The sequence below is a fragment of the Coregonus lavaretus genome, assembly GCF_964263955.1.
Source record: "Coregonus lavaretus genome assembly, chromosome: 10".
NCBI lineage: Eukaryota > Metazoa > Chordata > Actinopteri > Salmoniformes > Salmonidae > Coregonus > Coregonus lavaretus.
Genome location: NC_139997.1, coordinates 14,277,830 through 14,338,777, shown reverse-complemented (window position 1 = coordinate 14,338,777; position 60,948 = coordinate 14,277,830). Strand labels below are relative to the sequence as shown.

The 60,948-nt window shown below is 40.8% G+C and overlaps 2 protein-coding genes across 2 annotated transcripts; one reads left to right on the top strand and one right to left on the bottom strand.

The window, feature by feature from the left end:
- Positions 1-1,379: 1,379 nt before the first annotated feature.
- LOC311136048 (rod cGMP-specific 3',5'-cyclic phosphodiesterase subunit beta-like) lies at positions 1,380-18,011 on the bottom strand (the record flags this gene model as incomplete). Its single annotated transcript, XM_084170114.1, has 22 exons — positions 1,380-1,550; positions 1,670-1,793; positions 2,676-2,759; positions 2,865-2,939; positions 3,070-3,133; positions 3,256-3,363; positions 8,755-8,855; positions 8,988-9,075; positions 9,270-9,379; positions 9,667-9,774; positions 9,997-10,143; positions 10,330-10,395; positions 10,501-10,644; positions 11,990-12,139; positions 13,811-13,858; positions 14,001-14,067; positions 14,185-14,249; positions 14,361-14,435; positions 15,484-15,624; positions 15,791-15,880; positions 16,431-16,583; positions 17,541-18,011. 22 exons carry the CDS (start codon positions 18,009-18,011, stop codon positions 1,525-1,527), a joined length of 2,505 nt encoding a protein of 834 aa, XP_084026240.1. The 3' UTR covers positions 1,380-1,524.
- Positions 18,012-25,170: 7,159 nt separating this feature from the next.
- LOC311135839 (purpurin-like) lies at positions 25,171-26,727 on the top strand (the record flags this gene model as incomplete). Its single annotated transcript, XM_084169871.1, has 4 exons — positions 25,171-25,287; positions 25,565-25,701; positions 26,173-26,498; positions 26,717-26,727. The coding sequence occupies 4 exons, from the start codon at positions 25,171-25,173 to the stop codon at positions 26,725-26,727; spliced, it is 591 nt and encodes a 196-aa protein (XP_084025997.1).
- Between the last annotated feature and the right edge of the window lie 34,221 nt (positions 26,728-60,948).

The following is a 60,948-nucleotide window of genomic DNA, read 5'->3' as shown; positions in this document are numbered from 1 at the left end:
CACACATATTTTGAGACATATTGTATCTTGTTTTTACCTTAAAAGTATGTCTCATTCAAATATTCTAAAATAAACAGTGAAGCATTTCTAGTTCAGTGTTGATAGCCAGGGACAGGAACAGACATTCCTGAAAATGTAAACTCCTTTCTCTCCTATCTCAGTAAAATACATTGTAAATGTACACACACAGAGAATCTCGACTGTCTGACTTCAGTCGGTCTATAACATTTACCTTGCTGTACTTAAACAGCACTGGACAATACAGTAACAATAAACAGCAGTGGACAATACAGTAACAATAAACAGCACTGGACAATAGAGTAACAATTATTGTATTGCAAAACTATCACATAACAACCCACAACAAGGTGTCACATTACCCTGTAATGGAGTAAAACATAAAATGTACTTCTTATAATAACGTGGGTGCTTATATTTGTCCTATTTCACACACACAAGTGTGTATTAATACTTGTGTGAATTGGAAATGTGTTTTTTTGCATATCCCAACCCCCTCAGAGAGTGGAGTCATTATCAATGGTGACCCTAGAGCAATTGGAGTTAAGTGCCTTGCTCAAGGGCACATCGATTTTTCACTTAGTCAGCTCTGGAGTTCGAATTAGCGACCTTTCGGTTACTGGCCCAACGATCTAACCGCTAGACTACCTACCGCTATGGCGTATGTGGACGCTAACCTTACTACTGCATAATCTACTTTTGATTACCATTAGGGTAAACACATTCTCTCATGTAAATGATGACTGACTGGAAGGAAATGAAGAACAACGTAAGTCATGGTAATTACACTGTTGTTATAACATACATAGAAGTAACATTGGATTCTTGATTAATCCACCAAGGTTTTGTATAATATTATTTAATATTATTTTCATACAGAATACTGTTAAATAATAATAATGTAATTAGTATTTAACAGTATTATGTATAAAAAAGGTAGTTACGAAACAGTTACCCGTTTAAAATGAGAAGCAATGCATAATGTTATATTCATATGACATTCCACATACGTGTAGAAACAGATATTTCAGAAGTTATTGATTTCTTGTTCCTTAAATTGGTCGATAAAGACCTTCAGGAACCTATTGTACATAAGTTTTAAAAGTTCAAAGTGGTTAAAAAAAAAATTACTCCACACGTCTACTTGCCATCAGAACATGCAGGATTCCTCCGAAGGTATTGAAACTTATTGAACTTCTAAAATTTGAATTTATAAAATGTTGATTTGCCAATGCAACTAATGATAACTACCCTTCAGCTGAAGGAAGAAAATGGACTGTTGTGGCCATAATGTGCCAACATGGGTCTGTAACCAGCAGGTCCAACGGCTTTGCTGCGTGACTGCTAAGTAGTCCCTCTGGCTCTTCTCCAAGGATCTGGTGCTGTGAGTGCAGGCTGTCCTTCCACAGCTGCTTTGAGGTGAGGCTGGTCCTGCCCCGGCCGGCGCAAGACTGTGTGGCTGTGATGTATCCTGGAGTGATCTACCTCCAAAACGGGCCCTGTGCTCTAGCACACTGAGCACGTCTTGGACCCTTTACATTACAAGAATATTAAATAAAGTACATGGTAAGGATCATCTGTGTTACTTTTAATGCAGACAAACTGCCCTCTAAACTACAGAGCAATAATACAATATAGCCTCCACTCTGACCTGACTGGGCTTCCAGGATGGCCTGCTTGGCCTCGTACTCTTCCTGCTTGGCCTTCCACTCCTTCCTGTTGTTCAGGAGGCCATCATACATTGGCTGGATGGCCGGATGGAAGCGGGAGAATTCCTGACAGAAAAATTAACGAAACAAAAACTTGCGAACTCTATTTCTGACAGTCAAGCTATCTAACCAAATAATGCTAGTCTGAATGACAATTGTGCATTTGGTCAATATATACACTACCAGTCAAAAGTTTTAGAACACCTACTCATTCCAGGGTTTTTCTTTATTTTGACTATTTTCTACATTGCAGAATAATAGTGAGGACATCAAAACTATGAAATGACACATGGAATCATATAGTAACCAAAAAAGTGTCAAACAAATCAAAATATATTTTATATTTGAGAATCTTCAAATAGCCACCCTTTGCCTTGATGACAGCGTTGCACACTCTTGGCATTCTCTCAACCAGCTTCACCTGGAATGCTTTTCCAACAGTCTTGAAGGAGTTCCCACATATGCAGCAGAGGTAACTCTGGGTCTTCCAGTCCTGTGGCGGTCCTCGAGAGCCAGTTTCATCATAGCGCTTGATGGTTTTTGCGACTGCACTTGAAGAAACTTTCAAAGTTCTTGACATTTTCCGTATTGACTGACCTTCATGTCTGGTTGAGAGAATGCCAAGAGTGTGCAAAGCTGTCATCAAGGCAAAGGGTGCCTATTTTAAGAATCTCAAAAATAATTGAATATTTTGATTTGTTTAACACTTTTCTGGTTACTACATGATTCCATGTGTTATTTCATAGTTTTGATGTCTTCACTATTATTGTACAATGTAGAAAATAGTAAAAAATAAAGAAAAACCCTTGAATGAGTAGGTGTTCTAAAACTTTTGACCGGTAGTGTACATCCAATAGAAGGTATGATTCATGGTTTACTTTGTGCTTAGCAATAGCTGTGATGCTGAGAGATGTAGCTAGTCTGAAAGAGTGGTAGTACATACTGTACCTTGTAGACGAATGTGCAGACAAAGTCAATGAAACCACACTGCAGCTTGGGCAGTTGGCCAGCGCAGTTTCTGTCCATCATGGTCTGGAGGAAAGGAGGGAGAAAAACATGGTTACACACGCACACACAACACACAACACACAACACACACACACACACACACACACACACACACACTGATATACCCACAATTGGTTGTTTTTCAAGAACTTCCCTTTCCAAGTCACCCTGCTCCCAGAACTCAGCTGCTTCAGACAGCGCCACCTGGAAGAAGCCAGACAGTCCCATGTATTTCACTATGTTGGACAGCTTTATTGATTTACAGAAACACAAAAGCTTCTGCTAAAATGTCTTCAAAGTATATAATTAGACTATAATCAGAAGATCTCCTGACCTTGCTTTGCACCTCCCATGGTTTAGTGATGGCTGACAAGTCGCATGCTGTCATCATCATGGCCCTTTGAGGGGAATTATTAAAGGTTCAGAGCAAAGTAGAAATGCTAAGATAAGATCCAATGTGCATGTTATAATCCTACATATCCCCCCTATCACTACAATCCTCCCCCTACCATGAACTCACAAGACAATCTCTTTCCTGGTCGTCTCCAGGGACATCCAGTCCACCCACTTCTTCTCATCTTCGTAGGTCTTTGATAGGTCAACAATCTTCTGGAACATTGTTCGCTTCCTGGTGACATTGGAAAAAGTCCAAACAGAGATGTATACATTATGTTAAAGTTAGAAGCTGTGCATTGTCAAATCTTGTTTTTCCCAACTTTACAGGGCTAAGTAGGCATGGTCGTTGCAGTTAATCTGTGAAAAACAAACATTTGGATTAACAGTGATTCAATATGCAGAGAAAGAGTCCACATTAACAACAATACATTCTTCCTAAGATTTGTATAGGGCATACAAAATGTATTGCAGTTAATTACATACACTTGTTTGCGTTAACACTCCTGCATGGACTCTCAACCAAACACACTGGACACTACCCACACCTCAACACACACATACAGTATACACATTTATGTCCACACACACACTGCTTCTACCAAACCTGTTGCCTAGTCACTTTACCCCTACCTATATACATTTTAGTCATTTAGCAGACGCTCTTATCTAGAGCGACTTACAGTTAGTGAGTGCATACATTTTTTATTTTTTCATACTGGCCCCCCGTGGGAATCGAACCCACAACCCTGGCGTTGCAAACGCCATGCTCCAACTGAGCTACATCCCTGCCGGCCATTCCCTCCCCTACCCTGGGCCAATTGTGTGCCGCCCCATGGGTCTCCCGGTCGGCTACGAAAGAGCCTAGTGGCACAGCTAGCACTGCGATGCAGTGCCTTAGACCACCGCGCCACTCGGGAGAACTATATGTACATACAGTGAGGGAAAAAAGTATTTGATACCCTGCTGATGTTGGACATTTGCCCACTGACAAAGACATGATCAGTCTATAATTTTAATGGTAGGTTTATTTGAACAGTGAGAGACAGAATAACAACAAAAAAATCCAGAAAAATGCATGTCAAAAATGTTATAAATTGATTTGCATTTTAATGAGGGAAATAAGTATTTGACCCCTCTGCAAAACATGACTTAGTACTTGGTGGCAAAACCCTTGTTGGCAATCACAGAGGCCAGATGTTTCTTGTAGTTGGCCACCAGGTTTGCACACATCTCAGGAGGGATTTTGTCCCACTCTTCTTTGCAGATCTTTGCATTAAGGTTTCGAGGCTGACGTTTGGCAACTCAAACCTTCAGCTCCCTCCACAGATTTTCTATGGGATTAAGGTCTGGAGACTGGCTAGGCCACTCCAGGACCTTAATGTGCTTCTTCTTGAGCCACTCCTTTGTTGCTTTGGCCGTGTATTTTGGGTCATTGTCATGCTGGAATACCCATCCACGACCCATTTTCAATGCCCTGCCTGAGGGAAGGAGGTTCTCACCCAAAATTTAACGGTACATGGCCCCATCCATCGTCCCTTTGATGTGGTGAAGTTGTCCTGTCCCCTTAGCAGAAAAACATCCCCAAAGCATAATGTTTCCACCTCCATGTTTGACGGTGGGGATGGTGTTTTTGGGGTCATAGGCAGCATTCCTCCTCCTACAAACACGGCGAGTTGAGTTGATGCCAAAGAGCTCCATTTTAGTCTCATCTGACCACAACACTTTGACCCAGTTCTCCTCTGAATCATTCAGATGTTCATTGGCAAACCTCAGACGGGCATGTACAGTGGGGAAAAAAAGTATTTAGTCAGCCACCAATTGTGCAAGTTCTCCCACTTAAAAAGATGAGAGAGGCCTGTAATTTTCATCATAGGTACACGTCAACTATGACAGACAAAATGAGGAAAAAAAATCCAAAAAATCACATTGTAGGATTTTCAATGAATTTATTTGCAAATTATGGTGGAAAATAAGTATTTGGTCATCTACAAACAAGCAAGATTTCTGGCTCTCACAGACCTGTAACTTCTTCTTTAAGAGGCTCCTCTGTCCTCCACTCGTTACCTGTATTAATGGCACCTGTTTGAACTTGTTATCAGTATAAAAGACACCTGTCCACAACCTCAAACAGTCACACTCCAAACTCCACTATGGCCAAGACCAAAGAGCTGTCAAAGGACACCAGAAACAAAATTGTAGACCTGCACCAGGCTGGGAAGACTGAATCTGCAATAGGTAAGCAGCTTGGTTTGAAGAAATCAACTGTGGGAGCAATTATTAGGAAATGGAAGACATACAAGACCACTGATAATCTCCCTCGATCTGGGGCTCCACGCAAGATCTCACCCCGTGGGGTCAAAATGATCACAAGAACGGTGAGCAAAAATCCCAGAACCACACGGGGGGACCTAGTGAATGACCTGCAGAGAGCTGGGACCAAAGTAACAAAGCCTACCATCAGTAACACACTACGCCGCCAGGGACTCAAATCCTGCAGTGCCAGACGTGTCCCCCTGCTTAAGCCAGTACATGTCCAGGCCCGTCTGAAGTTTGCTAGAGTGCATTTGGATGATCCAGAAGAGGATTGGGAGAATGTCATATGGTCAGATGAAACCAAAATATAACTTTTTGGTAAAAACTCAACTCGTCGTGTTTGGAGGACAAAGAATGCTGAGTTGCATCCAAAGAACACCATACCTACTGTGAAGCATGGGGGTGGAAACATCATGCTTTGGGGCTGTTTTTCTGCAAAGGGACCAGGACGACTGATCCGCGTAAAGGAAATAATGAATGGGGCCATGTATCGTGAGATTTTGAGTGAAAACCTCCTTTCATCAGCAAGGGCATTGAAGATGAAACGTGGCTGGGTCTTTCAGCATGACAATGATCCCAAACACACCGCCCAGGCAACGAAGGAGTGGCTTCGTAAGAAGCATTTCAAGGTCCTGGAGTGGCCTAGCCAGTCTCCAGATCTCAACCCCATAGAAAATATTTGGAGGGAGTTGAAAGTCCGTGTTGCCCAGCGACAGCCCCAAAACATCACTGCTCTAGAGGAGAGCTGCATGGCGGAATGGGCCAAAATACCAGCAACAGTGTATGAAAACCTTGTGAAGACTTACAGAAAACATTTGACCTGTGTCATTGCCAACAAAGGGTATATAACAAAGTATTGAGAAACTTTTGTTATTGACCAAATACTTATTTTCCACCATAATTTGCAAATAAATTCATTAAAAATCCTACAATGTGATTTTCAGGATTTTTTTTTCTCATTTTGTCTGTCATAGTTGACGTGTACCTATGATGAAAATTACAGGCCTCTCTCCTCTTTTTAAGTGGGAGAACTTGCACAATTGGTGGCTGACTAAATACTTTTTTCCCCCACTGTATATGTGCTTTCTTGAGCAGGGGGACCATGCGGGCGCTGCAGGATTTCAGTCCTTCACGGCGTAGTGTGTTACCAATTGTTTTCTTGGTGACTATGGCCTTGAGATCATTGACAAGATCCTCCCGTGTAGTTCTGGGCTGATTCCTCACCGTTCTCATGATCATTGCAACTCCACGAGGTGAGATCTTGCATGGAGCCCCTTGCCGAGGGAGATTGACAGTTATTTTGTGTTTCTTCCATTTGCGAATAATCGCATCAACTGTTGTCACCTTCTCACCAAGCTGCTTGGCGATGGTCTTGTAGCCCATTCCAGCCTTGTGTAGGTCTACAATCTTGTCCCTGACATCCTTGGAGAGCTCTTTGGTCTTGGCCATGGTGGAGAGTTTGGAATCTGATTGATTGATTGCTTCTGTGGACAGGTGTATTTTATACAGGTAACAAACTGAGATTAGGAGCACTCCCTTTAAGAGTGTGCTCCTAATCTCAGCTCGTTACCTGTATAAAAGACAGCTGGGAGCCAGAAATCTTTCTGATTGAGAGGGGGTCAAATACTTATTTCCCTCATTAAAATGCAAATCAATTTATAACATTTTTGACATGCATTTTTCTGGATTTTTGTTGTTGTTATTCTGTCTCTCACCGTTCAAATAAACCTACCATTAAAATTATCTGATCATGTCATTGTCAGTGGGCAAACGTACAAAATCAGCAGGGGATCAAATACTTTTTTCCCTCACTGTAGGTACCTCAATTATCTGGTAGCCCTGCACATTGTCTCGGTACTCCCTGTATACTGTATAGCGATGCTATTTTTACTCATTATTGTTATCCGTTATTCACTGTGCATTTATTCCTCCTGTCACTATTTCTATTATTATTACACTGAACAGCTGAAGGAAGAAAGTGTTGGTCCCATGTTCCATGAGCTGCAATAAAAGATCTCAGAAATGTTCCATGTGCACAGAAAGCTTATTTCTCCCAATTGTTTTGCACACATTTGTTTACATTCCTGTTAGTGAGCATTTCTCCTTTGTCAAAATAATCCATCCACCTGACAGGTGTGGCATATCAAGAAGCTGATTAAAGAATTTAGCAGTATGTCCAGCTGGCCTCACAACCGCAGACCATGTGTAACCACGCCTGCCCAGGACTTCCACATCCGGCTTCTTCACCTGCGGGATTGTCTGAGACCAGCCACCCGGACAGCTGATGAAACTGTGGGTTTGCACAATTGAAGAATTTCTGCACAAACTGTCAGAAACCGTCTCAGGGAAGCTCATCTGCATGCTCATTGTCCTCAGCAGCGTCTTGACCTGACTGCAGTTCGGCGTTGTAACCGACTTCAGTGGACAAATGCTCACCTTCGATGGCCACTGGCACGCTGGAGAAATATACTCTTCACAGATTAAGCCCGGTTTCAACTGTACCGGGCCGATGGCAGCGTGTATGGTGTCGTGTGGGCGAGCGGTTTGCTGATGTCAACGTTGTGAACAGAGTGCCCCATGGTGGTGGTGGGGTTATGGTATGGGCAGGCATAAGCTACGGACAACAAACAAATGTGCTTTTTATCGATGGCAATTTAAATGTACCGAGATACCGTGACGAGATCCTGAGGCCCATTGTCGTGCATGATAATGCACAGCCCCATGTCGCAAGGATCTGTACACAATTCCTGGAAGCTGAAAATGTCCCAGTTCTTCCATGGCTTGCATACTCACCAGACATGTCACCCATTGAGCATGTTTGGGATGCTCTGGATTGATGTGGACAGTGTGTTCCAGTTCCAACCAATATCCAGCAACTTCGCACAGCCATTGAAGAGGAGTGGGACAACATTCCACAGCCCACAATCAACAGCCTGATAATTTCTATGTGAAGGAGATGTGTCACGCTGAATGAGGCAAATGGTGGTCACACCAGATACTGACAGGTTTTCTGATCCACGCCCCTACTTTTTTTTAAGGTATCTGTGACCAACAGATGTATATCTGTATTCCCAGTCATGTGAAATCCATAGATTAGGGCCTAATGGATTTATTTCAATTGACTGATTTCCTAATATGAATTGTAACTCAGTAAAATCTTAGAAATTGTTTCATGTTTCGTTCATATTTTTGTTCAGTGAATTTTTATTTTTAACTCTGCATTGTTGGAAAAAATATCCGTAAGTAAGCATTTCACTAGTCTACATCTGTTGTTTACGAAGCATGTGACAAATAAAATATTATTACTCACTTGAAATAGAGTTGCAAGTCTGTTGAAATGATGGCAATGTCCAGGAGGTGGATGGCATGCTCGTTCTGTCTTCTGTTGAGGTTCTGGTAGATATTCAAGGCCTGGGGGGAGGGAGGAGGAGTTAGATGAAAGCGTCACATGATCAAAATGGAAGTATAGAGTACCAATAAAAAAATAAAAAATTGACATCAAAGGTGCTACTGCAGCAGTTGAGATACAAAAGCCTTACATACCTCGTCTGCCAGAAGGAACTTGCTAAATTCTAGATGATGCCTCTCCAGGACAGACGAGCCGTGAAGCTTGGCTAGCGGGTTACCAGATCTGTTGATGAGGAGGGACCAGACCACACACTGTACAGGGAGCTCATCATAAGCCATTCATCACACAAAGCTAATCCAAGTGCTTCTCTACATTTACAGTTGCGATGAGAGAGATAGTAAAATAAGAGACCTAAGGATTTAAGAAGGGCTGGTTGTACCAACTCTCAGAGAGCAGAGATTCCCAGGAGTACTCACTTCACCTGGTAGAGGTTGTTTGTCCCCCTGTGGTCGATATCATGGAGGAAAGCAGATGTGAGCATGGCCATCACCTCCAGATCTGTGTAGTACCTTTTCAGGTTCCCTGTCTGACACAACAAAACACAGCAGTTTGACTTTCAGAATTAGAGATGTCTTTCAATTATGTCTTTCAGTTTAAGTTAATGGGCAAATACAGATAAAAACGTATCAACCCCAACAAAAATTCCATTAATTATAATCCACATAACAATTCACATTTCCTGTTGCTGTAGGATTCTTTTCCTGCTGTGAGAAATTGGTCAAATTAGGATATCTGTAAGAAAATATGCCTTTTATTTTCTGTGAGACAAAATTAAGTTAGGGTGCATTACTACTGAGGCATAAGCACTCCTACCGTCAACAGTGTGAACATAGTCTGTCCGACATTGAAACCGTGGCGCCAGTTGTGATAGGTGATTTTCCTGTAGCCTTTGCTGATAGAGAACATGAAGCGCACCAGAACCTGTTAAAATAAATAAAGATGCCTGATGGTTTTCATGGGATTTGGAAGTGGAGCGTTAGAACATATACAGATATTATGGGAGAGCAATAAAGTAACTAACGACAAACAGCATACATACAGTATATTCATATATACAGTATATTCAGAGTATTTGCTCAAACTGACACTTCCCCGGCATTGAAAGATGTTGCAGGGCAGATCATGATTGTACATTAACGTTACCTCCTGTGGAACCTGGAACTTCTTGACCACTCCGACCTCATAGTACATTTGGATCCCACACATCACCAGCTCCAGCTCTGTGAGGTCAAAGTCCGAGAACCCGAACTCGTAGATCTCAAACTTCTTGGGGCCGGGTAGTTCTTTTTTCTGTGTGATAATGCATGATTATTTTGGCATTATTAACAGCAAACTAAACATACGACCATATTAATGTAGAGGTTTCAAATGCAACTGTTCCAGTTAATCTTATACTATCGTGACCAAATCAGGGATAATTCTATAACAACCAGATGATGACCAAATTGTTATTCTACAAATATGACGTGGTAATACCAGAATCTGCAGGAACTCATCCTCTTCACAGTCACAGGGCTCTCTGTTGAAATACTGCCTGGTTTTCTAACATACATGAAACAACAATTAGTGTCAAACATTAAAACAACACTTCTCGTATAAAGGGGGTTAGATCTTTGGTGTGTACAGTATCTTTGAGAAAGTCTTCACCAGGATTTTCTGTATTTCGTCATCACGGCACTTGACGTGGTAGAGAACCATGTCCTGGGCTATGTCTTTCCGGTTCTCCATCATTTTCATCCTGTCATTGGTGTCTGTGTTGAGGTGGGACCAGCCCAGGAAGTTAGTCATAGCCTGGGGAGACAGACAGAAACCATGTAATTCAGAGTAGGTTTATTCAGTAACCAAAATGGTGAAAACCTGGTGAAGACAAGTGGTGAAGGTAGGCAACAACACCTCCGCCACCCTGATCCTCAACATGGGGGCCACACAGGGGCCCCACAGGGGTGCGTGCTCAGCACCCTTCTGTACTCCCTGTTCACCCATGACTCCCTCAACGTCAACAAAACGAAGGAGCTACAGGAGACAGCAGAGAGAGCACACCCCCATCCACATCGACAGGGCCGTAGTGCAGAGGTTCAAAAGCTTCAAGTTCCTCGGCGTGCACATCACTGACAACCTGAAAGGGTCCCTTCACACAGACAATGTGGTGAAGAAGGAGCAACAGCGCCTCTTTAACCTCAGGAGGCTGAAGAAATGTGGCTTGGCCCCTAAGACCCTTATGAACTTCTACAGATGCATCACTGAGAGCATCCTGTCGGCCTGTATCACTGCCTTGTACGGCAATGGCACCGCCCGCAACCGCAGGGCTCTTCAGAGGGTGCTGCGGTCAGCCCAACACATCACCAGGGTCACACTGCCTACCCTCCAGGACATCTACAGCACCCGGTGTCACAGGAAGGCCAAGACGATCATCAAGGACCTCAGCCACCCGAGCCATGGCCTGTTCACCCCGCTAACATCTAGAAGGCGGAGACAGTGCAGGTGCATCAAAGCTGAGACTGAGAAACAGCTTCTATCTCCAGGCCATCAGACAGTTAAACAGTCAACACTAGCCGGCCTCTGCCTAGTACACTGCCCTGAACCTTAGTCACTGTTCTAGCTGGCTACCACCCGGTACTCTACCCTTCACCTTTGAGACTGCTGCCCTATGTACACTGAACACTGGTCACTTTAACTATGTTTACATACTGTTTCACCCACTTTATATGTATATACTGTATTCTAGTCATGGTTCATCCCATATAACTACTGCTGTACACACCTTTTCTATTCATATACTGTATATATATATATTTATATTACGGTCTCTGACATTGCTGGTTCTAATATCTCTTAAATTCTTAATAAAAAAATATTTCTGGATTATGTGTGTATTGTCTTTTTTCCCCTGCTAAGTATTACTGCACTGTTGGAGCTAGAAACACAAGCATTTCGCGACCAATAAACTTTGATTTGAAACATTGGGAGACAGACAGTCATAATATAATTTAGAGTACCGGTAGGTTCACTCAGGTCAATGTGGTCTACACAAAGCAGGACGAGAAGGCGGCTTTCTAGAGTCACTTGACTTGACCACTTCTCTGTGAAGACAGAAGGAGTTGAGAAGACAGCTGAGTGCTGTAGTATAGTAAAGTACCTCCATTAGCTCCTCATCCTGCTGATCGAATGGCTTCCCATCTTTCCTGTTGTAGAATGTAGCCACGCCCACAATCTCTTCCATCATGTTGACAATTGGCATGGACAGCACATTCTTTATGGTCCAACCACTGTCATCCAAGGGCTCTGACTGCATCATGGGAAGACACAAGATAAACGCTCAACAGGAATTATGCAAGTAGCTCAACTTTTTGCCAAAACTACAAATCAAATCAAATTGTATTTGTCACATGCACCGAATACAACAGGTGTAGACCTTACAGTGAAATGCTTACTTACAAGCCCTTAACCAACAATGCAGTTTTAAGAAAAATAAGTAAACAATAGATAAGTAAAAAATTAAAGCAGTAAAATAACAGTAAAAATAACAGTGGCGAGACAATATACAGGGGGTACCGGTACCGAGTCAATGTGCAGGGGCACCGGTTAGTCGAGGTAATTGAGGTAATATGTACATGTAGGTATAGTTAAATTGACTATGCATGGATAATAAACAGAGAGTAGCAGTAGCGTAAAAGAAGGGGTGTGGGGGGAGGGACAATGCAAATAGTCCGGGTAGCCATTTGATTAGCTTATGTCTTATGGCTTGGGGGTAGAAGCTGTTAAGAATAATTTTGGATGTAGACTTGGCACTCTGGTACCGCTTGCCGTGCGGTAGAGAGAGAACAGTCTATGACTAGGGTGGCTGGAGTATTTGACCATTTTTAGGGCCTTCTTCTGGCACCGCCTGGTATGGAGGTCCTGGATGTCAGGAAGCTTGGCCCCAGTGATGTGCTGGGCCGTACGCACTACCCTCTGTAGTGCCTTGCGGTCGGAGGCCGAGCAGTTGCCATGCCAGGCAGTGATGCAACCAGTCAGGATGCTCTCGATGGTGCAGCTGTAGAACTTTTTGAGGATCTGAGGACCCATGCCAAATCTTGAGGGGGAATAGGCTTTGTCGTGCCCTCTTCACGACTGCTCTATGTGTTTGGACCATGATAGTTTGTTGGTGATGTGGACACCAAGGAACTTGAAGCTCTCAACCTGCTCCACTACAGCCCCGTCGATGAGAATGGGGGCGTGCTCTGTCCTCTTTTCCTGTGGTCCACAATCATCTCCTTTGTCTTAATCATGTTGAGGGAGAGGTTGTTATCCTGGCAACACACGGCCAGGTCTCTGACCTCCTCCCTGTCTCATCGTTGTCGGCGATCAGGCTTTTGTGTCGTTGGCAAACTTAATGATGGTGTTGGAGTCATGCCAGACCATGCAGTCATGGGTGAACAGGGAGTACAGGAGGGGACTGAGCACGCACCCCTGAGGGGCCCCCGTGTTGAGGATCAGTGTGGCAGATGTGTTGTTACCTACCCTTACCACCTGGGGGCAGCCCGTCAGGAAGTCCAGGATCCAGTTGCAAAGGGAGGTGTTTAGTCCCAGGTTTCTTAGCTTAGTGATGAGCTTTGAGGGCACTATGGTGTTGAAAGCTGAGCTGTAGTCAATGAATAGCATTCTCACGGAGGTGTTCCTTTTGTCCAGGTGGGAAAGAGCAGTGTGGAGTGCAATAGAGATTGCATCATCTGTGGATCTGTTGGGGCGGTATGCAAATTGGAATGGGTCTAGGGTTTCTGGGATAATGGTGTTGATGTGAGCAATGACCAGCCTTTCAAAGCACTTCATGGCTACAGACGTGAGTGCTACGGGTCGGTAGTCATTTAGGCAGGTTATCTTAGTGTTCTTGGGCACAGGGACTATGGTGGTCTGCTTGAAACATGTTGGTATTACAGACATATAAGGATACTTGATTTTATAATGAAGCAAAATGTACCTGAAACTTGAACATCTCCTCTGTTGTGGGATTCATGATGTTACATATCTAGATATTAAAAATAATCAGTACAGCATCAACAACACATGCAAATTGTGGCAATTTTAACGTTCTCTTATTTTGAAGTCAATTCCAAATTCTGAAAGTATTTCAAACACTGCTGGAATGCTAGTTAAAAGGGGGAACTTACAAGACCAGTTTCGGCCACATATGTGGGCAATCCAGTACACAACACCCAGTGTTCTGGAGTGGGAGTCCTGTTGACAGGAGACAGTCAGACAACACACATTGATTATTCCTCTATACAGTGTTATACAGGGTTGTAACTACTTCAACTATACACAAATGTTCAGAGAAAGGTGAGAGAAACATACGCGATAACTTTGATATCCTCTTTTCCATGCAAAATATAATCAATGACTTTGTAGAATATTACTTCCTAGAATCACAAATAACCCCAAAAAAACCACAAATTAGAATTTGCAGAAACAAAGGCAAAAAGGTAAAGACCAGTTCATGTGGTAATAAGTAGATAGATATGAACACTTACTCTGCCGTCAGGAGTAACAGGTCCAGCGTAGGGGGGCTGATCTCCCATCAACACTGGCCAGATGTCAAAGAACTCCTATAGCAACAAAGCAATGACACAGATGGATTGCCACACACAGCATATTAATAATATAGTGTGTAGTGCCATATGAGCTATGTCATGTAGGCTACAGTATTACCAGAGGAGACCCATAATAACTCTTCTTTCTGATAACTAAATGGGTGGGTCATTCTTGAATTGTGGTGGCATTTACGTCCCTCACCTTTGCAACCATGAAAAAACACTTTAACTTGACAAATAGTTACATATCATACATGTTTTTGTTTATATTTTACTGTTTATCAATGATAAAACATAATGCAATTCCTTTATACTGCAAAACGTTATGTTTGTGCATTAAAGTACTTAAGCAAATGGACTTGTCCCAGTAGTGATGAGTAGAGTTGTAGTGACATGTTTTGGGATTTGGGGATATTTATCTATTATTTTCAATGCAAGAAAGTAATCAAAAGTATTTAATATATTGTATAGATCAATAAAAACGAAGAAGGCTATTAAAATACCTATTTTTATAATATGTGTCCCTAAGTTTTATTTAATTGGTGTTGCTGCCTTGAAAATCACTCATTACATTGAGCACCAGTGGCAAACTGTTATCGGGGTAGGGGTATATATTAAAGAAAATGATTAGCTAATCACACACTTTTAGTATGTCATAAACTTCAGGATTCAATTGAAAATTTGGTGTGTCTAAATAAAAAGTGTATTTGGTGTTACTCAATTTAAATGCAGGGAAATTACATTGTGCGCAAAATGATTAATTATATAACTTTAATACATTATTTTTAAAGGGTTATTGACCTTCGATTTGAGCATCTGTGACCTCCATTTAAGAACATTTTCAATTACTTAAAATGTGTCATTGGTGTTACCGTCAATGGTGTTACCGTCAATGGTGTTACTACTCCTACTGGTGGCACAATGTTATCATAATGATAAAAATGATTTAAAGTAATTAAACTGCCATGTTAGTTGATTTGGAATAGGAAGATTTAAACAAAACAAATTCCAAAATGCCATGCCCAAATGTCACTGCAATTGAAGAATGACCTGGCTACATCACCTTCTCCTTTGTCATGTCCAGTAGGCCCACAGAGTACCTGTCACAGTTCAGGTACGCCCGCACTGTATACAGGGCTTTGTGGAACTGTCTCTCAATGTCTGTTAGCTCCTCAAACACCTTGTTGGCGGACCACAACAGGACCTATACCCGACAGAAATCAACAACCATAAAGGATCAGTTAAAAACCAGTTGGTTGCTATATCCATAAATGTGTGAAAGCTAAATAAGAGCCTTTTTTTGTGTGTGCACCATATTGTAATTTACAACTAGTCCTTCCTCTGAATATCAGCGCAGACAGCAGACTCACCTGTCCTTTTCGAGTCTCACAGTTGTACAGGTAGTTCAACTGGTAAATTTTCAGGTTCAAAGTGGCTATTCTGAGATACTTCAGAAAGAGCTGGGAGACAGAAAAATATGAATTAGTCTTAGAGAGAAATACGTACATTGATGTGTAATTATGGTGGTAGAGGGAAGGCGAGAAGTACAAATGCATGTATGTGAAAACATCAGTCATGAATGTGACCTTCCTCTTCATAAAGGCAGCACAGTTTGTATGTGTTCTCTGTTGGACATGTTTGTGTTCTACAACAGCATTCAGTGTTCGTATGCTGCATGTGCTTTCAGTGAACAAACTTTGGGATTGGGGAAAGCCTCTTGATTACCATTTTGTTTTCAATTTATTTGGTCATTTAGCAGATGCTCTTATCCAGAGCAATTTACATGAGCAATTAGGGTTAAGTGCCTTGCTCGGGAATTCGAACCAGCGGTTACTGGCCCAACACTCTTAACCGCTAGGCTACCTGCCTCCCATCCCCAACTAATTCAGACTCTAACGTCATGTAATGAACTCATCATAGTATTTCCATTGTGACTGTGTGGGATTTCCCTGCTGACATATGGAGATGTGTGGATCCTATTCTCAGACTCACTTAATCCTCAGTACTCACATCCTCATCCTCAGTGGTGAAGTGGGGTCCAGTGGTCTTGTTCAGGGCCATGATCACAGCCACCACATCCTCTCCATTCATGATGGGCGAGGCTAATATGTTCCTGGTTTTGTACTCTGTCAGGTCATCAACGAACGAGCTGAAGTGACTGCTCTGTATGGCAGAAAACAAAGCAAATTACTGACATCAGAGATCACACATGGATGTGTTAAGACGGGTCTATAAATCAATACATAGGCTTGGTGTGGAGCCTTTTTCAGTTTACATATCATTATAGACCACAGATTAATACATGTTAACCTCTTGCATATTCAAGATAAAAGACAATGTATAAAAGGGATATATGTAGCTACTCAGTTAAGAAATACACTTCAATATCAAGAGTGAATGTAAATCTGGGCAATGTGAAATATAAATTTATTTGATTCGTGTTAGCTTCCTGCTGACCCCAGTGTAAACGCCCCAGGACAGGTGCCATAATCCCAGATACAGCAGGGGGTAATGGGATATATAATAACTGGATTATGTCTGTCGAGAGGATTTATATTGTCTCCAGATATTCATTTAGAAGCTCCCCACAGAACAGTATAGTTGCCATACTACTTTATGTGACACTGTGTTTTAATAAAAATAACATTTGAACACTATGTGTATTTTAAAATAGTCATGGATTAAATAACTATTCACTTTTTTGTCTGGCTGAACATGAAATTGATGCATCTATATATTTTGTATTTGTTTGTTGGATTAAATAACTATTCACTTTTTTGTCTGGCTGAACATGAAATTGATGCATCTATATATTTTGTATTTGTTTGTTATTTGTGGCAGTTGGTACAGCTAGAAGATATTATCATGTGGGATTGTGTGACAAGGCCCTTGTAAAAGATTATTGACACAATTTCACTGAAGCCACTGGGTCCCAGCCTCTGGGACACTGTCTGTCTGTCCTCATCACTACCACAATGTTTATGTCCTAAATTCTGGGACACTGTCTGTATGTCTGTCCCCATCACTACCACTGGCTCCTAGCCTCTGGGACACTGTCTGTCTGTCCCAATCACTACCACAACATACGTTTATGTTTCATATTCCCCATCTGACTCTTACCTCATTGGCATCTTTCAAATTTATGTGTTTCTTGGTCTGGGCCACATTTCCCACCACCCCAAGGTCCAGGGGGAAGACTATCTCGTGGTCAGGGTGAACCACACAGTCGTCCAGCTCAGACTCGGTGGTGATGTTGAAAAGACGCGTGGCTAGCTCTGCGATGCCGTTCCTCTCCCGGTACATGAACAGGCTGCAGCGGTCGGCTTGGATCAGGGCCACGATCCTCTTCAGGATCTTGAACACCACTTTCTCCATGTTCACATTCTCCTGCATTTCTTTAATCAGGTCGAACAGGATCTGGCCTTCCTCTATCTGGCTCAGCTCCTGTAACATCCCAAAATCTACCTTGGACTCCGGGATCCCCGCCATCACAGAGAGGGCCCCTGGTGTGAGCTTCTTGTTGAAGTAGCCCTGGGCGAAAGCTGGGTTTCCATCCAGGAACTTCTCAACATCTTCCTTTGTCGCACTCATCTTGGGTTAGGGATGTACTGGTTCTACCCCAGTCCCTGTATTCAAACCAACAGTCTCTAAAAAGACGACAAAACCAATTATCTATTAATTACTTGCAAATAAAAAGTGGATACATTCACACCATGTAATGAAAAAAGAGGGCAGGCAGGTTAGGCAGGTTAGTTAGGTCCTGGTGTGAACAGAGGAGACCGCTGCAGTGGCAGGGGAGGGAGGGCTGAGTCCAATCCCACTGTCATCAGCAAGCTTTTCTCTTAATAGTGTTGAAGGTGAACCAGGATCTGCTCATGCAAAACTGATCAGGTGATCACTATGAAGGAGGCCAACCCAGTCCAGTCCTATCATTGACCCATTCCCTCCTCTTCCTTCGCCCCTCGACAGGTTTAGCAAACAAGCTTGAAGGAGAAGAGATCCGGACCCCCTCAAACAGTCACCTATCTGAAACCAGATAGCCTAGTTAAAGATGTCCCCCATTTGGTTTGTCTCCAACTGTAGCCTGCTCTTGCCCCAGGTAAAAGCTCTTAATGTTCTTATTTTTAAAAAAGCACTCCTCATTGCTAAGCCCTATTTAGCCAGGCCACCAACTGATTATCTCAGCACCCCAATTCTAGTCTCCTCAGTCAGTTCTACTGCTATGGGAGCCTATAGCCTTCACAGGACTCTGCTGGTAGTAGCCTTCAGAAGCAGAAAAACCTTAGTTAACTTAGTTAACAAACCTTAATTACATTTAAGGTTTGTGGAGAAGAAAGCTTTACTTAAGATGTAAGTTCAATGATTATGCTGCAGTATCTGTTATCATACAATCACAATATTGAATTTATAAATAATAATGATTAGGTGAGAGACAGACGGATAGAGAGACAGACAGAGATGTTTGGGGGTCTATGAGACAATAAGACAAGCCTGATAATAAAATGCCAATAATCTTTCCACCCCGGCTATATTAAGGTTCCTTAACCATCTTATACAAAAGGTCAGCTGGATAATCTCCACATGAATAGATTCATACTATCAGATCTGCTACCTGTGAGTGAGATGAGGCTGGCGAGGGAGGTGTATCATAGTAAAACGTTTGTTCATATGAACCTGCGCGTGTCTTTCTTTGTTTGAGGGTATATGCTTACGAGCATTTGCTTATGAGTGTGTATAAAACAGTACAGTCTGTAATGTTTGTTATTCAATATATATATATATATATATAACTACTATTATTTTATAATAAATATCAAATTGATTCAATAGTTATTTCATCACAATTACATTACAAACCTCTGAAACTAGTGTGGATCAGTCAATGCATATGATCCCAAGGCAATATACTAATCTAAGCTACTCTCTACACATGGATATGAGGGATTTAACAAATGTACGCATCTAATGATACTAGCTGTAATATTAATCCAACCATCGCACGCCTTTACATTACCATTGCACGCCCTTACACATGATAACATGTGCACTATACACACGTCCACATGGATTTTGTGTTGTAGATACAGTGCATTCGGAAAGTATTCAGACCCCTTGACTTTTTCCACATTTTGTTACGCTATAGCCTTATTCTAAAATGGATTCAATTGTTTTTTTCCCTCATCAATCTACACACAATACCCCATAATGACAAAGCAAAAACAGGCTTCTAGAAATATTTGCTAATGTATTAGAAATAAAAAACGCTTTACTCAGTACTTTGTTGAAGCACCTTTGGCAGCGATTACAGCCTTGAGTCTTATTGGGTATGATGCTACAAGCTTGGCATACCTGTATTTGGGGAGTTTCTCCCATGCTTCTCTGCAGATCTTCTCAAGCTCTGTCAGGTTGGATGGGGAGCGCCACTGCACAGCTATTTTCAGGTCTCTCCAGAGATGTTCCATCGTGTTCAAGTCCGGGCTCTGGCTGGGCCACTCAAGGACATTCAGAGACTTGTCCCGAAGCCACTCCTGCGTTGTCTTGGCTGTGTGCTTGGGGTCGTTGTCCTGTTGGAAGGTGAACCTTAGCCACAGTCTGAGGTCCTGATCAGGTTTTCATCAAGGATCTCGCTGCAATTTGCTCTGTTCATCTTTTCCTCGATCCTGACTAGTCTCCCAGTCCCTGCCGCTGAAAAACATCCCTACAGCATGATGCTGCCACCACCATGCTTCACCGTAGGGATGGTGCCAGGTTTCCTCCAGACGTGACGCTTGGCATTCAGGCCAAAGAGTTCAATCTTGGTTTCATCAGACCAGAGAATCTTGTTTCTCATGGTCTGAGTCCTTTAGGTGCCTTTTGGCAAACTCCAAGTGGGCTGTCATGTGCCTTTCACTGAGGAGTGGCTTCCGTTTGGCCACTCTACCCTAAAGGCCTGATTGGTGGAGTGCTGCAGAGATGGTTGTCCTTCTGGAAGGTCCTCCCATCTCCACAGAGGACCTCTGGAGCTCTCTCAGAGTGACCATCGGGTTCTTGGTCACCTCCCTGACCAAGGCCCTTCTCCCCCAATTGCTCAGTTTGGCCGGGCGGCCAGCTCTAGGAAGAGTCTTGGTGGTTCCAAACTTCTTCCATTTAAGAATGATGGAGGCCACTGTGTTCTTGGGGACCTTCAAAGCTGCAGAAATGTCTTGGTACCCTTCCCCAGATCTGTGCCTCGACACAATCCTGTCTCGGAGCTCTACAGACAATTCCTTCGACCTCGTGGCTTGGTTTTTGCTCTGACATGCACTGTCAACCGTGGGACCTTATATAGACTCCAATCAAGTTGTAGAAACATCTCAAGGATGATCAATGGAAACAGGATGCACCTGAACTCAATTTCAAGTCTCATAGCAAAGGGTCTGAATACTTAAATAAATAAGGTATTTCTGTTTGAACATTTTTATAAAGTTGCAAAAAACATATAAAATAATTGTAGCTTTTGTCATTATGGGGCATTGTGTGTAGATTGATGTCATTTGTTTTATTGAATCCATTTTAGAATAAGGCTGTAACGTAACAAAATGTGGAAAAAATGAAGGGGTCTGAATACTTTCCGAATGCACTATATGTGTTAGGGGAGTCGGGGCCTGAGGGCACACACTTAGTGTGTTGTGAAATCTGTTATGAATGTATTGTCATGTTTTTACATTTGTATAACTGCCTTCATTTCGCTGGCTTGGCAGCAGCTAATGGGGATCCATAATAAATACAAATACAAATACAAATACAAATTACCTGTTCGTCACCAATGAACTGTTGACCCCTTGTGGTGCATTATGTCCATGGTGCATGGGTCACATTTTAACCTAGAGATACAGTGCTACAACACAACACAAGATGGCAGCCGGCTCATACTAAGGACCAAGCTAATTGAGCTTGTACTGTTAATCATTGCTGCTGAGGCTGACCATGCCTTTGAGATTCATGTCATCGAAATTCTATTCAAGAGATTTTGTTTAACCAGTACCTATTAGAACCATTGATTGTTTGTCATACGCCTTCCGTTATTTTCTATTGGCACTAGAATTCTTCAATGTCATTTCAATTTATTTGATATGCTAGATATAGTCAGCAAATGTATGCTCCCTCTCAGCCTCTTTACCAAAGGTTCAAATGAATAAAAAGCAACAACACACCTAGACTCACTTTCCACTGGTCTAAATGATTACTGTAACCTGGTAACTAAAATACCAACATTGAACGCCTGTACAGAAAAACCTGTGGGTTGTCTAACGCAGTACAATATTGTATGCTATTGTCAACAGACATCCATGTGCCAACAATCTTCCCTGAGGCCTAAGATCAAGTGTGTGATTACAAGCATAAATATAGTACAGGCATCAGCTTGGAGTTTGCAAGCACAGTATGTGGTTTTTCAAAGAACTACAGAACAACTAAAGAATTACAGAACAACTAAAGAACTACAGAACTACAGAACAACTACAGAACTACAGAACAACTAAAGAACTACAGAACTACAGAACAACTAAAGAACTACAGAACAACTACAGAACTACAGAACAACTAAAGAACTACAGAACTGCAGAACAACTAAAGAACTACAGAACAACTAAATAACTACTAATGCCCAAAGAGCTATCCCAGAAATAGACAATAACACTGGGTGTAATGCCTCAAAGTAGTGTTGAGGAAGACTACAGTACACAATGCGCTAACTACCGGAAGTGCCTTTAGTTAAATTAATGAAGAGGGAATGAAGAGGGGTGGTGCCACTCCTCTGCTGAGCCCGTTAGCCAATCATTCAGGCCCTTTGCCATCATCCTCTGTGTCCACTCCTCAGAGTCAGGTGTCCCCAGAGAACTCCAGACAGCTCCAGAGAACTCCAGACAGCTCCAGACAGCTCCAGACAGTTCCAGACAGCTCCAGACAGCTCCAGACAGTTCCAGACAGCTCCAGACAGCTCCAGACAGCTCCAGACAGCTCCAGACAGTTCCAGACAGTTCCAGACAGCTCCAGACAGTTCCAGACAGTTCCAGACAGTTCCAGACAGCTCCAGACAGCTCCAGACAGCTCCAGACAGTTCCAGACAGCTCCAGACAGTTCCAGACAGTTCCAGACAGTTCCAGACAGCTCCAGACAGTTCCAGACAGCTCCAGACAGCTCCTGGCAGGAGGCTTCAGGTACTGGGATTACACCTTGGAGTGCACATGTCTTATACTGGTAACAGGTGGACAGTGGTGGAAAAAGTACCTAATTGTAATACTTGAGTAAAAATAAAGATACCTTAATAAAAAATGACTCAAGTAAAAGTGAAAGTCACCCAGTAAAATATTACTTGAGTAAAAGTCTAAAAGTATTTGGTTTTAAATATACTTAAGTATTAAAAGTAAATGTAATTGCTAAAATATACTTAAGTATCAAAAGTAAAAGTATGAATAATTTCACATTCCTTATATTAAGCAAACCAGACGGCACAATTTTTTATTTTTTTCACGGATAGCTAGGGGCACACTCCAACACTCAGACATAATTTACAAACAAAGCGTGTGTGTTTAGTAAGTCCGCCAGATCAGATGCAGTAGGGATGACCAGGGGTGTTCTCTTGATAAGTGTGTGAATTGGACCATTGTCCTGTCCTGCTAAGCATTCAAAATGTCACAAGTACTTTAGGGTGTCAGGGAAAATATATGGAGTAAAACGTACATTATTTTCTTTAGGAATGTAGTGAAGTAAAAGTAAAAGTTGTCAAAAATATAAGTAAGTAAGTACAGATAAAGTAACAGGGTTGACGATTTCATTTTCAATCAGCCATAAATCCCCTTGTGACAGCGGGAATGGAAGCTTGTGTGCAACAGGGAGGGCCAATTGAATGCAAGCTTCACAAAACAAATGTCATTTTTAGAACATTTCTAGCCTGTCTATCTATAGGTAACAGGGTTGACGTGTTATGCCTGACCTACTCAGTTTGCCAACACAAAACACCAGAAAATGGCCAAAAAGAGTAGAACCAGCTCACCTGCTTTTACACTATGATTTGACTATTAGATGTTCAAAGTTTCAAAACAAAAAGTTTAAGGAATAGTTTCAACATATTAAAATGAGAGTAGTCCCGTGTGGCTCAGTTGATAGAGCATGGCACTTGCAATGCCAGGGTTGTGGGTTTGATTTCCGCCGGGGACCAGAATGACAATGTATGCACTCATTACTGTAAGTCACTCTGGATAAGAGCGTCTGCTAAATGGCTAAAATGTAAAAATGAGATTTAAGTTCAAGTAACACACTCTTAGAAAAAAGGGTTATTTGGCTGTCCCCATAGGAGAACCATTTTTGGTTCCTGATAAAAAAAAACTTTTGGTTCTATTTAGAACCATTTTGGGTTCCATGTAGAACCCTCTGTGGATAGGATTCTACATGGGACCCAAAACGGTTCTACTTGGAACCAAAAGGGTTCTACCTGGAACCAACAAGGGTTCTTCAAATGGTTCTCTTATGGGGACAGCCGAAGAACCCTTTTAGGTTCTAGATAGCACCTTTTTTTCTAAGAGTGCAGGGTTGACCTTAAAATGAAATAAATAATAATAATCTTCAAAAATGACTTTGTCAAAGCAACAAAATAACTAGGGCTTTACAATTATGGTGAAATCTTAAACTTGGGTTAAGTAGGTACAAATATTCCTGGAAGTCACAGAGGGTGCATGGAGGAACATGTCAAAATGCTGAATTTTGGCACTTGCAAGTCTTTATTTTGGCATAACATATCTGATTTATTGTATTCTCTGTGTGGTCTATATTAAAGGGAACTTCATTGAATATAACAGGCTTTTAAAATTCAATATTGGTGCAAAATGTCTACTTAAAATATCAAAGGGACACAAAATACACTTATTTTGTGGAACGACCCTAGTATTCCATCACCAGCATAGTAATGATTTATGTGCTGGAACAGAACAACTAATGCTTATTAGTGCTGGGTATGATTTCTCTAATCCTACTGGTCCTCTGTGTTTGGACAATACATTTTCCCATTGTAAGTGTGTGTGTGTGTGTGTGTGTGTGTGTGTATGTGTTTGTGTGTCTGTTTCTTTGCAGTTACATAAAGCCCTAATTGTTTTTACGGGAGGCGTGGGCGGGTTCAGAGGTGAAGCCAGATTACAGTCGGAATTTCACCAACCGGATTAACCCGCGATTTAATCACCTTATTTACTTACAAGAAGTGAAAATAATCAGTAAGCTTGTCTGTGTTCGTGTATATAAAGGACCCCAAACACAAGAGACTCCATAACCTAACGGACAACCACAAAACAGAGATCACTGAATTCTACTTGCTGCTCATCTTTACAAAGACAGGTAAGGTCCAGCGACTTGGTAGAGAGGATCCGTGGATATATTTTATGCTATAATAGAACTTGATTATCTTACTGAAAATGTAAATATTGTTCTTAAATACAGTAAGAATTGTTTTTGGAAGATACTACCTAGCTAAGAATGAGTTGTGCTTTTGTATAGATGTGCATGCAAAATATGGGATTAGACAGCTCATTTCTACCTCAAGACCCTATGAATATGTAACAGAATGACCATCGTACCTCAATTTATTTTATAAGAACAGCTATTTTTGATATAATTTTACTCCAACTACTACAGTGTCTCTAGGAATGCATTGAATGTTTACTAACTTGATTTGAGGCTCTCTCGCCTGATCTGGTGTGTATCAGTTAATCCCCATTGTCTCTCTCTCTCTGTGCTGTGCAGCATGGGATCATCAAAGCTGGCTCTCCTCATGGTCCTGATGGCCTGCGTGGAACACGCCTGGTCTGCCTCCTGCGTGGTCGACAGCTTCACAGTCAAGGAGGACTTTGAACCGAAGAGGGTGAGCTTTGCTACAGTACATACATTATGGGTCACATCCCTAGACAAACAAAAACAAGCGAAAAATGTCAGTTTTAAACATGATCGGATAAACATGGCTATACGAGAATGTGTAACGTAAATGCATAAGAGATTACTATAATGATCTACTGATAAAGTCTTGAATCTCCATATATACATTTAGTGCTCTGGATTTCCATCCTCATCTCCATCACTGTCTACGGTGTGTGAGAGTGTTTCTCACCTTTCTGGTTTTATTCTGGTTCTCTCTGTTGCAGTATGCAGGGAAATGGTATGCTCTTCAGAAGAAGGACCCTGAGGGACTGTTCCTCCAGGACAACATCTCTGCTGAGTACACCATCGATGATGACGGCACCATGACCGCCTCCTCCAAGGGACGTGTTACTCTCTTCGGGTGAGCAGATCTATATCAACTTGGAAGAACTAGCATATCAAGCATAGAGGCTAAACTAATTGTCTAATTGTACGGAAGAATGTGGATTGATATCTGAACATTAATATAAACTATTTGTCTGTTAGACCACAAGATTTTGTGGACAGGAAATATAGACAACAGTTTACAGTGTAGGTTATAGATCGCAATAATGTTGTGTTTGTATTTGACCACCGGTTCTGATTTGTGAGAGCTGATATGAGTTTGAGTTTGTTCTGGGTTGTGTGCTGATGAGTGTGTGTTGTTGTGTTGACAGGTTCTGGGTTGTGTGCTGATGAGTGTGTGTTGTTGTGATGACAGGTTCTGGGTTGTGTTCTAATGAGTGTGTGTTGTTGTGATGACAGGTTCTGGGTTGTGTTCTAATGAGTGTGTGTTGTTGTGATGACAGGTTCTGGGTTGTGTTCTAATGAGTGTGTGTTGTTGTGATGACAGGTTCTGGGTTGTGTGTGCTGACATGGCTGCCCAGTACAGTGTGCCTAACCCCACCACCCCCGGCAAGATGTTTATGAACTACCAGGGGTTAGCCAGCTACCTGTCCAGTGGAGGTGACAACTACTGGGTGATTGACACCGACTATGACAACTATGCCATCACCTACGCCTGCCGTACCCTGAAGGAGGATGGAAGCTGTGAGGATGGTTACTCCCTGATCTTCTCCCGTAACCCCCGTGGCCTGCCCCCAGCCATCCAGCGCATCGTCCGTGGGAAACAGGAGGAGATCTGCATGGCTGGCCAGTTCGAGCCTGTCCTGCAGTCCGGTGAGTTGGACACCTGTCTATAGGGACACAGCATGAAAACAAATGAGATCACATCTAGATAATTGCAATGAACATGAAGCAAAGCATCCTGATGAATGAATGAAAGATAAGAGGGAGCTTAGAGTTGTAGTTAAAATACAATCAGAAATATTCACAATCTTAGGAAGATAACTTATTCATGCTCCCTAACCTAACTTATGTTTCTCTTTCCTCTACAGGAGCTTGCTAAGTTGTCAGCACAGCCTGTGCTGAATTCCTTAAGCATGCTGGCATGAGAAGAGGCATCCAGGGCCGATGGATGGATCCATAGCAGCGCTGTAGAAATGAATAGACCGTGTTGCGAGGCAAGAGGGAAGAAGCTCACCTCTGCCACCCATTGTCTGAAGGGAAGGGTTGCTCAATTAGGTTGGTGTGTTCTGTCAAGTCAAGTGTGTGTGTGAAAATAAATCTTTTTTTTTTCAACAAATCTCTGAGTTGCATCCAAGTTTGATCAAGACTGTATTTAAGCAGTAAGGCCCAAGTGGGTGTGGTATATGGCCAATATACCGTGGCTAAGGGATATTCTTACACACAAGGTAACGCGGAGTGCCTGGATACAGACCTTAGCCGTGGTATATTGGCCATATATCACAAACCCCTGAGGTGCCTTATTGCTATTATAAACTGGTTACCAACGTAATTAGAAGAGTAAAAATAAATGCTTTGTCATAACCTTGGTATACGGTCTGATATACCACAGCTTTCAGGGCTCAAAACACCCAGTTTATAAAGAGCGATATACATCACTAAACTGAGAACCATACCTGAGGTACCTTTGAGATCAACACTGAGACCGAGCGCCACAACGAACCTCAAAGTTACACTGAACAAAAATATAAATGCAACATTCAACAATTTCAAAGATTTTACTGAGTTACAGTTCATATTAGGATATCCGTCAATTGAAATAAATTAATTAGGCCCTAATCTATGGATTTCACATGACTGGGAATACAGATATGCATATGTTGGTCACATATACTATAAAAAAAAGATAAGAGCATGGATCAGAAAATCTGACATTTTCAGCTTCCAGGAATTGTGTACAAATCCTTGTGACATGGAGCCGCGCATTATCATGCTGAAACATGAGCTGATGGCAGCAGATGAATGGCACAACAATGGGCCTCATCCGTGAAGAGCACAGTTCTCCAGTGGCCATCTAAGGTGAGCATTTGCCCACTGAAGTCGGTTATGATGCCGAACTGCAGTCAGGTCAAGACCCTAGAGAGGAAAACGAGCATGCAGATGAGCTTCACTGAGACGGTTTCTGACAGTTTGTGCAGAAATTCTTCGGTTGTGCAAACCCACAGTTTCATCAGCTGACCTTTTTCTGGCCAGCAAATTGATTTGGACAAACAAATCAGTCAAAAACAAATCTTTGCGGCATTCCGTTGAATTACGAAATCTTGATGTGGCCCTTGAGCCAAAAGGTTTGCCCACCCCCGACCTACATACTGCACTGTCCATAATCTCACCCATATGCCTGAGGTTAAAACAGGGACAGCTTGGAAGGTGTCTCAGAAGTGGCCTACGGAGATGAAGTGGGTTTTCACGTTGATCTGATCCATTTCCACCCCATGGTGAGAGTTGGGAGATAAGAGGTTAGACTGGATTACTCCTGATGAGATCACGGCTGGACAGTAGAAGCTCGTTAATCGCTGACAATAAACAATGTGGCGATAACCCACCTGTACAACACACTGGAACAACACACCTGAACAACACATAACACACCTGGACAACCCAGAACACACCTGGACAACCCAAAAAACACAGAACAACATACTTGAACAACCCAGAACACACCTGAATAACCCAAAACACACAGAACAACATACTGGAACAACACAACACACCTGGACAACCCAGAACACACCTGAACAACATACTTGAACAACCCAGAACACAACTGAACAACCCAGAACACACCTGAACAACACAGACACACCTGAACAACACAGACACACCTGAACAACACAGACACACCTGAATGACACAAAACACACCTGAACAACACAGAACAACACGGAACACACCTGAACGTGCAGAGATCAATATAAACAGGCTTTGGTAATGCTGCATACCAAATACAAGAGTGAAGATAGCGTTACAGTTTTTCCCAATTGTTTACACACTGAAACTGGCCCATGAGGCAACATGACCCAAACCTGTAACTCATTTACAGTTTTTTACAATCACTTTGGCACTAATTTCAGAACCTTGACGTCATTTTTCAAAACTCTAGACACAAAACTCAAAACGGTCATCACTTGTAACACAGGCTGTCCAATGTTCAAAACATTGTATTGTGCTTCATATCTTTAAAGAAATATTGCACTTGCACAATCATTGGTTCAAAAAACAAATGTATTGTGAAATACCAATGAAACGTTAATTTAGATCACCCACACACAAGCAACCGATAGTTTCACTGTGTCATTGTTCGTACAATCATTTAATATTGTAGTACAAAAGGTGATACATGTTTCATTATGGTACTACATGTAAATACATCCCTGTAAAAGTACTGCAGTGGTAGAGAGAATACTACAGACACAGTGGAATCATTGAACAAAATCTGAAATATATATATATATACAGTGGGGAGAACAAGTATTTGATACACTGCCGATTTTGCAGGTTTTCCTACTTACAAAGCATGTAGAGGTCTGTAATTTTTATCATAGGTACACTTCAACTGTGAGAGACAGAATCTAAAACAAAAATCCAGAAGATCACATTGTATGATTTTTAAGTAATTAATTAGCATTTTATTGCATGACATAAGTATTTGATACGTCAGAAAAGCAGAACTTAATATTTGGTACAGAAACCTTTGTTTATAATTACAGAGATCATACGTTTCCTGTAGGTCTTGACCAGGTTTGCACACACTGCAGCAGGGATTTTGGCCCACTCCTCCATACAGACCTTCTCCAGATCCTTCAGGTTTCGGGGCTGTCGCTGGGCAATACGGACTTTCAGCTCCCTCCAAATATGTTCTATTGGGTTCAGGTCTGGAGACTGGCTAGGCCACTCCAGGACCTTGAGATGCTTCTTACGGAGCCACTCCTTTGTTGCGCTGGCTGTGCGTTTCGGGTCGTTGTCATGCTGGAAAACCCAGCCACGACCCATCTTCAACGCTCTTACTGAGGGAAGGAGGTTGTTGGCCAAGATCTCGCAATACATGGCCCCATCCATCCTCCCCTCAATACGGTGCAGTCGTCCTGTCCCCTCTGCAGAAAAGCATCCCCAAAGAATGATGTTTCCACCTCCATGCTTCACGGTTGGGATGGTGTTCTTGGGGTTGTACTCATCCTTCTTCTTCCTCCAAACACGGTGAGTGGAGTTTAGACCAAAAAGCTATATTTTTGTCTCATCAGACCACATGACCTTCTCCCATTCCTCCACTGGATCATCCAGATGGTCATTGGCAAACTTCAGACGGGCCTGGACATGCGCTGGCTTGAGCAGGGGGACCTTGCGTGCGCTGCAGGATTTTAATCCATGACGGCGTAGTGTGTAACTAATGGTTTTCTTTGAGACTGTGGTCCCAGCTCTCTTCAGGTCATTGACCAGGTCCTGCCGTGTAGTTCTGGGCTGATCCCTCACCTTCCTCATGATCATTGATGCCCCACGAGGTGAGATCTTGCATGGAGCCCCAGACCGAGGGTGATTGACCGTCATCTTGAACTTCTTCCATTTTCTAATAATTGCGCCAACAGTTGTTGCCTTCTCACCAAGCTGCTTGCCTATTGTCCTGTAGCCCATCCCAGCTCTGTGCAGGTCTACAATTTTATCCCTGATGTCCTTACACAGCTCTCTGGTCTTGGCCATTGTGGAGAGGTTTGAGTCTGTTTGATTGAGTGTGTGGACAGGTGTCTTTTATACAGGTAACGAGTTCAAACATGTGCAGTTAATAAAGGTAATCAGTGGAGAACGGGAGGGCTTCTTAAAGAAAAACGAACAGGTCTGTGAGAGCCGGAATTCTTACTGGTTGGTAGGTGATCAAATACTTATGTCATGCAATAAAATGCAAATTAATTACTTAAAAATCATACAATGTGATTTTCTGGATTTTTGTTTTAGATTCCGTCTCTCACAGTTGAAGTGTAACTATGATAAAAATTACAGACCTCTACATGCTTTGTAAGTAGGAAAACCTGCAAAATCGGCAGTGTATCAAATACTTGTTCTCCCCACTGTATATATATATATATATATTTATTTATTTTTTTATTTTTTTTTGGGGGGGGATGGATCAGCTTAATATTGCAGATAGATTGTATCTTCTATCAATGTAATTGTCTGCATCACTTCCAATCCCCCATGTTTTTTTTATTTTGTATATATATATTCCCCTTTATTACTTTTCAACCCCACCATCCTTTCCCTACTTGGAGTAAATTAGTGAACAACAACGCCCAGGCCTCTACTTCCGGTCTATACTTACTATCTACACCTTATGGACAGAGTTAATTTTACAATAATTCTATATATATATATATATATATATATATATATATATATATATTTATTAATTTTTTTGCTCCTGAACCTCTTCTACTCTCAACCTCTCCGATCATTTTCATGATGTCCATCCGGTTTGCTTCTAAATGCCATATCTTTCTAACTGTGCTCTTTCCCAAAAGCTCCCAACATACAACCTATATACTTATTATGGACACAGTATGCTTACATTATTAGCTATCTTTGTTATTATTTGTTGTTATTTGTTATTAGTCCCATCCTTCAACTCTATTCAATACCTCCCATCTATCTCTTAACACCATCCATATAGGATTTCTATTTGCCATATATATTTCAACCGTACTGTGATGTTTTACAAAAGTTCTGAACCTTTCTATTCTCATTGCTTCTACAGATTGTGAATTAAAAATAAACATTTTTGCTAAAAGTATTATTATATTATTGATTGATTGACTATGACTTTTCAGATCACCCAGTAATGCTATCTGCAAGGTTAGTTCCAGGTAAATATTGCAATCCTTTAGCCATTCCTGGACCTGTGTCCAAAAACAAGCTACAAATGGACAGAACCAAAACAAATGATCTAATGATTCTATCTCTTCACAGCAAAATCTGCAGAGCTGGGAAGAATGTATCCCCCATATAAATAACATTCTATTGGTAGCAAGAATTTTATATAATAATTTAAATTGAAAGATTCTAATTTTTGAATCCGGTGTCGTTTTGCGTGTCAGTTCATAAACACTATGCCATGGAATCGGTACGTCAAAGATCTCTTCCCAACTATTTTGCAATCTATATGGGACGGCTGTCAATCCTTTGGTCCTTAAGTGAAACTGATATACTTTTTTATTTATCACAGTTTTCCTTAACCAATTATGTTCTTTAATGCAAGGCCGACAGACAAGTTCCTTACTTTCTCCCCCTTCAACTTTCCTCTTCCACTTTTGCGGTAAGGCTGCAATTATTTGGTTGTAATTTTGGATAGAGCAGACATTTCCATATGTTTTTGTTAGCTGCATGTGCGACATAACTCCACCAGTCCTACCGATGATATCATTTACGAAGATTATACCTTTTTTAAACATTCTGTCAGAAAATAAAGGTTTTTTGTCAATTAGTATATTTGAATTTAACCACAATATTTGTTGCATTATTTGTTCTGTCGTTTCTGGAGGATTAAATTGAAATTGCAACCAACTTTCTATGGCTTGTTTTAGAAATAGTGACATTTGGGAGATTATTTCCTTTTCAAATAACTGAAAGTGAGAGGTTGTAATCTGAATAAAGGGAAAAAGGCCTTTCTTGAACAGTGGGTGAGACAATCTTACTAATTTGCTTGAGAACCAGTTCGGATTTAAGTATAACTTCTGGATGACTGAAGATTTTAGTGATAGGTCTAATGCTTTAATATTTAATAATTTCTGTCCTCCGAATTCATATTCATTATATAAATATGCTCTTTTAATTTTGTCTGGCTTGCCGTTCCAAATAAAATTGAATATTTTTTTCTCATATAATTTAAAAAACTGTTTGCTAGGCGTAGGCAAGACCATAAGCAAATAGGTAAACTGGGATAATACTAAAGAGTTAATCAGGGTGATTTTCCCACAAATTGACAGGTATTTTCCTTTCCATGGTAGTAAGATCTTATCTATTTTTGCTAACTTTCTATTAAAATTTATTGAAGTGAGATCATTTATTTCCTTTGGGATATGTATTCCGAGTATATCCACATCACCATCAGACCATTTTATTGGTAAACTACATGGTAATGTAAAAATTGTATTTTTTAGTGATCCAATACGTAATATAGTACATTTATCATAATTTGGTTTTAATCCAGAGAGGTTAGAAAATGTATCTAGATCCTCTATGAGGCTGTGGAGGGATTCTAGTTGTGGATCTAAAAGAAAACATGAATCATCTGCGTACAATGACACCTTTGTTTTTAAGCCCTGTATTTCTAATCCTCTGATATTATTATTGGATCTGATTTTAATAGCTAACATCTCGATGGCCACAATAAATAGATATGCCGATAGTGGACAACCTTGTTTCACTCCTCTTGACAGTTTAAAACTTTCTGAGAAATAGCCATTATTTACTATTTTACACCTAGGGTTACTATACATGATTTTGACCCATTTTATAAGAGATTCTCCAAAATTGAAATGCTCCAGGCATTTATATATAAATTCCAGTCGAACTTTATCAAATGCCTTTTCGAAGTCTGCTATGAATAGCAGGCCTGGTTTCCCATATTTTCCACAGTGTTCTATTGTTTCCAATACTTGCCTTATATTATCTCCAATGTATCTTCCATGTAAAAAACCTGTCTGATTAGAATGAATAATATCCGACAATACCTTTTTAATTCTATGCGCTATACATTTTGCCAGGATTTTCGCATCACAACACTGAAGTGTAAGGGGCCTCCAATTTTGTAAATGGACTGGATCTTTATATTTTCCACTTGTATCCTGTTTCAGTAATAATGAGATCAGACCTTCTTCTTGAGTGTCAGATAATCTACCATTTATATAGGAGTGGTTAAAACATGCTAATAACGGTCCTCTTAGTATATCAAAAAAGGTTGGACAGTAGAACAGCTGGACAGTAGAAGCTCGTTAATCGCTGACAATAAACAATGTGGCGATAACCCACCTGTACAACACACTGGAACAACACACCTGAACAACACATAACACACCTGGACAACCCAGAACACACCTGGACAACCCAAAAAACACAGGACAACATACTTGAACAACCCAGAACACACCTGAATAACCCAAAACACACAGAACAACATACTGGAACAACACAACACACCTGGACAACCCAGAACACACCTGAACAACATACTTGAACAACCCAGAACACAACTGAACAACCCAGAACACACCTGAACAACACAGACACACCTGAACAACACAGACACACCTGAACAACACAGACACACCTGAATGACACAAAACACACCTGAACAACACAGAACAACACGGAACACACCTGAACGTGCAGAGATCAATATAAACAGGCTTTGGTAATGCTGCATACCAAATACAAGAGTGAAGATAGCGTTACAGTTTTTCCCAATTGTTTACACACTGAAACTGGCCCATGAGGCAACATGACCCAAACCTGTAACTCATTTACAGTTTTTTACAATCACTTTGGCACTAATTTCAGAACCTTGACGTCATTTTTCAAAACTCTAGACACAAAACTCAAAACGGTCATCACTTGTAACACAGGCTGTCCAATGTTCAAAACATTGTATTGTGCTTCATATCTTTAAAGAAATATTGCACTTGCACAATCATTGGTTCAAAAAACAAATGTATTGTGAAATACCAATGAAACGTTAATTTAGATCACCCACACACACAAGCAACCGATAGTTTCACTGTGTCATTGTTCGTACAATCATTTAATATTGTAGTACAAAAGGTGATACATGTTTCATTATGGTACTACATGTAAATACATCCCTGTAAAAGTACTGCAGTGGTAGAGAGAATACTACAGACACAGTGGAATCATTGAACAAAATCTGAAATATATTGATGAAAAATAATACAGTACTATAAAACATCAAATGCAGTGTTCCTCAACTTGCTTGCTTGTACTGTAAAAAGCTAAACATAGGAGTGATTACTGTACTTCTACATTTTCATCAACTCTGTCTTGTGGATTTGGCCACAGGTTCTCATCTACATCACAATGGATGTTTTCATTAGCCAAACATCTTGGATAAAACCTTTGTGCATGGCGAATCCAGGCCCGACACTGGTCTGCCGTGATGTCATTGCATGCGTCATCAATGGCCTGGAGAAGAGTGACTTGTTCATGAGGGCGCCTATCATAAACCTTCCATCTCCATGTGGAGAAAAATTCCTCAAATCGGGTTAAGGAAAGGAGAGTATGGGGGTAAATACAGGGTGGTAAATTGTGCATGGGCCTGAAACCATGCTTGCACCATATGAGCATGGTGGAACCTGACATTATCCCACACAATGACATAGGTCATGCCATCAGCTCTACAGACCTGATCGAGCTCATCAAGGAAGGTTACAAGGAGAGCTGCATTATATGATCCAATACGAGGTCTGCATCCCACCACACCATCTTCTGATATAGCCGCACACATGGTAATGTTGGCCCCACGTTGTCCAGGTACTTGGATGGTTGCCCGCTGGCCAATGAAATTCCGACCTCTCCTCCTTGTCTTGGCCAGGTTAAAGCCTGCCTCATCCAAATATATGAATTTGTGATGGTTGTCATCAGCACCCAGCTCCATCACCCTCTAAATATACATTTTGGAAAGATATTTACTGATTACTGTACAATGTAGAATTATTAGGGATTTTATTACAATAGCCATCTTGAAACTGAACATACCTGAACATACTCAGTCCTCGTTTGCTTCACTCTGTCTGCATTTCTTTCAAAAGGCACACGGTATAGTTGTTTTAAAGACACCTGGTGCCTTTTCAGCATGCGTGCAATAGTCGGCAAACTTATGGATTCCACATTGTTAAACATGTCTTCATTGTCCAAGATATGCTGGCAAATTTCTGTAAGGCGAATATCATTTCTGTCCCGAACCAAATCGACCACAGCCTGCTCTTGTTGGTCAGTCAGAATTTTGCCTCTGCCTCCCCTATTTCACCTAGTCTCAATTCTACAGGGAACATTACAGTAAGAAGACACTTGGTCACATCACCTACTCTGTGATACACATTGGTATGCAGTCATGTGACAATTGAGATCAGCATAATGTTTAGTGCATGCTGACGACTTACCGGTTCTCGTTGCGGAAAGTTCTGATTATTGAGGCCACGGTTGACCTTCTGAGGTTTGGTTGTATCATTGTAGCCACCTCAGTCATTGTCATGCCATGATTTATGACATGGTCTACAACTATTGCTCGGATTTCATTGGACACTCTTTGCTGTTGCTGCTGCTGTCTTGGTCCGTGGCCATGTCCTCTACCACGTTCCCCCACACCTCTCAAACGAGGCCCACGACCACCTCTCAGAAGGGGTGCTTGTCCCCTGCCATTCCTTTGACCAACACGTCTTCCTCGTCTTCCTCCCACCACTGCTTGACCTCTATTGTGACCTGGATCACCTGCCGGCTCCATGTTACAGTACGTATCGCTATGTTGTTGCCAGTGAATCCCAATCAATTCTTTATATACTCGTTCCACAATGTGAACTCAATCATCAGTAACGAGTTGGCAGAATTGGACAAGCAATTACAAGGGCCTGCATCCATACAGTGCAGTACTGTCAATACTGTAAATAGTGTGAAAAGGTGGTACATGGGACCATAGAAACGGTGTCTGATAAATAATGATGATGAAATATTACATCCATAGATAATGTAGTCTAATTGGTTCATGCTCCACGCTAATGGGTGACAATGAATCTCGTTATCTTGAAACTTTCATGATCTAAACATGGAATATTGTTTGTCTTCTTCCATACAGCTATGCATTAAGAGTCATTTTGAGCAGTTGTATCAATTGATAGTTGGATAATTGTAATGAAATGAATAGACACTCATCTGAAATGTAATGTGTGAATTGCCTTTTGAAATAGTAGTACTTTGATGTTAAGTTGTGTCATATTGAACAGGTGATTTTTGATAAATGAACAAATGATCTTAGTTTTATGTGTATTGTATCCAAGCAATTGAAAAAAGTGTTTGAGTTTTGAAAATTTTGCATTTTGATCATTGGTTGTGAGATTTGTGTCTAGAGTTTTGAAAAATGACGTCAAGGTTCTGAAATTGGTGCCAAAGTGATGGTAAAAAACTAGTAGAACCATACACCAAATATGCAATACTACTGGCACATATTTTGCTTTACACTCAGATTGCAATTCATTCTATAACAAACATTTGGCAAACACGTCACACTATTTTCTACCTTTGGCACAACCTTCACAAGTAAAATCTATTGTGTGTGCAAATGAAAAGCAACACTGTTCAACAAGCTAGACTGTTCAACAAGGTGGAGGTGGAGGTGGAGGTGGAGGTGGAGGTGGAGGTGGAGGTGGAGGTGGAGGTGGAGGTGGAGGTGGAGGTGGAGGTGGAGGTGGAGGTGGAGGAAGACCAAGAATAAGGATAGTAATCGCTGATTAAATTTGGGCAACTATGGTGGACCATGTGGTGAACCATGGTTTGACCTTCAGAGAGGCTGGGCAGAGAGTGCTGCCCAATCTGAGCCGCTTCACCGTAGCATCCATCATCTGGGCGTTCCAAAATGAGAATAGGTATTTACTGCATACATTGGACCTATCTACTACTTTTACTACTTGACAGCAGTACAACATGAAGCACAGTAAAGACTGTAGATTCCAATACATACTGTAAGGAGAAACAAAGTCAATGTTTCATGTATTACTGTATGTATGAAATTGGGAGCTATACTACTTTGTAACATGTTTATCTTGTATACTGTATTACTGTAGTGTTCACTGTACTGCATGCTATTTTGTTTTGTAGAATTGAAAGACGACCACCACGTACGTGGTGGTAGAACGCGTCTATTTACAGATGAACAGGAGGCTGCCATTGTGCAAATGGTAGTTGAAAAGAATGCCATAAAACTGCGGGAAATCCAACAACAGATTATTGAAAACCCTGCCATAACATCAGAGTGAGCTTATCAACCATAGCCCGCATCCTTAAGAAACACCATCTCCGGATGAAGCAAATCTACAGAGTCCCATTTGAAAGGAATTCCCAAGGAGTGAAGGATAAACGGTACAAATATGTGCAAGTAAGCAATATAGTAGTATTACAATCTTGAAAAATTAGAGATTCATTGATGTTGGCAGTGAACTTTACTATACAGCAATTACAGTATTTACTGTCATTTCAGAGAATCATGGAGTTGGATGCAAGTCCCATCCCCCAGGAACTCATATTCATAGATGAGGCTGGATTCAATTTAGCAAAGACGAGGAGGAGAGGAAGGAACATCATTGGTCAACGAGCCATCATTGAGGTACCTGGTCAGCGCGGGGGAAATATCACCATATGCGCAGCTATGAGCCACAATGGGGTCCTCCACTGCCTTGCCACCCTTGGACCATACAACACTGCCCATCCATCTCCTTAATTTCCTGAACACCTTACATGACAATCTTTTTCATCCAGAGCAGAGAGGGCCAGGCGATCCTGAGCAGCAAATGTATGTTATAATTTGGGACAACGTGAGTTTCCATTGGACTGCTCAGGTCCGAAACTGCTTCCATGACCATCCCAGGTTTACAATTCTCTATCTCCCACCATATTCCCCATTTCTCAACCCCATTGAGGAGTTGTTTTCAGCATAGGGGTGAAAGGTGTATGATCGCAAACCCCATGAACGAATGGCCGTTCTCCAGGCAATGGAGGAGGCCGGTGGTGACGTTCCAGTCCTGTCAGGGGTGGATGTGTCATGCCAGAAGATATTTTCCCTGCTGTCTGGCTAAGGAGAATATCGCCTGTGATGTTGATGAAAATCTGTGGCCGAACCAAAACAACAGATATTACTGATTTTGTTTTCGCAATGGAGTATTTGCTTCTTGACTTATGATTTTGATTTTACTGTATTTTGACAGTTTCTTTATCTATTCCGTACAATTGATCTAACACACAGTACAGTAGTACAAATAGGCTTACTTTTCTTCCTTTGCATATGCAAAAATATTTACCGTATGTTTGCATTTATACTGTATGTGTGCCTACAGTATGCTGTTTGAAATGTATTGAGTCATGTTGAAATATAAAACTTACATTTTCTTTCTTGTTTGAGTACACACAAATAATATACAGCATAACAATAAAATCTTAGTCTTTACACTGAAATAGGTTCTGATAGTAGTGTTTTGAATATGTCACATTGGTGTGATCTCGGTTGTCACTAAGTTAGATTCATTTGATGTGTGTGTGTGTGTGTGTCTCATTTGTATGCAGAGTTTCATTTTGAGCAGGGAGTACATGATTTTGATTGATGTTTCATTTTGCAAGATGTCTGTGGGGTTTGGGGAAATTGGCTAACTGTTTTGTGTGTTGTGTTTGGAGTTGTGAGTACCTGAGATGTAGTTTCAGCAAACGTGTGTTAACAATTGGTAAAAAAATTTAATAAAATACTGTATTTTCTTAAATTATTTGAATGATAATATAGGCCTAGGAATAATATAGGATGGGATACAGTAATTATAAAAGAAACAGATTAATTGCATATTCAATAGATCACTCTATTCTATGAATGAATGCAGTGTTGTTGTTAAAGTGTATGGAAAATACTAAAGGCTGATCCGGGATAACAGGCAATAGGTGCTAGTGGTTATGGGGTCTGTCCTGCAAGAACAAGTCTCAATGTCTTTAGAACAGGTTTATTAGATATTGGGTTCAACCACACCACACTGAGTCTTCTGTATTGACAGCTCACAGAAGTCAGAGTTTATAAGATGTGGTTCTAAGGGGATAGAATAGAAAGTAATAACCATGAGTACTGACTTACATACAATAAATGGAGATCTATGGGGTGGTGAGGAGGAGGAGTCTACCGTGACTGCAAGCAACTTCCCCATTCATTTTCTGTATTCAGGGCTCACTCAAACATCGTTTTAAGTTATTGACAGTCACAGCTGATTTCGGGATTGTATATCAATGTTCTCTCCTTAAATATACAGTGCATTCTGAAAGTATTCAGACCCCTTGACTTTTCCACATTTTGTTACGTTACAGCCTTATTCTAAAATTGAAATTAAAACACGAAAATATCACATTTACATAAGTATTCAGACCCTCAACACGGGGTCCCCTCAGGGGTGCGTGCTCAGTCCCCTCCAGTACTCCCTGTTCACCCATGACTGCATGGCCAAGCACGACTCCAACACCATCATTAAGTTTGTCGACGACACAACAGTGGTAGGCCTGATCACCGACAACGATGAGACAGCCTATATGGAGGAGGTCAGAGACCTGGCCGTGTGGTGCCAGGATAACAACCTCTCCCTCAACGTGATCAAGACAATGGAGATGGTTGTGGACTACAGGAAAAGAGCATGCCCCCATTCTCATTGACGGGGCTGTAGTGGAGCAGGTTGAGAGCTTCAAGTTCCTTAGTGTCCACATCACCAACAAACTATCATGACAGTCGTGAAGAGGGCACGACAAAGCCTACTCCCCTCAGGAGACTGAAAAGATTTGGCATGAGTCCTCTGATCCTCAAAAAGTTCTACAGCTGCACCATCGAGAGCATCCTGACTGGTTGCATCACCGCCTGGTATGGCAACTGCACGGCCTCCGACCGCAAGGCACTACAAAGGGTAGTGCGTACGGCCCAGTACATCACTGGGGCCAAGCTTCCTGACATCCAGGACATGCATCCAGGCTTAAAGTTGCACCTGCGAGGCAAACATCAACTTCGGGGTAGTTGGGAAGGAATGAGATTGAGAGGACATTTGTATAGGATTCGATGTTCATTATATTGTTGTATTAATCTTATAATCATTATAATTTATTTTGTTTTTTTGTGTATTTGTTTTTCTATTATTATACGAAGGTGTTTGTTATGATGAGTTTCTCGGGTGTTCAAGTAATCAAGGATGCAAGAATATATTTAGACACTTTGTAGAAAGTTAATGCAAATGTTTAATGATCGGTACCGGGTTCGTTACAATAATGACCAGAGCTTTGTCCTTGGTGTTACGAACTAACTTGAACAAAGGAAACACTCTACCTTATATACCTTCTATTACCCTCTTCTTGGCATACATCTGGTAAGTCTCCATGGGCACTCCCTGTCTTTGATGTTCATCACCCCTTACCCCAAGTCAGTATCGTGTCGCGTCTGCTGTTGGTGGCTTATTGCTGTCAATCAAAGAGTCCGCTTAGGCTGCACCGTGATTAGAGGCTTTTATTAATATCACACGTTTACAGCATAAATTACAGACCCGCGGTGTCTGGAGAAGCACCTTCCCAAATTAATCTGAATGCTTCTGCCCGCTCTTTGTCTAACCCATACTTATAAACAATGCAAACAGATGGGTTGCTCCCTCTTCTGGCCAATCACCAGTCTCCCCTGGGGCGTCACCCTCCAAACGGCTACATTTGAACTAAGATAAACAACATTCCATTTCTTCATAAAAACAGTTAGCTAAAGGCATAATCCTAATACACGACATTTCCCCCCTTCGAGACTAACTAAAAGTCTCGAAACCAAACAGAATAGGATTATGACAAGTGACAATTTATCTTATTGAGTATCTTTAACATTAAACCAAAAACATTCTTCTCTAGAGTGTAAATACCTTTCTATGAAATATGAATAACTGTTTATGAAGTATGAATACATTACTATGAAATATGAACAAATCTTTATGGAGTGTAAGAGCGAAAAACTGTCCGGCAGCCATCTTTCCAGATATCCATCCATCAATCAAGACAGTAAAATTCTCTCACGGTCCCTCTGCCCCAGGCAACCACCTAGATACTCCAGATAAACTCATAAACCATGTAAATGCATTTGAAACTATGATGCAATTAAATACACATGTAAGCCCCTGCAAACAAAATACTATCCAAAAATGTCCACTCTAAGGCTGGTCAACCCATTGGACCCTACAGTGGACCTCTCCCTGCCTAGACTCCCTGTCCCTAAGCATTCACGAAATAAACAAAAACATCTAAGTTCCCCACATGTATTCAATAACATCAAATATCATTCTACAAAAATTAATTCCTAAGAATATGACACAAATTATGTATTACACATGCAAATATGTCTATATTTCATTGCAGACACTGGAATGTAGTCCACTACACTTCATCTCCTCCGTAGTCCCGACTTCCAATGGATTGTTGATGATGGAATCGGAATCTTTCCACCCCTTTCTGGTTCCATCTCCTCCAGTCATTGTCCTTTCATATTGTCCCTTCATATTGTCCTTTCATATTGTCCTTGTTTGAGTATTTCAATCTCCACATGTTCCCCCAAATGCTTCTGGAAGAAAAGAAAAGACCAAACAGTATCTTTTGCAAAACAACACTTTCAAATTAAACATCAATATCAACTACGAATATAAAAATTATATATAAATGATGTATGAATCAATATAAATGATAGAATAATGAACTAGGATCATTATTCATTCATACACTTCCCCCCTTTGATTCATAAAATCATACTAAAATCACCCTAATATTGAAAAAAAAATTTGAAAAATGATCAAATAAACAAAAAGGATATTTATCCCTTAGTACTCCATCCAGACCCCCTTGTCCATCTTCATCCAGATCAGGAACAGTCAACAACGTCATCTGAGTGTTGTCTCCAGGTATCACTCTCCAACCTATCTCAATATCATAGCTTTCTCAAAGGTCAGTAACAAATTACAAACATCACACACAGTGCTATCAAAGCTGCAACTAAAATCTGAACCATCACTGCCCCTACTGGGCCTACCTGATCTTGCAACCAAGTCTTCGCTGACTTCCGCTCCAGATCTACCAAATGCATCCCTTATATTCTTCAATGCATATATAACCCTAGTGATAATATCTGAACTATCTGGACTGAAAGTATAACTAACATTATCAATAGGATCTTCCCAAATGTTACCATGGAAAAAGTCCCCCCTTCTCCCTTGGACTCATCCTTCAATGATAGACTTGAAGACTATAACATGTCTCTTTTCACCCTTTTAACCCTAGATGTATCTGTGTCCGGTGCTACCCCTCTTATAATGGTAGAAACCTCATATGGAAGCTTCAACGTTGACATGTAACAACATCCTGTCCATCCATAGGGTAAGAATATATATGCTTTATCACCACAAACCCACCAAATATCTCTAAAATTCCCAATAGTTACATTGACAGGCAAAAGCTAATATTTTAACCATCAAAGTCCTGCTGTTCCTACTACCTGGAACATAAAAAGTTACATTTATATTTCTCATTACTACCCTTAAGGTCATGCTTACCCAAAGTTATCATATAACATCACAATCTGATATTCCCATAAACATACCCCTTACCTCATATGTTTTATTAGAACCAAACAACTTTTAGCCCTCACTGCTTTCACCTCCAATGTTTCAGGGTTTGCTGTTACCTGAGTTTCCTTCCCATCTAACAAATGCACACAAGTTAATTCATTTAACCCAATACCACCTAACCCTAGGCTTAAACAAATGTTTTGACAACGACATTATTTTATCGGTTACTGATTGTTGCTGATACCACAGTCATGACAAAGCATAAGATTGACACATACTTGATAGAGGTCGAGCGACCGTCTCTAAAATGTTTGACTGGAATTCTCAACAGACATGGACCCTCAAGATTCCTCACTGATATTACAGAATGAGTTACTGGAACCAAAGATTCCTACCTGCCCATTTATCTCTAATTTTCACAACAGAAGAATCAAACCCATCCATTTAGTTTCTCTCTTCCCTAACGAACGGTACTGATCAGATACCTCTCCTTGTCTGTCATTAAAATTAAAGACCTCATCCTGTACCTCCATGATAGTATCCTACACTATTTCAGATGAATCTATATTCTCTCTACTACTATCTGCTCTCCTTTTTTAACCCTATCCTTACTAAGTTGTTGTTTGTGTCTGTGTCATACTTCCTACATTTGTTATTGCCGTCGTACCATTAAATCCTTCCAAAGTTACCATTAAAGTAGTTGATTTAGTTGATGTATTAACCTTAATTATTTCTAGTGGGAAACCTACCGATATCCTATGTGCATTATTTACGGTTGGAGTGACTACTGTAACATATTCTTCCTGAACTCCTTTGGTGACCGTGGAAACTTCAACAGACTTCAAATCTTCCATTATAAGCGTCACTTTATGAATTACATAGCCCTTTAACCAATAATTCTTAACCGGAACAAATTTTAATGCTTGCACTAGATAAGTACACATATATTCTCCCTGATCTTTCTCTGTAACATTACGCAAAATAAATGAACAATCACTCATAACCCTCTTCCACTTCATATCGTTGTACAAACCATATCTCCTTTGATTAGGTGCAACAGCTTGCTTCTACTTCTGGTCCTGATAACAATACTTCTTCTCCATAATTATCTCTCCATGTGGGAGGAACGTCCCCATCCTAACCCTAATAAGTATTTTTCCTCTAAAATTGGTGCTGGAGCCATTGGCTCCCTTATAATCAAATGCGATATATTTATGGCTTTAATAACTATCAATGTTGAAAGAGTTAAATTGCTTCTCACTGTTGTTTTAATAGACTGAAGTGTTAATGTCCTTAGTTACTTCATCCATTTTCCCCAAAGCTTTGAAGTCTTTGCTTGTACTTCCATCTATCACCACTAGTGTCACTTTTTCCCAACTCTCAGTCCTACCTCTAATCCCTGACTTTCAAACTTTTGATTATAAAAAATACACCTATAATTACCTTGATCTCCCTGCTGGGAACTGTAAATATAGATACTCAATCACCCTCAATCTTCTCTTATTATTCAGCAACACATACTTTCTCAATGCATCTGCTCCTAACAGATCTAAACTCCTACCATATCTTCCCACTAAACTCTAAAATGTCCTTCACCACTGTTCTCTCTCTTACTACTAACTTTGAAACTTAGCTTACTGTCTTAGAGTCCCTTCAACCTAGTTCTCCTAACTTATTTTAATCTAATCTTTTCTCCTAACCTTTAAAAACCTTTTCCACTGATTTATTCACAAAATCCCTTTACCACCAAATTTTTAGGATATGTGATCGGGGAAGTCCCCACCTGCTTCTGACTTCTTTACACACAGACTTGGCAAACGACTAAACACCTTTTAGCCTAGCCTGAAATCCCTTGGTGTAAGAATGTAACCCAGAATAACAGTCACCCCTTTTAACTTTATTTTTCAGACAGATTGTCTAATAGGCAGTCTAATAGATTATCATCCTTCCTATGATATTATCTTTTTAAGCAAATATGATTCCCAAAAACCCTACTTTTTAAAATCTTCTACCAGACAGCCGTTTAGTGTACATCTTATTGTACAATTCAATTTAAACAATGCATCTCTTCCCAACAATGCAATAGGTATATGTTCTAATATTAGTATGTCTATTTTAATTTCTCTTTGATTTTTATAGCAGAGCTCAATTGGTTCCTTAAGAGTAATTAACTGTTTTACTACCTCAAATCCCTATCCTAATTAGTTAATTTTACATAGTGAGATGTTTAACCTCTTTAGGCTGAACACAAATAAGTTTTTCCACTATTCACCATTATTTCTCATAGTCCTCTGCTTTTACTTCAATTGTTAGATATTTTCTCTTCTTCTCTAATCGGTGCTATCAGCTGACACCCCCCTTCGTATCTTCTAGGCACTCTAGAATCTTTAGGGTTCACCTGGAGAACAGGTGATCTTGACTGGCCCCTGTATCTTCCTTAAAAATGTTCTCTGTTGTTTCCTCCTGACTTGTTGCACTCACAGGTAAAGTGACCAACCTGTCCATAATTATAACAGTCTTCTGAAAGTTGCTGGAAGTGTAGCTGAAATCTTCCTCCTCCTTCTAAGCCTTCTCGTCCTCTTGAATAAAATCCTCTTGAACATAAAGCACCTTTAATCTCGAAGTCTTCATCTTCCCGAACCTCATTCTTCTCTTAGTTTCCAGACATCTCGGTTTTTCTTACTTCTGGAGTTTTGGATTCATCTTCATTGCCGTTTCTGCTTGTCCTCTATCTATTATTTGTTCATCTTCATCTCTGATGCAATAATCACCCTGCTGGATGATCACTGGAAGCTGAGGATAAACATCCCTAAGCTCTACTTCCTTCTCATAAGGTGGGTGTCTTTTTGCTGAATCCGTATGTGAGAAAGGTGTACTAACTTCTGCCATTAGTTTTCCTGTCACCTTCTCTATACCTTTGTTTATCTTATCGCTGGAATCTTTTATCAGTTTTTGTTTGAGAATGAAGGGCAACTTTTGTTTCATTTGCCGGATAACCTAGCAATACTTTAGTTAAAGGGTTACTCTTTTGTACTATACCAACCGGTGTAATGACTTTCATAGCCTTGATGTCGTTTTTCCCCATTGTAACAACCCTTTTATATTCCTTTATCGTGAATTATTTTATTTTAGACTATATAGCCTATGGCTTCCCCCCTTTAATTATTAATATAAACCAAACAACCCAAAAAATAATAAAAATAAAATTCAATTAAAATCTTTATTCAAAAACCATTTCTAATTAAAATAAAAAAATCAATTAAAAAATCAATTAAAAATTATGAATAATTAAAACCAATTTTTTATTTCTATATCCTAACTTACCAATTTATCAATTAGTGGTGGCTATCTTACCACAACCCATCAGGAAAGTAAATGTAAGTTAGTCAACTTCAAAGCAATCCCAAAAACAAAGCCTTCTAACCTTACAACACTACAATTCCCTTGCTCTATAAGCACCTAATTATCTTAAATTTACAGAATAATGTCAGTCCTTGATTCCCAACACAACTCCAATCAACCCAAGTGATGCACATAGCCTCCAAAATGCAACTTTTAATGAAATAGTATTTGCCAAGCCTATGTGAAATTGTCATAACATCAGATATCCTGTAGGGGAAGATTTTGTAACAGACCAGTACCAAAACCCCTTGACTCGATCCTCTGTCGCGTCACGTGACGTGTACGTCAGCACCCCCTCTCCTTCTCTCTCCATTGTTCCTCTCATATGACAAAAGAACAGAGACACAGGAAAAGATTTTAGTAGTTACTGCAATCACTGAGTTATTTAAACCATATTCAATATTCCTTCGTTCACATTCGCTCTAAGAATCCACTCAGGACTAAATAGATCAATAACATTTTTATTTAATTTTATTTTATTTTAATCGTCATTTAATTTAATGTATTATAAATTGTCAACATATATCTAATTTATCAATTCAATAGGTCACAAAACAAGTTTCATCTTTAACCAACAGCCGATGTAACACCTAGAAGATTTAATTCATTTTCAAATCTTTCCTCTTTGTTCCCTCGTCTGTGTTTCTCTGTCTCCCCCTGCGACACGCAACCCCACAGAAATATGACCCTTTACCCACAATCCCGTGTTGTAGTTTTAGCAAACAACATGTTGTAGTTTAGTACCGGAACCCAACGTCTCATAATCTTGTGCCATAAACTACAACTCCCACATTTTGTTGTGTAGTGTCATAAAATTAAACGCATGCGCAAATGCATTCAATGATATGATTCCCAGACAATAGAACGATAGCATTACGCTACAGCTTCACTATTTTATACCTTATAATCGAACAATTACACATAACAGAGCTCACATTTGCGTAGAACTCTGAATTCCACACACACAAACAAGTTTAAGAGGCTTATCTCATCGCAATGAGACCTCTAAGGACACGTTAGCATGTAGCACGCAACACAATTAGCCTTAGCATTTAGCATTAGCCGCTATGTACAATGTAGCATGAAACCCAATCCAGCATTTAGCATTAACATTAGCCTTAGCCTTTAGCTAACTGCGGCCTACCACACACAAATAAGCATCCTGCGCTGCCCTTTTCCTTTTTGACATATTTTCCTACCGTTTTGTGCTACCGTGGGATTTAATGACCATTCACCGAGAAATTAGACCAAAGCAGACCCCCCGTCAGACGAAAGTCGAGAATAATCACAAATCAGATAAATTCCATCAACCCGAGTTTTTCTTTAAAAAACACACAGACTTGCACATTCTATCGTGCAAGCGGCTTTTCGGACCATTCTAAATGGCCCACTCCGGGGTCTTTACGCGGTACAGCGCTCTAATGTATGCATATCTGCCTTAATTGTACACCTTCAATACTTAATTCCTACCGTTTTATGCTCTAAAATTCCAATTATCTGCCGTTTACCAATGGAATCACATTTTAGAATATTATTACAGACTCCTAGTCGACCACAATAGCGCCACATCAACAACGACCCAAGTACCGGTACTTTTAACTGTACACCTTCAATGCCCTCTCATGAATCAGCGGAATAACTAATGCCCAAATTTTGTGAGTAATCTCACCTTTAAAGCCGGCTTGGGCAGTAGTCAACTCGCGACTCAGGAAAGGAACCAAGAACGATGAAATTAGAATCCCGGACGAGCCCCCATTTATCGTGTCGCGTCTGCTGTTGGTGGCTTATTGCTGTCAATCAAAGAGTCCGCTTAGGCTGCACCGTGATTAGAGGCTTTTATTAATATCACACGTTTACAGCATAAATTACAGACCCGCGGTGTCTGGAGAAGCACCTTCCCAAATTAATCTGAATGCTTCTGCCCGCTCTTTGTCTAACCCATACTTATAAACAATGCAAACAGATGGGTTGCTCCCTCTTCTGGCCAATCACCAGTCTCCCCTGGGGCGTCACCCTCCAAACGGCTACATTTGAACTAAGATAAACAACATTCCATTTCTTCATAAAAACAGTTAGCTAAAGGCATAATCCTAATACACGACATCAGTATCCTGTCCATCACTCATGCTATCCTAAACAACCTAAGCTATTGATTGATAATTCTAACCTGAGGGAGAAGATGGTTATTAACGATACCGATTCAAGAGAATCTGAAAAGGAGAATGGAAGTTTGAAGCATGAATATAGGACAACAAATATACGCATGAGCATTAGCGACAATGACCAACACCATGAGCGTACACATAGACAGGTTAGAAAGCCTGAGTCGTACATAGCAATGGAAGTAATGGAACAGGTTCCTGTGTCTGAGGATGATATGCATTGTCTATATTATCCACTCAGAGCTACAGGGAGTAAGCCTTTTTATGTTAATAATGTTACTTTTGTAGTTCTAAGTGAAGGATTTACAGGGGTCAAGGTTGAATATGAATCTGTTGAGGGAGAGGAAATATTAATACGTATACGGTCATTAGCAGCAACAGGTGCTAACACACCCTCAATTGAATACTGTAACGCATTATGGAAAGGGTTGATACCAAACATTTTGGTTCAAAGAGATTTGCAGGCTTATGCAAGTATGCAACCAGTAGCAATTAGGACTATACAGAAAGAAGCACCTCTAACCTGTGTGACTTCGATAACTTGTCATACAATTCTACACAAAATGTGGATTACACAAGGTTGTCCAAATAAAATGATTTTTTTTAGATCCGAATCTACCATGGCCGGCAACTGATTGCATGGTATGGTATTGTGGAGATCACTTATATAATTAGCTTCCACAATATTGGCAAGGTGTTTGCGCCCCTTACTGGATACCAAGGAAAGTGGTATTTGGAGGAATAGATGCTCCAATTACATGGCCAACGACTTTACCGGAGGATACTAAGGCTGAGTTAGTAAAGAAGGAGGAAGCTCTTATCTATGATGATATTGATTCGCAAGTCAATTCTATTCACACCATCGCGTTTAATTTATGGTACAAAACACTTAAGCAGAAAGTTATAAAACTGACTCAAAATTCCTGTTATGTTTGTTCACTAATTCCTAAATCAACTGAGGATTTATTTCCTTATTGGGCGGTACCACTCCAGGGGTCAGAAGGATTGCCAAAAATGTGCATTCTTGCTTACCAGTATGTATTAAACACTCATCCTTCGATGGGATTAAAATCAGTCAGGCCGATGATTTTGCCAAATAACATTTACATAGGCAAAACCAATAACATGATAATCAAGAGTGAAGGGATTCTTCATAAGATGTCTCAATATGTCATTTACTCTAACATCTCTGTAAGACAGGATAATGGTATAGATTTGCATAAGGTTCATTCAACCATATTCGCGATACCGGAACATTTTCCATCCGTTACAGGATGTCCGATTTTCTATAAGATACATGTAATTCAAGTACCTAGTTATTTATCAATTGTACCCACTAAAATATCAGCTACGGTAAATGCATCTTCTGTATTTGATGTGTGCGTAAACGGACGACCGAGGGACGAGTTTTCAGCAATAGATATTGGGTTTTTGCGAGCTTCTCAATGTCTCATGATGTTTGAGAACATGGGAGAAGACTATCGTATTTCTAAACTAGGAATTCTATCGATTCCAGGGTTCTTTTGGTGTTGTGGAAAAAATCTATGGACAAATCTTCTGTCCCTATTCAGGGGAATCTGTGGAGTGTGTACTTTAAACGATCTTCTTTACGTGGTTCAGCCTGTTGAATTTGTACATAGAAACATTACGGGGTGTCGATCTACAAGGGAGACTTCAGAACTTATGGGTTATGCACATTTAAGGAATTCGGATCTGATTGATCTGGCTACTAGATACAACGCAATACCGCAAGATTTTAGAATATTTACACGTACTCAGTTAGTTTTTAAGACTATTGTCGTATTGCGTAAGTGCTGGCAATTATTGCTGATAAACAAAGGAGTCCGCTCATACTGAACTTTGATCATAAGGTTTATTCGTATCACAAGCTTTCAGCATAAGTTACAGGTGACATGCCCACCCGGAGAGCGACGCCTCAGATTGCAATGGCCGCTCTGACTTCTACTTCGTCCTGCATATACTTATAAACAATGCAAACAGATGGGTTGCTCCCTCTTCTGGCCAATCACCAGTCTCCCCTGGGGCGTCACCCTCCAAACGGCTACATTTGAACTAAGATAAACAACATTCCATTTCTTCATGAAAAACATTTAACAAAGGCATAATCCTAATACACAACACTATTTTTGGGAATATACGGAATTACAATATTCCAATCATTATCTCATAGCATTGACGCATCATGACGTTGCTAGAATGGCTAATGCAACAGTCATTGGTTTTCAAGCAATTGGGTCTGAAATGGCACTCATTAGACAATATGCAATTGATAATCGCATAGCATTGGATGCTATTACAGCAGCTCAAGGGGGAGTGTGTGCGATTGTAGGGGGAGATACATATTGTACATACTTACCATCAGAATCGGAAGGTCTTGGGAATTTAACTAAAGCTATGGGAAATATTAGAGAAATACAGGATGGGATTAGAAATACTAATAGAGATGCAAAGATTTTAGAGGGATATAGCAATTTGAACGCTATTGAAGTCTTTCAAAGGTTTTTTAGTGGTAGTTCAATAGGAACATGGATGGCAAGCAGTCTAGGTCCTCTAGTGGCCATAGTACTTATTGTAGCAATAGTCATGGAGTGTTGTTTTCCCATATTTCGGGGATTGATTTTGTGATCTGTACAAATGATTACTAACATGCCAATGATTACAGCTAGAGATGAATCAGTCAATATTAATGTAGGGAGAGAAAGTACAAATACTTCATCTACATTGGGGGAAAAAAGTATTTAGTCAGCCACCAATTGTGCAAGTTCTCCCACTTAAAAAGATGAGAGAGGCCTGTAATTTTCATCATAGGTTTAAAAAAAATCCAGAAAATCACATTGTAGGATTTTTTATGAATTTATTTGCAAATTATGGTGGAAAATAAGCATTTGGTCACCTACAAACAAGCAAGATTTCTGGCTCTCACAGACCTGTAACTTCTTCTTTAAGAGGCTCCTCTGTCCTCCACTCGTTACCTGTATTAATGGCACCTGTTTAAACTTGTTATCAGTATAAAAGACACCTGTCCACAACCTCAAACAGTCACACTCCAAACTCCACTATGGCCAAGACCAAAGAGCTGTCAAAGGACACCAGAAACAAAATTATAGACCTGCACCAGGCTGGGAAGACTGAATCTGCAATAGGTAAGCAGCTTGGTTTGAAGAAATCAACTGTGGGAGCAATTATTAGGAAATGGAAGACATACAAGACCACTGATAATCTCCCTCGATCTGGGGCTCCACGCAAGATCTCACCCCGTGGAGTCAAAATGATCACAAGAACGGTGAGCAAAAATCCCAGAACCACACGGGGGGACCTAGTGAATGACCTGCAGAGAGCTGGGACCAAAGTAACAAAGCCTACCATCAGTAACACACTACGCCGCCAGGGACTCAAATCCTGCAGTGCCAGACGTGTCCCCCTGCTTAAGCCAGTACATGTCCAGGCCCATCTGAAGTTTGCTAGAGTGCATTTGGATGATCCAGAAGAGGATTGGGAGAATGTCATATGGTCAGATGAAACCAAAATAGAACTTTTTGGTAAAAACTCAACTCGTCGTGTTTGGAGGACAAAGAATGCTGAGTTGCATCCAAAGAACACCATACCTACTGTGAAGCATGGGGGTGGAAACATCATGCTTTGGGGCTGTTTTTCTGCAAAGGGACCAGGACGACTGATCCGTGTAAAGGAAAGAATGAATGGGGCCATGTATCGTGAGATTTTGAGTGAAAACCTCCTTCCATCAGCAAGGGCATTGAAGATGAAACGTGGCTGGGTCTTTCAGCATGACAATGATCCCAAACACACCGCCCGGGCAACGAAGGAGTGGCTTCATAAGAAGCATTTCAAGGTCCTGGAGTGGCCTAGCCAGTCTCCAGATCCGGGCAACGAAGGAGTGGCTTCATAAGAAGCATTTCAAGGTCCTGGAGTGGCCTAGCCAGTCTCCAGATCTCAACCCCATAGAAAATCTTTGGAGGGAGTTGAAAGTCTGTGTTGCCCAGCGACAGCCCCAAAACATCACTGCTCTAGAGGAGATCTGCATGGAGGAATGGGCCAAAATACCAGCAACAGTGTGTGAAAACCTTGTGAAGACTTACAGAAAACGTTTGACCTGTGTCATTGCCAACAAAGGGTATATAACAAAGTATTGAGAAACTTTTGTTATTGACCAAATACTTATTTTCCACCATAATTTGCAAATAAATTCATTAAAAATCCTACAATGTGATTTTCTGGAGAAAAAAAATCTCATTTTGTCTGTCATAGTTGACGTGTACCTATGATGAAAATTACAGGCCTCTCTCATCTTTTTAAGTGGGAGAACTTGCACAATTGGTGGCTGACTAAATACTTTTTTTCCCCACTGTATATCATCTTATTCAAGTGTAGAGTATATTGATAATGTTGATTAAGGATTTGGGAATGTGATATTGGAATTGTATAACTTTGATTATAAGGTTACAGGATTAGAAATGTAGGGACTTGACTACCTCAGTCGATCAGATAGCGCCCCAGTGTGAAAATACTTGGAGTTCCTCTGAATGAAGAATGAAGAATGAAGACTGAAGTTTTTTTTATTGAATATATTCATCTACCTCTATTATAGTCTACATGTAACTTAGAAATAATCATGAATCAATGTATTTTCTTGGATGATGTCAAGATGTGAAGCATTCATTTGTATGAATGTTTTTTTTGTTTGCCTGTTAAAGAGGATGAGTATAGTTGAAAATTATGTATACAAATGTGTTATTTACAATATATGTATGGTCTATGTGGGATTTTTCCTTATATATCATTAAGGTTTTGCCTACATAGATATTTAGCGTGAATATATACAGTTGAAGTCGGAAGTTTACATACACTTAAGTTGGAGTCATTAACCACTCCACAAATTTCTTGTTAACAAACTATAGTTTTGGCAAGTCGGTTAGGACATCTACTACTAATTTTTCCAACAATTATTTACAGACAGATTATTTCACTTATAATTCACTGTATCACAACTCCAGTGGGTCAGAAGTTTACATACACTAAGTTGACTGTGCCTTTAAACAGCTGGGAAAATTCCAGAAAATGATGTCATGGCTTTAGAAGCTTCTGATAGGCTAATTGACATCATTTGAGTCAATTGGAGGTGTACCTGTGGATGTATTCCAAGGCCTACTTTCAAACTCAGTGCCTCTTCACTTGACATCATGGGAAAATAAAAAGAAATCAGCCAAAACCTCAGAAAAAAAATGATAGACCTCCACAAGTCTGGTTCATCCTTGGGAGCAATTTCCAAACGCCTGAAGGTACCAAGTTTATCTGTACAAACAATAGTATGCAAGTACAAACACCATGGGACCGCGCAGCCGTCATACCACTCAGGAAGGAGACGTGTTCTGTCTCCTAGAGATGAACGTGGTACCTTCAGGCGTTTGGAAACTGCCCCCAAGGATGAACCAGACTTGTGGAGGTCTATCCACACTTTGGTGCGGAAAGTGCAAATCAATCCCAGAACAACAGCAAAGGACCTTGTGAAGATGCTGGAGGAAACAGGTACAAAAGTATTGTCGTAGTAAATATAATTTACCGTAGTAAATATAAAATGTTATAGATTGGTCTGACTAAAATGTTGTGCAAGACCCATTTGTGTTGGGAGCCTGTTTTCAATAAATGCTGTTCCAGGTCAGAGAACAAAGGACAGAGGAGAACACCATATCTTCTCACCAGATGGCCTAGTCTTGCAGGAATGCGATAACAGGACAACACCCCCACCTCCGGCCATAAATCACCAGTTACTCCCCACGAGTTACCTGGACACACACAGACATTTCACTGTGCACGCACACTCAAACTCCACTCCCCTGTCTACTGGTCGGGTGCCAAGGGCAGAGGACTCTGCCGTGCACCAATGGGGCTTCTACTCTGGACAGAGCAGACCCGCCTCCTATGCCTCTGGAACCAATCGAGGGACTAGGAGAAGAATCCCTCCCTTTATGTTACATTGTATAAGTAATGCTGTAAACTCTGTTTAAACATCCTTCTCAGCTGACACTATTAGAGTGCTATATGATTAGGTCCATGCATGTTAACAAAACAGTACAAGATATCTCTGTGTTTAATAAACTGCCTTTTGCTTAAGCAAATTCCTCTCTGTCTAGCGTCGTTGGTTTGTACTCCCTCTCCGTATTATGTGTTCACCAACAAATTGGTAGCAGAGGATGGTTTCTAATTCGATCTAAAGAAGTTGGTGCGAGAGGAAAAGGCAAATCATCGATCTAAAAACAGACGGAAGAGTGACCTGTAATCCAGGAGACATCAACTATTCGTCTTGCCTCAGGAACCTGATCAGAGCGCTCTTCTAAAAAGGTATGCAGAGCCTGTTAAAACGAAATCTTGCATATTGTATTATAGAACAATACCAAATTTTGATCAGAAGTACTGAGTGTGAGTATGAATACTTGTTAAATAATTTCCATCCTAATGAATTAAGGCATAAGTGAGATATCTGGTACTGTGATATGTATCTCTGTATAAGTTTGCACATTTAAAAGGTCCTATTTTAGATAGGTTGTGTGAGGAATAAGAGAAATGTATCTCTGTATAAGTTTGCACATTTAAAAGGTCCTATTTTTAGATAGGTTGTGTGGGGTTTTCACATTTAAAAGGTCCTATTTTTAGATAGGTTGTGTGGGAAGTGTGTTGTCACACGTATAAGTTTTCACATTTAAAAGGTCCTATTTTTAGATAGGTTGTGTGGGGTTTTCACATTTAAAAGGTCCTATTTTTAGATAGGTTGTGTGGGAAGTGTGTTGTCACACGTATACGTTTTCACATTTAAAAGGTCCTATTTTTAGATAGGTTGTGTGGGGTTTTCACATTTAAAAGGTCCTATTTTTAGATAGGTTGTGTGGGAAGTGTGTTGTCACACGTATAAGTTTTCACATTTAAAAGGTCCTATTTTTAGATAGGTTGTGTGGGGGATGTGCTTTTGTATAAGTTTTCACATTTAAAAGGTCCTATTTTTAGATAGGTTGTGTGGGGAATGGGTTTTGACGTATGAGTGAATAAAATTTGACCCATCATTAGGTGGGGGAGAATCACCGAAATTGACCAGAGGTACTAAATTCCCGGGGATGCCAGCTATCTCTGTAATTTCACATTTAAAACGTTCCTACTAAATGGTTGTGTGAAAGGTGCAGTTAACCTGAAGACAAAAGTCTCTAAGGGATCCAGTTGCTTCTGTGACTTCACATAATGAAGGTGCCTAAATAAGGTTGTGTGAAGGGTGGCAGTCGAACTGAGACTATGTTTTAGGACGCTCTGGTAATCCAAATTCATTAGTTGCTTCTGTGACTTCACATGTAAAATTGGTCCTTACATAAGGACGTGTGAAGGGTGGCAGTCGAACTGAGGATGTGTTTTAGGATGCTTTGATAGCCTGAATACATTAAGCATTGTAATTCCAATTGGCTTTTGGTTTGTGTGTTTTGATGTATTATAACGTGTAATGGATGATGGGAAGTTATAGTGAAGCCCTGCCACTGGCTTTGATGGCTATGAGAGCATCACCAGGGGCAGGGACCCATCTCTCTCCTCATGAGATAATGACAGGGAGAGCAATGCCAGGTCCACCAAGGGAGGGAGGTCATATGCCCGCCCTTGATGTACAACAGATAGAAATGTCTGATTATGTGAAGAAATTGACGGAACTTTCTGCAGCACTCTCTTCTCAGGTACGGAAGGCCCAAGAGGGGGAGCTGTCGGGAAGTACGCTGCCACTGAAGGTAAAAGTGGGAGACTGGGTGAGGGTAAAAGTCCACAAGAGAAAGTGGCTGGAACCCAGGTGGACTGGACCGTACGAAGTGAAGGAGGTTACTTCACACTCAGTCCAGGTCAGAGGTAAATCAGGCGCACCCTGGCACCATCTAACACACTGCATACCAGCCCCCACTCCTTCTAGAACACTGACTGAAGTAAGAGCTGATTTGAGCAGCGAGAACCAATCCTGACAACACAATGAAGAAACCCTTATGGGAACAACAATCTCACACAGGGAGAAGGAGAACTTTTTCCCCCTGGGAGAGATTGGGAGTGTCTGAATGTTTGTATGTATGTTTTCTGATAGGAATTGGACTCCTGCTGGGCACTCCTTATGAGGTGTTGTTGTGTGAAGCTATTTTGAATTACTTGTTAAATTGACTTGTAATATAGAAGAGGTGGCTAAGGGATTTTTAACAGTACCAACCATGGGGGGGGCAAATCCTCACAAGAGGTCCCAGAATTTACTGGGGATGAGAAATGCTTGATGTAATTAAAATGGAATCCAGGGATAGAAGAAATCTCCATTATATAACCAGGTGGAGGGAGAGGTATGGTTTTGAGGGACGTCTGGACGCAGATAAACTCGAATCCATGCTTAAAACAGATACATAAGGTGTGTAAAGGAGAAATAAGCAGTGAGAGAGAGAGAGGGGGCCAGTACCCACTGATAGCCTTACCTAATCTATTGGCGGGGAATGAAAGGGGCCCCAGCAACCTTAGATGTATACAGTAATAATAATAATATGCCATTTAGCAGACAGGCCATGAACACAGAGGACGTGGCCAGAGCGGTAGAAAGAATGACCCACCCCAAAACAGGAATAGTAAGGTTTGGGCTGCCGTTAGAGGGCAGTGGGTTTCAGGGGATGCCCAGAGGACACTTTTGCCATGGGCCGATTACGGAGAGTATGTTGGGAAAATAACTGAATTGTGTAATAGCCTCAGAGAGACATGCAATCCATCATGAGAGAAAGTCAGACAGGAGTGAGTGGAAGTGTTACAATTGTGACAAAACGGGATATTTTGCTAGAGAATGTGAGGAACCGTGTAGTTACTGCAAGGAAAGGGCACCAGTTAAGAAACTGTAGGCAGTAGGGGAAGAGAGAAATCAGGAGTCCTCATGACCTGGCTGTTTGGTTGTTGTTTTTTAATTGGGGTTTTCAAATAGAAAACAACACACCTAGTATGATGTTTATAAAGCCTTGTTGTTTCAATTTTGGAGGGTTTTCAGCAGGTCAAGGGTGATAGGTCTTAGAGGAGCACACAGTGAATTTTATGGAGTTTTTTAGGTTTTGGCTGAGTTTGGGGTATATATGATTTCTTATGAGAATGAATGTCATGAGGATTAATGAACACTTGGGATAAGTAACATGTATTAAATATTTAGAATAATGGTAATGTTTGGTATACTATGGGATGGAATTTCAATTGCCTCTGAACTCTGTTTTAACTTTCTGGTGTTAATTAATCATCCACACTGGTAAATTCTAAAAGCATGAGAGGAGGACTTTAAGATAGTTTATTTGACCAATAAATAAAAAATAAGGGATGGCAATTGGATGATAAATTACCAATATTACCTAAGTGATTGTTAGGTAGGTGATAATATTGACACATGGGCAGTGACATGTGTCAAAAGGAGGGATGGATGGTAGAACAGATTAGCAACACTTTGTTGCACATGGGATTACTAATTATAAAAAAAAAAAAAAAAGATGTGTTTCTGTGCTCAAAATAATCACCAGGGCAGACAAAGGGCACCTCAGGGTGAGTATCCTCCGGCTAAGTACCCTTTCCAGCAATTGGAAATGGATTTTATAGAGTCATCACGGAGTGAAGGGAAGAAATTTAGAGTAACCCCAGATAAAGATGGGTTATCCCCCTTTGAGAAAGTGTTTGGAAGACCTTACAGAATGCCACAGTTGGCAGGACCAGACAGGCAGACATAGAACTAGAGAGCACCCTAGCAGAACACGTGAGAAGGTCGTTTATTAACCACACCTGTATGTCAGAGGTTTTGTGCCCCCACAGGTGAATTAAAGGAGAAGGTGACCCACTCTATCTAACCAGGAGACTGAAGCAGGCCTGGTGGGAAGGGCCCTACCAAGTACTGCCTTTGCCAGCAGAATAGCTGAGAGATCCATCTGGGTGCATGTCACACACTGTAAAAAGGCAAAACCAGCTACACCTGACGAACAAACACAGAGTTAGGAGAAAGATCCGATCACCACTAGGGCTCGGGGGTTGGCTCCTTAACGAAGATTCCCTTACCCTGTCTGATCATCCCTGTGTGAGTTCGATAGAAGGTAAAGCAATGGGTTGGCCTCTGGCATCTGACATGTTCTCAGGGCAAGGGTGGGGATTCACAGGTCTCCCGACGGTAGGTAGCTGTCTGATTGTGGGGGCCATATTCCTAACACACACGGACCCTCCTGTTTCAGCCAGAAGTGGTGGTTAACCTAACACAAGTTGAAAAGGCATAGGAGACAGCTAGACGTAGGGAAAGGGGAAATTCTAGGGACTTTAGGGAAGGACATCACCATATGTATGTCACCATGTACATCCTGGGACTATGTAGTTGATTATACCAAGCGGGGGGGAATATGTCAATCTCCATACACAGTTTAAGGACAGGTGGAGTATTGTGAAAGTAGGGAATTACCAGAAAATGGCAGTGCGACCCATATGAGGGTAGGTACTGTCTGAAAGTCTGAAATACGCTAAAACAGGTTACAGACCTGATAAGTGAGATATCCTCTTCAACTGGGGCACCCTATAGAGTAAACCTCTCTGAGGGAGGTAGTGAGACCGGGGCTGTGGTGAAGATTGTGCAAAACTATAGACCTGAAGGAAGTAGTACAGGTGGAAACGGGGTATAGAAATCTTAACCTGTGGTTGGAATGGATTCAGTATACGGCAAGAACTATGTCTAAAGAGGACTGTTTTGCCTGTGGGACAGCCAAACCAGGGTTAACAACTACTCCGTTCCCCTTGACAGGCTTTAACTCTCTGTCAGGTTTATCCTCCATGCAAGCCACCTGGGAATGTGGTGAAAGAGTCTTATGGTAACTTGCACTATCTGTTTCCCCCGATAACAAAGTCATCCCGACCTGGGTTGCCTCCGTTTGAAGTCTCAGGGGATTCTTATTATTGTTTTTCTAGGACTAGTAAGGATAGGATACAGGGTAGGGCATCTTAGCTCCTGCTCCCACACAGAGAATGTCACACCTAAAGAGACCATGACTAATCTCTCCTCTTTGTTGCAGCCAGAGGATTTTAGGAGCCAAAACCAGGCCCGTGCTGACATCTGATGGTTGTGTGGTGATAACTGATTGTGAACTCACCTACATACGCAAACAATCAAACGTGTCAGAGACTGGTGAGTTGTCACATAGAAAGTAGGACCTCCTCCCGGGATCCTTTGATGAAAGGATATATATTGATGGGATCCACAATCAGATCGCAGCTGGGTTTGAATCAAGTATTTTCTGGTGGTCAACAATTAATAAAAATGTAGATTGGATAAATTATATTTAATATAACCAGAAAAATATTTATAAACCACACTCGTGATGCAATAAAGGGATTAGCTGAGCAGACAGCGGCAACTAGCTTAATGACATGGCAGAATAGAATAGCTTTAGATATGCTTTTGGCTGAGCGGGACGGGGTTTGTGTTCTTGTTTGGATATATGTGCTGTACTTTCATCTCCAAACAATACTGCTGCAGATGGAAGTTTGACAATTGTTTTGGAAGGTTTGAGGACTCTTAATGGTAAAATGAAAGATCATTCTGGGGTTGATACCTCTATGTGGGATTCCTGGATGGATGTTTTTGGTAAATATAAAACCCTTATTTCATCTGTATTAATTTCTATTGCTGTTTTTGTATCAATTCTTACATTGTGTAGATGTTGTTGTATTCCCTGTGCCCGCACTCTGATTAACCGTATAATAACCACTGCTATTGAACCAATTCACAATGACCAAGCCCAGATGTATCCGCTTTTGGGAAATAATGATATGGAACTGGACGATTTTGAAAGTGACTATCCTCCCTTATGTAATGTTAAAGGTGGACCTCTTGATTGTCCTTTTGGGAATCCTGAATGTCTGTATGGTGTTGTCCCTGGGGGTGGATGGGCCTGTCATGATTACAAACCTGAACAGCGACAATTGGAGGTTAGCGATTTCGAAGACCAACTCTGATTGTTGTATTCACTCACTAGAGGGGGACTAACATTGTTTAATTAACTAGCCATATAATTAGTATGCTAGTTTTGTTTTCTTTACTGCATTATTGTTTTTCTTTTAAGACTGATTCAACTATGCTTCATGCCACCATAATTAATGGATCACATCTGGGAGACGTGAAGAAGGGGATTTGTCGTAGTAAATATAATTTACCGTAGTAAATATAAAATGTTATAGATTGGTCTGACTAAAATGTTGTGCAAGACCCATTTGTGTTGGGAGCCTGTTTTCAATAAATGCTGTTCCAGGTCAGAG